The sequence below is a fragment of the Bufo gargarizans genome, chromosome 1, assembly GCF_014858855.1.
Source record: "Bufo gargarizans isolate SCDJY-AF-19 chromosome 1, ASM1485885v1, whole genome shotgun sequence".
In the NCBI taxonomy this organism is placed as follows: Eukaryota; Metazoa; Chordata; class Amphibia; order Anura; family Bufonidae; genus Bufo; species Bufo gargarizans.
The window spans coordinates 753,818,036-753,890,124 of NC_058080.1; the positions used below are offsets into that span (position 1 = coordinate 753,818,036).

At 43.4% G+C, this 72,089-nt stretch overlaps 2 protein-coding genes across 3 annotated transcripts in view; both read right to left on the reverse strand.

Moving 5' to 3' along the window:
* The window catches only part of LOC122925100 (oocyte zinc finger protein XlCOF22-like), a 65,975-nt gene extending 48,277 nt beyond the window's left edge, over window positions 1–17,698 (reverse strand). For both annotated transcript variants that reach the window (XM_044276615.1, XM_044276614.1), the window contains exons 1-6: window positions 17,664–17,698; window positions 14,052–14,197; window positions 13,742–13,921; window positions 13,535–13,658; window positions 13,386–13,450; window positions 12,487–12,775 (exon numbers count right to left, since the gene is read on the reverse strand). In XM_044276615.1, coding sequence (XP_044132550.1) covers window positions 12,487–12,775; window positions 13,386–13,450; window positions 13,535–13,658; window positions 13,742–13,921; window positions 14,052–14,108 — 715 coding nt within the window. In that variant the 5' untranslated portion in view covers window positions 14,109–14,197; window positions 17,664–17,698. The remainder of the gene's footprint in view (window positions 1–12,486; window positions 12,776–13,385; window positions 13,451–13,534; window positions 13,659–13,741; window positions 13,922–14,051; window positions 14,198–17,663) is intronic.
* Window positions 17,699–35,919: 18,221 nt separating this feature from the next.
* Window positions 35,920–47,908, reverse strand: LOC122938091 (oocyte zinc finger protein XlCOF6-like). Its single transcript, XM_044293404.1, has 7 exons — window positions 47,863–47,908; window positions 40,200–40,345; window positions 39,893–40,072; window positions 39,686–39,809; window positions 39,537–39,601; window positions 38,866–39,064; window positions 35,920–37,723 (listed from the first exon to the last, which is right to left on the reverse strand). The coding sequence occupies exons 2-7, from the start codon at window positions 40,254–40,256 to the stop codon at window positions 36,174–36,176; spliced, it is 2,175 nt and encodes a 724-aa protein (XP_044149339.1). The 5' UTR covers window positions 40,257–40,345; window positions 47,863–47,908; the 3' UTR covers window positions 35,920–36,173.
* Window positions 47,909–72,089: the final 24,181 nt, after the last annotated feature.

Here is a 72,089-nt window from a genome sequence, read left to right on the forward strand (position 1 = left end):
TCAGTTCCCATTATGCGGTTTCCCCCACTCCCCACCGTGACAGGGTCATCAGGAAATTTAAGATTACTTACCGGTAATCACTTTTCCATAAGCCCATGACAGCACCCTTGAGAGACCGCCTCCATCCAGGACAGGAAACAGGAACTTTCGTGGAGAGCTCATAAGGAGGAGCATGGCCCCGAGACCACCAGTTAATCGCAAGAACTTGTCCTAGACCACACTCTTCTCCTTTTTTTTTTTTTTTTTTTGTATATGTATATATATATATTTTTTTAATTTATTATATATATATTTTTCCTTTTTTTTTTCTTTTTACATTAATTCTATACAGGGTGGGAATAAACCCGGGTGCTGTCATGGGCTTATGGAAAAGTGATTACCGGTAAGTAATCTTAAATTTCCCTTTCGCCCATGACAGCACCCTTGAGAGATGATTAGAATAGAAATCCCTTTATTTCTTAGGGTGGGACTACCGCCTGGAGGACTTTCCTACCGAAGGCTAGCTGTTCTCTATTGCCTAGGTCCAATCTATAGTGACGAAAGAAGGTGCCAGGCGACTGCCATGTGGCTGCTCTACAAATCTGTTCTAAGGTAGCGTCAGCCCTTTCTGCCCAAGTGGTGGAGACTGATCTTGTGGAATGAGCACCAAAACCCCCCGGGGGAGCCTTTCCAGCTGAAGAATAGGCCAAATTAATGGCTCTCACGATCCATCTGGAAAGGGTTTTAGAAGAGGCTGGGAGACCCTTATTTTTCCCACTAAACTGAATGAAGAGTTTTGAGGTTTTCCTCCACTGACTAGTAACCTCTAGATAATGAGATAGGCATCTTTTTACATCTAAACAGTGCAGTTTTTCCTCTTTTTCATTTCTCGGATTTTGGCACAGGGAAGGAAGGATAATGTCCTGCGTTCTATGAAACATAGAAACCACTTTCGGTAAGAAGGAAGGGTCTGGTTTAATGAGAACCCTATCATCTAAGATGTTAGTGTAAGGAGGCGAGGTAGAGAAGGCCGAAATCTCACCAACCCTCCTTGCTGAGGTAATTGCCACAAGAAACGCTGTTTTGAAAGACAAGGTCTTTATAGGTAACTGTTTAAGTGGCTCAAAGGGAGGTTCTGTGAGGCTAGTGAGGACCAAGTTGAGGTCCCAGGGGGGAATTGAAGGTCCAGATATAGGCCTAAGCCTGCTGATGGCTTTAAAGAATCTTCGGACCCACGGGTGGCTAGCGATGGGAGAATCAAAGAATGCACTCAAAGCGGATACCTGTACTTTAAGAGTACTTGGCCTCAAATTTTTTTCATGTCCAGCTTGCAGAAAATCTAAAATCCTACACATAGGTGGGGGATTTAAAGGATTCACCGGATCCTTGGCAAACTTCTGGAAGGTGTTCCAAATCCTGAGATAAATAGAGGAGGTGACATCCTTTCTGCAGGATAGTAAAGTGGAAACTACATTCTTGGAGAGTCCTCTACTTTCTAGGATTTCCCCCTCAAGAGCCATGCTGTTAGGTGTAACTGCTTCACACTCGGATGATTGACTGGTCCTTGGGATAGAAGATCTTGCCTCTCCGGGAGAATCCAAGGGTCCGTCAAGGATAGCTTCCTCAACCAGGTGAACCAGGTTCTTCTGGGCCAGAAAGGAGCAATTAAGATCACTGTCGTTCTTTCTTGTCTCAACTTCTGTAAGAATCTTGGAAGAAGTCTTAATGGAGGAAAGGCGTAGAGGAGCTGGTTCGGCCAAGGAAGGGAGAAGGCATCTATCCCTGTTGGTGAATCTCTCGCGCTGAGGGAAAAGAAAAGATGACACTTTCTGTTTTCTCTGGTGGCAAATAAGTCCAGATGAGGGCGACCCCAAAGTCGAACTATTTGATCGAACACCATTTGGTTCAGACACCATTCCCCCTGGTCTAGTGTATTTCTGCTTAAGAAATCTGCCACCTTGTTTTCTGTACCTTTTAGATGTATTGCCATAAGGAACGGAACAGAAGGAATTATAAGGGAAAAGATATCCGTTGTTAACTGCATAAGATTTTCTGATCTGGTTCCTCCTTGTTTGTTCAGATAGGAGACAACTGTGGCGTTGTCTGAAAAAACCTTTATAGATTTTCCCTGTAGTAAAGGAAGAAACTCTTTTAAGGCGAAAAAGACCGCCCTCAGTTCCCTCATGTTTTGGGAGTCTAGACTCTGCTCTCTTTCCCAAACACCTTGTCTTAAGTACCCTTGGCAACAGGCCCCCCAACCGGAAGGACTTGCGTCGGTGGTAAGGGTAACAAAATTTTGTTGGATCCAAGGGAGCCCCTGCAGGATTCAGCCACCAGTGAAGGGACTGGATCACTTGGGGGGTGAGTGTGAAAGGTGTATCTAATGGGCGGAGGGAACCCTGCCACTCCTTCAGAATTTGCCACTGTAGGGGTCTGGAGTGAAGATGGCTCCAACTGACCGCTGGTATAGTGGAAGTCATTCTGCCCAAGACCGCCATTGCTTGTCTGATAGTAGGGTTCTCTGTCGATATCAGGGACTGAACCTGTTGTATTAATCTCTGAATCTTGTCCTGGGGTAGAATACAGAGTAGTTTCTTTGAGTCCAGCATCATCCCCAGAAAGACACAAACTTGGGAAGGTATTAAATGGGATTTTTCTCCGTTTATTTGCCAGCCGAGGTCTTCTAGGATCTGCACTACTTTTTTGAGGTGTACTTCTAGAATGGATTTTGACTCTGCTACCACCAGGAGATCGTCTAGGTAAGGAATCACTAAAATGTCTTTTTCCCTTACATGAGCCATGACTTCTGCCATGACTTTCGTGAAAAGTCTGGGAGCTTGAGAAATCCCAAAGGGAAGGGCTGTATATTGTAGGTGCTGGATGTGACCTCCTATAGAAACAGCGACTCTGAGGAATTTTTGACAGTCTAGCCAAATAGGAATGTGGTAGTACGCATCTCTTACGTCTATCGTAGCCATGAAGCATCCCCTGAATAGATGTCTTACAACTGATTGGATCGACTCCATTCTGAATTTTTTGTAAGAGAGGAATTGATTTAAATCCTTTAGATTTATAATAGTTCTGAATGTTCCATCCGGTTTGGGGACCAGAAAAAGGGAGGAGTAAAAACCCTCGCCCTTCTCTGCCTCCGGCACCGGAATTAGAACATTTTTTCGAAGTAGGGATGCAATCTCTTGTTGTAAAGCTAGATTTTTTCCCGGGTTTCCTAGAAAATTCGTGATTTTGAATCTGTCCGGTGGGTGGGAGACAAACTCTAGACAAAACCCTTCCTTTATAACGCGTAAAATCCAGGGACTTGAGGAGATTTTTTCCCAGGCGTAGAGGAAGAGAGAAAGTCTGCCCCCCACGGGAGAGAAACCGTCATTGCTGTGATGGTTTAGAGGTTGAGGAGGATTGGGAACTGAAGAGGAACCCCTTGCTTTTCCTATTCTTGTTGTCAGCTCTGAAGTCTTTCCTCTGCCCCCTAAAAAAATCCTTCTTGTTTTTGCGAAAAAAACTTTAGTTTTTTCGGGGGTCTGGAGACAGGGAATCCTTTTTTATTGTCCGAGGCTTTATCCAAAAGGTCGTCTAAGACGGATCCAAAAAGATAATCGCCCTGACAAGGAATTGCGCAAAGCTTATTTTTAGATCCAGTGTCTCCCGACCAACCTTTTAGCCAAATAGCTCGTCTGGCTGAATTTGAAAGAGCAGCTGACCTAGCATTTAATTTTAAAGCATCTGCCGATGCGTCAGAAATAAAATCTACTGCTTTAAGTAGAGTGGGGAAAACGGTTAACAATTGATCTCTCGGGGTCTTATTCTGGATGTGAGATTCTAATTCTTCTAGCCATAATTTCAGAGACCTAGCAGTGGATGTGGCGGCAATATTTGGTTTGAACGCTTGAGCTGAGGTCTCCCAAACTTTTTTTAGGTAAACCTCTGCTCGCTTATCCATAGGGTCTTTAAGAGAACCCAAGTCCTCAAACGGAAGGGCCGATTTTTTTGAGATTTTTGCAATAGGTGCATCCAATTTAGGAGGTCTGTCCCAGTTTACTGAGTCTGCCTCGTCAAAGGGATATTTCCTTTTCACATTTTTTGGAACAAAAAATTTTTTATCGGGTCTTTTCCATTCCTTCTGTATTAAAAACTTTATATTCTCGTTTACGGGAAATACTCTAGATTTTTTCTGCCCGAGATCACCAAACATGATATCCTGAACGGATCTTGGGTCTTTGGGTTCGTCTACTTTCATAGTCGCACGAACTGCTTTTAGTAAAGCTTCCGTATCATCCGGGGAAAAAAGTGGCCTGCCCGTGGATTCTTCATCCTGGGACGAGTCTGGGCTATCTAGGATTTCTCCTGTATCACTATCCTCTAAAGGATCCGAGTCAGATTTATTAGCCGTGCTTGATCTGGTTCCCAGGGAGGTAGAGGCTACAGAGGGAAAGCTCTTTTTGAAATCTTTCAGGGAATCCGAGACCTCCGTCTTCACCATCTCCCTAATACTCTGCAGAAGGGATGGGGACTCCTCCTCCACTAGTTTCTCAATACAAGATTGACATAGTTTTTTCAACCAAGAGGGGGCCAGTTTCTTTTTACAGACGGCACACTCCTTCCCTCTGGTCTTTGAAATTGCCTTTCTAGGGCCCTCTTTTGTAGTCTAAATGCAGGAAGAAAAGAGAGGGAAAGGAGATTTAGCCTAACTAAAAGGAAAATAAATGGTGGGGAATGATCCCCCTTAACCCACCAGGAGTACCGGTCTGCTCTCATGACCCTCCTGTTGATCGGCGCGTTGGGCACTCTCCTCCTCCATACTGCTGTGGGATAGAGTGACTCCCCGGATCCAAAAGAAATCTGGCTTCCTTCAGGCTGGCTGGCTGGCTGGGCTGCTGCTGACCGTGCGCCTGTGGGTCCAATCTCCTCGGTCGGGTCCTGCTGGAAACCCTCTGCGGCCTAAGTAGGAGAAGGCACTTCCTACTTCCGGAACGCACGCCACGTGCGTTCCAAAAAACCGGAAGTCTCTACCGAGACCCGGATCTCGCTGGGATCGCGAGATTTTAGTTCCCCCTGCGCGAGGTGAGAAGGAGGCCCCGGCCCGCCTGAACACTGTCAGGAAGGACCGGCGTGCCGGACGCACCTCTCGGTGAGCCCGGGACTGCAGAGTAGCGGCCAGCGCAGCGTAAGCCAGACCCCAGCAGCAGACACCAGACTCCGGCCGGCGGCTCCTAGAGGAGACTTATGCCAGAACAGGGTAACCCCACTTAGATAAATTCCTCCGGGGCCCTGCAGCCTAGCTTTTCTCCTCTTCTCCACGAACCGTCTTCTGTCTAGGACAGGAAACAGGAACTGGTGGTCTCGGGGCCATGCTCCTCCTTATGAGCTCTCCACGAAAGTTCCTGTTTCCTGTCCTGGATGGAGGCGGTCTCTCAAGGGTGCTGTCATGGGCGAAAGGGAAATTACCAGTTTAAATTACATTTTTATGTTTTTTTTTAGAATTTTGGTTTGAGGTTTTTTTTAATAATTTTTCAATGTTGCTATTTATATTAAATATATACATATATTTATACATATAATCATACAGTTTTCACACTGGCCACTATGAGTAAAATATGTTAATGAAAAATGAAAAATCCTAAGAGGTTAAGATATACCGATTATTTGAATTTTATTGGTGGAGAAACACCCATGTGATTTGTCGTGTTTCATGAATGAAGTTACATTTGACATAGATTAATATGAAAAAAGCTGTGAAAAACATCTATACTACAGGTTATGCTTTTCAAGTTTTTGGAGCAATATGATTGTTCACTTTTTTAAGAAAATGAAAATGTTTGTTCTAAATGGATTAGCGCAGCAGAGTGACGAAGAGAATTAAGGAGGAGTTGAAGGGTGGATATTCAAACACAAAAGTGTTGATGATTGAGGTCAATGCCCCTGACGAAGCTCAAGGCGAAACCCGGGTCGGGCGTGCATAAGGCTGCTGCTTTTATTTGAGAAATGCTTATATTTTTTTAATGGAATTGTGAGTATAATAAATACCTATTTTATACAAATTGGAGACTGGTACCTCACTTTTGTAGCGAACCCCTTATAGGATCAACATCGGGAAGGAGGACCTAGATGGAGTTGCTCCTATAGTGTCTTTTGAAGTGTCTGAATACTGCTATGCGCTTGTAAGTATAACTTCAGGTGTGCTTGCGTTTGACAATAGCAGTACTTCACTATCAGTGATTTTGGTATTCCATAGGAGTCAGTGGAGAAAAAGGGATTCCTGTGGACACTAATGATTTACCCATACGTGCAGGAGTGGATACTCTGATTCTGGAGTGGTCACCTGAAATACGCGCGGTCTACCAAAAACGCATTTGAACTGAGTTTGAATTGTACCCACATCACCTTGGACCTGCTGCGGCTATTTATCCAGGCAACGTAACAGAATAATTTGGTTTTCTGCTAGAGATGAGTGAACTTCTTGAAAATAGTTTTGTGTCCAATTTGTTGAATTTAAAAAAATATAATTTTGATTGGTGTCCAAATCGATTCTATTGGGCTGAAAATTGGTATATGACAAACTACGATTTTATTATATTTATTTTTTATCTCTTTTTTTCTGAATTTTTGCCCTCCCCACCCTCAGACCTCGTCACGTGTTTTGCGTTTTCATATTAGAAACTTTCCAAAAATTGTCTTTTAGACACAAGGCATTATGGGAAAGAACTGTGGGTTTTTGGGACTAGACGTTCAAAAATTACCATATTTTCCACTTTATAAGACGCACCTAGATTTTTGAGGAGGAAAATAAAAAAAATATTTTGAACCAAAAGGTGTTCTTTTGGTGGGTTTTGAACTAATGGTGGTCTGTGAATGACGCACTGTTATGGGGGGATCTGTGGATGATGCACTGGTATGGGGAAATCTGTGGATGACGCACTGTTATGGGGAAATCTGTGGATGAAGCACCGTTTTAGAGGGATCTGTGGATGACGCACCGTTTTAGGGAGATCTGTGGATGACGCATCGTTTTAGGGGATCTGTGGATGACGCACCGTTTTAGGGGATCTGTGGATGACGCACCGTTTTAGGGGATCTGTGGATGACGCACCGTTTTAGGGGATCTGTGGATGACGCACCGTTTTAGGGGATCTGTGGATGACGCACCGTTTTAGGGGATCTGTGGATGACACACTGTTATGGGGGGGATCTGTGGATGATAGACAGAAAACTTAAAGCAGAGGTCAGGCCGGCAGCGTAACGTCACTCATGCTCCTGCCAGCTTCATTAATGAAGTGGGAGGAGCATGACTGAGTGAGTAACATCACGTGCCGGCTAAGTACATTACAAGGGGTTCAGTGCACCAAAGGGCTCTGTGACCGTACTGAGGACAGGGTGACAGCTCAACCCCCGTTCAAGCTATGAACTTTCCAGTCAGGGTGTATTAATGTGCCTGCCCCTGTACATACACACGTATGTTAATGTAATGAGAAACAATGTTTTGTTCTGCACAGCTTCCAAAAATGATGTGTTAATGGGGGCAGAATGTCTGTATTTATACATGCACAAGTGCTAATTGTCAAAAGAAAGAGTAGCAGTTCTAAACAAACTTGGAAAAATTCTCCCTTTTAATTGGGAGCAGCAGCAGTACAGTTTGAATGTGGAAAGGGTAGCGCAATAGTTGCATATAGCCACAAAAGTAGAGGCAGCAGCACAGCATGGAATAGACAAGGCAGTAGATGTGTGTTTAGGTGTGTACCAATCCATGCCTCATTCAATCTGACAAAAATAATGTACACTGGCATCGGACAACTTTGTTTGGGTGTCTTGATGCGCTGAAACTCCTCCTAGATGAAACTAGATTCTGGGCATCACAGTACAGAGAGAGCAAACTAGGCCAGTTCCAGCCACTGTTCCACTCTGCCTGCCCAGAAGTCCATGGAATCAGGGATGCTAGAGAAAGGCCTGAGTCAGGATTATTAAATAGTATGTCTCCTTTTGCCGATTTGCACCAGCCTGGTGTGGCACATGAAAAAAACTGCTCAATCATGTTGATAATACTGAACCACTTGCTACAAGGTCTGTTGCTTGTGGTAGTTGAGTCGGTCGGAGGTGGATGCCTTTGGGGGGGGTTAAAGGGACCTCCTGGTCAGATACATGTGTAGTAGGCATCTGCCCAATGAAAACAAGCTGCATACACACTGTATCCTGGTAATAAAGCAATTTGACCTCCCTTTAGGCAACAGGAAAACATTCTGGCTATACATTGCCTCTGCTCTTAATTGCTGCCAGCACCCTTCTCCTCCTCAGGACCCTCATTCAACCCACAGGTCCTGTCCAACACACAATCATCATCATTCTCACCCTTTATGTCACATTTTTTAGACTGTGATTGTGGCCTTCTTTCCTCCCTTCTCCATCCCTTGCTCTGCATTTGCCCCAAGAGTCACCTTAGCTATCATTGCCCCTACCACCACCACCACAAGTGCCACTACTATGACCACAGCTATGCGTGGGATCCACCACCTCCGCTTGAACAATCTCCTCATGGCAGTCCAAATGCTGACTGTTCTCAGACACTATCTTGAGTATCTTCCATAGCACATGTGGTTTTGTTGCATCTTCTTAGAAAAAATGAAGGCACTCCACTAGGAGTGGCCAGTGCAGACAGAGAACATGCAACTGAATGGCTTCTAAGGGGTTGCAAGGAGGAGGAGGAGGAGGAGAAGGAAAAATGTGGTGACGCCTGGCTCCAATGCACGGTGTCAAACTGAGATGTGACATCCACATCATCTAGCTGTGACTGAGACATACAGCCACAATCTCATCCTCTTTGTCCTCAATAATAATATGGCGCCTATCAGAAGCAAGGGAGAACTGTAGCCTACTACTACTGGCCAGATGGCTTGTGCTGCTACTACCCACATTATGACTCTCTGATGACAAGGCCTGGGTCTTTCTTTTTCCACAATTCCATTTTCTAAACATTTATTATGAGGCCTATAAATGAAAAGTCACAGGTTTCCTGTAAATAAAAAATCATAGGTATGGTGCACTGATTATTATAATGTGCTAGCAAAATTGCAAGTGTTCTCTCTTGAAAGGGGTTCTCTGGGAATTAAGAAAATGAAAATACTTAAATATTACTTTATAATAAATATATTTCCAAATAGCTTTCAATTTTTATTATGGGTAATTTTTTGGGGAGAGCAATCATCAGGCGAAACAAAATGTCCGTTATCCTACCAGTACACATAGAACCTGTCCTAATCACAAGTTACTTCACAACACTGAGGTAAACAGCTCCCTCATCCACCTCTCTGCTCTACTTGTCAGGGATTATGATCCTGAATACAGCTGATAAGAACTTTAGCTTAATCTCTGGGCAATTTAGTTCAGAGGAGACATGAAGTACAGAGAGGATGGACAGGACAAACTGTGGTGATATGGAGCTGTGGTAATGGAGACTGCATACAAGTGCTGCTGCTCATTACCCCACCCTCCTCTCTATACTTCATGTCTCCTCATCATTTTCATTCCCACAGAGCAGAGAGGAGGATGAGGCAGCTCTTCAACTCAGTGTTGTGAAGTAACTTGTCCTCCTGTGTGATTAGGACAGGTTCTGTGTGTACTAATAGGACGGCGGCAATTTTATTTCTCCTAGTGATTGCTCCATAGACAAAAGGAGCTATTCTAACTAATGAAAGGTATTTTGGAATATATTATTATAAAGTAATAAATAAGTATTTTCATTTTCTTAATTCCAGGAGAACCCCTTTAATTTAAAGACAGACATGCAACTAAATGTCCATCTCCTACAAACACACTGCAGACTGTTATTGACAATTTTTTACTAATGCAAGTTTTGCAGTAAATGTGTTTGAACTACAAGTTCTGTTGCAGAAATGCGTTTACTAACACAGATATAATAATGCCATCTTTGAGGTATAAATGTCTTTGAACCACGTGTTTAATAATATGGGTATAAAAATTGAGTTATTGCCATGTAATGCTTTTGCTATAGTACAATACATTTAAAAACACAGGTTTAATGCAGTGAAATGGTTTTTAGACGAAGAAAAAAAAAGGGCACCTGCTCAGTGTTTGCCGCAGAATGCTATCTGAGTGCTGGCAATAAGTCTACAAATGGTAGAAATTTGAGGATTTAAAAAAAAAAAGCTGTCTGTTCATTTACAGAAAAAAATAGTTTATTTTTCTCACACAGATCCGTCCTGGCACTGGGGACAGATCCGTTTTCTCTGACACAATCTGGCACAATAGAAAAGGTATCAGTCCCCCATTGACTTTCAATGGTGTTCAAGACAGATCCGTCATGGCTATAGAAAACATAATACAACCGGATCCGTTCATGACGGGTGCATGCGGTTGTATTATTGTAACGGAAGCGTTTTTTGCAGATCCATGACGAATCCGCGACAAAAGCTAATGTGAAAGTAGCCTAAGACAGTGATGGAAAAACAGATCACAATCTAACAATAGACCTCACAACAAGGACCAGTAGATCATGGTGTTAGGCCACCAGCAGACTGTTCTCTCACAGTTCACTTCTGAGTTCAAGCCAACATCTTCATAGGGTCATGTTCTCTTCTGTCTAAAGAACCTTCACCGAAGGGTCACGTGACCAAACATCCTGCTGTATATACACAATGCCATAACAACACACAGCCTGGACACTAGGTGGCAGGATAGCAGTGGACATAAGTCATAAAGATCTCAGGCTCTACTGAATGGATGCACATTACAATAAAACAAACTTATTATATAGCACTGAGGCAGATAATAGCGGCCAATTTAAAGGCACAGTAATAAACCATAGAAATAACTGTTAGGACTCTTTCAGACAGGCGAGATTTCCGCGCGGGTGCGATGCGTGAGGTGAACGCATGCATTGCTCCCGCACTGAATCCGGACCCATTCATTTCTATGGGGCTGTGCACACGAGCGGTGATTTTCACGCATCACTTGTGCGTTGCGTGAAAATCGCAGCATGTTCTATATTCTGTGTTTTTCACGCAACGCATGCCCCTCAGAAGTGAATGGGGCTGCGTGAAAATCGCAAGCATCCGCAAGCATGTGCGGATGTTGTGCGATTTTCACACATGGTTGCTAGGAGACGATCGGGATGGGGACCCGATCATTATTATTTTCCCTTATAACATGAATACAGAATGCATAGTACAATAGGGCTGGAGGGGTTAAAAAAAAAATATATAATTTAACTCACCTTAATCCTGTCACGGCGGACGATCACTCAGACACACAGATAAACCAACAACCAGGCTCTAGACGAGAAGCAGCAGAAGGGTCACCTCCTAGCTAATCCCTGACCTCTCTCCCTGCACTGCTCAGCCCACATTCAGACCTTGGTGGTAGGAATGATGTGTCCCCGTGCCTGGGCTAAAACACCCTAGAGTCCCTGAGATGGTGAAAAGGGGAAAAAGGAGCAGCCTGCTCGCACAGAACCTGGATGGGAGAGATGACACCAATACAACCTAGACAGCAAACAACAAAAACTGAAACCACACTTATCTTTTCTGAGCTGGAACAGACAACCTTCCTTCCTTGCTTCCAAGGCCAGACTGATTTCTATAACCCGCCCAGAGCACTGGAATTGAGAGCCATTTAAACTAATGACCCCACCCAGTGCACCTGATGGGAGGCGGATCCAGCACGACTCCAAAACAAAACACTAAACACGTGCTGCTGTTCTGGCTGACATCCACACATAGTCAGAGCAGGACATGACAAATCCACTTGTTCGCACAGCCCGGCTTCTCTTCTGTCTTCATCTTTGCTGTGCACAGTAAAAGGACCTGTGGTGATGTCACTGCTTTCATCACATGGCCTGTCACTTGATCCATCACCATGGTAAAAAAAGATCATGTGATGGACCGTGTGATGAGCGCAGTGACGTCAGCAAAGGTCCTATTCTTTAAAGAAGAAGACAGAAAAGAAGCCGGGCTGCGCGAACAAGTGGATTAAGGCGAGTTAAATCTTTTTTTTTTTTTTATCCCCTCCAGCCCTATTGTACTATGCATTCTGTATTAAGAATGCTATTATTTTCACTTATAACCATGTTATAATGGAAAATAATACAATCTACACCTAACCCAAACCTGAACTTCTGTGAAGAAGTTCGGGTTTGGGTACCAAACATGGCGATTTTTCTCTTGCGCGTGGAAAACGCATTACAATGTTTTGCACTCGCGCGGAAAAATCGTGCATGTTCCCGCGACGCCGTGTGAAACCAGCCTTAAGCACATTTATAGAAACGTCGGGGTGGGGTCTATCCTCACCTCACAATTCTAATAAGACCAAATAGTTCCTTAGTTCTAAAAATTAAGCAAATACTTTTCCCTCATCAGTACTGACAGCATATAAATAAATCGAGGCATATTTTACTTTAGCAGCAGGTGTTTTCACCTTTAAAAGTCTCATATTTTTATACATATTTAATATGTATTTTGGCTGCTCTGTTTATTTGTATCTACTCACCTGGGTGGTTATCTGTAGGAATGTCTTGCTTACACTGGTCATCACCCCACATATATGTCTCTGTAGAAATTTCTTCCTTACACTGGTCATCACCCCTCACATATGTCTCTGTAGAAATTTCTTCCTTACACTGGTCATCACCCCTCACATATGTCTCTGTAGGAATGTCTTCCTTACACTGGTCATCACCCCTCACATATGTCTCTGTAGAAATTTCTTCCTTACACTGGTCATCACCCCTCACATATGTATATGTAGAATTAATATTACTCAGTTCCGCATTCAAAAGCTGTAAAAACAAAGAATATCATTATCAGTATCAATCATACAAATAACTTAATACATTTTCAAAAAGAGTAGAGAGGATGATTAATTATCACAACAACCAAAAATAAAACATGATAGCACTATTTATCTTATGGCTGTAGATCTTCTACAGCAGAACATTTAGATCAGGCATCCTCAAACTGCGGCCCTCCAGCTGTTGTAAAACCACAACTCCCACAATGCCCTGCTGTAGGCTAATACCTAAAGGGTGTTCCGGCATGCTGGGAGTTGTAGTTTAGCAACAGCTGGAGGGCCGCAGTTTGAGGATGCCTAATTTAGATCATGGCTCAATTAGGAGAATCTCATTCACATATGTATTTGGCATGGCTAGACGTGGATCAAATTGATTCGGTGGAGTGTTGTTTGAAGGAAAAGATAGAAATAAATCCAGTTGGTGTCTTATTCCTGCTGCCAGTATCCGTAACCAGTACACTCAAAGCGGTTGCAGGCATCTTTAATTCCATCATCTCACCATTTTTTTTATTACACACGTACAATAATATGGGATAAAACAAGACAGAACACAAGGACTTCACAGCCTTCTACATATCATAGGGAATATCTCCATCTACCTGATGATCCTGTGGAAGAAGAGGACTGGGACATCTCTCTGGTGTTCTTCTCTTACTGGATCTTCCTGTAGGAGACACATACAGTGACTGAATTCATTCTTTAAATAGAGATAATTAAAAGACAGGTGTATTTGTTCTCTGTCTATTACCTGGTGATGTGAGGGGCTGGTGCTTCTCCATCATGACCTCCTTGTACAGATCCTGGTGTCCTTCTACATACTCCCACTCCTCCATGGAGAAATAGACAGTGACATCCTGACACCTTATAGGAACCTGACAACACAATGACACCGTCATCACCCAGACCCCTCCAGTGCTGTTACTGTATAATGTCCCAGCATTCCCAGCAGTGTCACCTCTCCAGTCAGCAGCTCAATCATCTTGTGGATGAGTTCTAGGATCTTCTGTTCATTGATTTCCTTATGTATCAGGGAGTGAGGTCGAGGCCCCGTGATTGGGATCAGGGTTCTTCCCCATCCTTCAGATACAGGGGCCTGACAGTGCTCACTAGAGGTCTTCTTCACCACCGTGTAATCCTGGGTAGAGGGAGACACAGTAATAAATATCACTACTGACATTTCCAGAGTCCGTCACCTCTACAGCCATGACCATCTGTTATTACCATAGATAAGAATGGTGTAATGTGACATCATCAGAATCTCTCACCTCTCCAGTAAGTTGGAAGAGTATCTCTAGGGTGAGATCTATTATCATCTCTGCCATCTTGTCCTTGTCCCTATCCTTGATGGGTCAATCAGGAAAATTCTGTTCAATGGAAGATATTAACTGAGATGAATCTATATTGTTGGAAACTAAATGGAAAGAAGAAGAAACAGTGTAAAAAATAGACATAACCCCATGTAAAAGTATCTGAATTAGTTAATAAGGGGAAACATTCAATGTTGTAGCTTCTCTCTTCCTCGCACCTCCACATGAGCAAGGACAGGAGGGTTTTTCTTACCTCCCAGGGGCAGCAAACAACATGGAAGGCAGCAATAAAAAGCCCTTCCCCCTACACCTGATCCAGTTGTTCCCTGCCACTTGGGATACTGGGGGTTTTCTGGCAGCAGCAGTGTCCTCCCTCATTCTTTTGGGTGTTCTCTCAGAAGGCAGCCCTGTGATGTGGCACAGATATTGGAAAGTGCAATCCTGATGGGATCAGGCCATGTCCGTAGCTTCTGCAAACTGAAAACCCCTATTGAGAAGGGATTCCATCTACTCCTAGTTTCTACCTCATTTCTGGATGCATTATGACATGTGACGCTTCATGTGTCTACATCAGACGGAGCCACAGGGTTCCATCTCTGGGACATATGTCAGTTTGGTGGCAGATCCATACCGTGCACTGTTTGCATCCTATGCGGCATCACGTCGGCCCCTGGTGACCCCTTTAAGGCCTCTACTTAAGTCTGCACATCCAATCAGAGCCCAGTATGCTCCTCCTCTATTCCCCCTTCCTTGTGGGTCCTCTCCTTTGGTGATGTAGTCGTCTAATACTGCATTAGATTTGGAGGAGAACTTTACATGTATTTTTTCTTTTGTTGATGTTGCAGGAAAAGTCGGACGGTAGTGATCCCTCCCATACACAAAAACTACTTTCTGCATCCGTATATCCCACAAAGGGATAGAACATATCCTATACTTGGCCACAAAATGCAGACCATGGACCCATTGAATCAAGGGGTCTGCAAAAAAAAACAAATGCAATACGGACGTCATCCGTATTCTGTGGACCACACAATACACATGATGCCTAAGTGTCATGTCTGGAGGAAACCAGGCACTGCTCATCACCTGCCCAATACCATCCATAGCAGCATTCATGGCCGAATGGAGCAAAGTACAGAGATATTCTTAAAGGTGTTGAGTCATCTAAGACATTGGTGGCATATCGCTCCTCCAGAACATACCCTTCAAAGTGAATGAGAGGACATTGTGCATGCTCTCCATTCACTTCTATGAGAGATCCAAAAATTGCTAAATGAATGTTTTCTTAACTCCCATAAAAGTGAATGGGGGGTGGCTGCACTTGCGCGGTGGGCTCGTACTGGGGATAGGAGGATCTGACAAGCTAGCAATATGTCACCAATGTCCGAGATGAGACAGTCCCTTTAATGAAAACCTGATCTAGACTGGACCTGAAGGTTCACCTTCCAACAAGACAGTGACCCTAATCACACAGCCAGGAGCGGCTTAACCCTTTCCTGTATCACAATATTAATGTACTTTGTAATTTTGATGTACTTCCTACACCGTGACATACAATTACAATTAAGATGGCAGGTTCTGTTCCTCATCCATCAGCAGAGAATGTCAGCTGTGATACATATAGATATCCTGTTTTAATGGCGAGATTGGAGTGAACAATCATGGGGAGGGATTGGTTGCCCTCTTAGCTGAGATGTTAAAGGTGTTTCCCGTCTCAACATTTATGGCATATCGCCAGGATACGTCATTAGTGTCAGACAGGTGTGGGACCGACCTCTGGGACACGCTCCCATCTCTGGAACTGGTACCTTGGAACCAAAGCAGAGTTCTGTTTCAAGTTCTTAATCAATAACCAAAATTATTCAACGAAGTTACGAACGGCTTCGCGAATAACTAACTTCATCTCGTCGGAGCCCATACATTCTAATACTGTGCGGAGACGGATCTCCGTACAGTATTAATCCGAAGTTATGAATGAACCGACTTCGGATGTAACATCCGAAACTGACTTCATCACTAATAAGCAGCTGTGCCTGCGCGGCCAACATCCAATGACCGCTATCTGAGTTCTAAAAATAGCGGCTATTTCCAACAGTCCCACAGCGCCGAATGGAGTGGTGGGTGCACATGCGCAGTGCACTCTTTATTCACTACTATGGGACTTCTGAAATGAGCTGACAGCACTAGCTCGGCTATTTTCAGAAGTCTTCTAACAGTGAATGGAGAAAAAGCGGCGCATACACAGTGTGCTTTCCTTCACTTTGAAGAACAAGTTCTGGAGATATAGGATCTGCACCCGACACTCATGGCACCTTCTAGCTACACGCCACACATGTTGAAATTGGAAATCACCTTTAAGAAAGGCCCGGCCTGTAGGTCTATTGCAGAGTAAGCCAAATGATAAGACCGCATTGTGAGGTTCCCTTTCTGGGATGGGAAAAGTCATAATTAAGTAATTAAAAGGATATACCCATCTTGGACATAGGCGGCATATCAATAGGATATGCCTCCAATATCCGATAGGTGCGGGGCCCGCCTCTGGGACCCACACCTATCCTTAGAACGGAGCCAGCAAAGTGCAGCAGGCACAATGTGCATGCGCAGCCAACCTCCATTTATTTCTATGGGACTGCCGAAAACAGCCAAGCGCTGGCTCAACTATTTCCGTCAGCTCCATAGGAGTGAAAGGAGCGGTCCACTTCCCATTAATTTCAATAGGACTTCTGAAAATAGCCAAGCACGGGAATGGAGGGCGGCGGGACACGCACAGTGTGCCCTCCTGCACTTTACAGGCTCCCTTCTAAGGATAGGTGCGTGTCCCAATGTCTAAGATGGGCCAACCTCTTCAGGTTTTCCAAGATATTTTTTACTGACGACCTCTTCTTTGGATAAGCCACCTGTATCTGATCAGTGGGGTTTGATCAGGTGTTTGAGAAGGCTCACAGTTGCACCGCGGCCTTCTTCTGCATTTCCTAGTCCGTGTGATGACACATTCATCGGTCACATGACCTAGGTGAATCTCAGCTCTATAGAAGTGAATGGGGCTGAGCGCAATACCAAGCATGGCCACTATACGCTGTACAGCGCTGTCCTTGGTGAGCTCAGATAAAGGAGTGATGCACACAGGAGCATCGGTGCCTTCACAAATAGCTGATCAGTGGGGGTCCTAGGCTCAGACCCCCACCGATCAGATAATGATGACCTATCCTGAAGATAGGTTATCAGTAAAAAATATCTCAAAAAAACCTTTTCCATCATTTTGCAAAAGCGTGTAAAAAAATATTACATGTCAGATATGTAACCCCTTCCTATCACAGCCTATCCTCATTTTTTCCCTCCTGCCTTCCAAAAGCTATAATGTTTTTATTTTCTGTCAGCGTAGCCATACAGAGATTTGTTTTTCACAAAATGAGTTGTTCTTCTTCGTGGCGGAATTCACGGTTCAATGTAATGTATGGTGAAAAAGTGAACAAATTATATGTGGACTGGAAATGTGCAATACTGACCTCCGGGCGATCCCCTCTATCACCTTGTACCCCAATCCTTACATGACTGTGAGCAGACACTTACCTCCTCCTGCAGAGCAGCCCTGTGGTTGTTCTGTGCTTACAGGACCTGTGATGATGTCACAGCCATGTGTGGGAGGAGTCAGGAATCACATGACCAGGTATATATCTGTAGATGCTGAAGCTTAGTGAGTGAAAGGACCTTTGGTGATGTCATGACCATGTGACCCTGTGTGGGCGGAGTCAGGCTGCAGGCTTTGCTGTCTGAGAAGATTCAGATTCTTCTTGATAATGTGACGTGAGGTGACAGAGATGTGTGCGCCGCCTGAGGCTGTGTTCACACTGCAAAATCAGTGTCAGAAAACAGGTGGATTGTGGCAAGAGATCTGTAAGTTGGTGCTGGTTTTACAGGAGATTTTGGTTGAGGTTTCTTTGCTTCCACATTGAATTCTATGAAATTCACAATCAAATCTGTTTCCAAGAAGTAACGTCAAGAATTTTTTAAAATCAGCGACCGAAAACACTTTGCACCAGGTGGCGGTATTAGCATTATAGTAAAGGGGGAAACTGTTGGTGAGATATAGGTGTGGGTTTAGCTTAAAACGCTCCTAAACCCAATGGCAAAATTTATGGTAACATACCGTGAGCCTGAGACACATCTGTTCTGCATCACACACATAATGCCTCATTCACACGTCAGTGTTTAGCTCAGAGATTTCCATCAGTGATTGTAGGCCAAAACCAGGATTAGAGCTGCCACAGACATAAGGTATAAGGTTTTGGCTCAAAATCACTGATCGAAATCACTGACCAAAAACTGATGTGTAAATGAGGCATTACACACAGCTCTGCACTGTATACATTACATGTACAGTCGTGGCCAAAAGTTTTGAGAATTACATAAATATTGAAAATTGGAAAAGTTGCTGCTTAAGTTTTTATAATAGCAATTTGCATATACTCCAGAATGTTATGAAGAGTGATCAGATGAATTGCATAGTCCTTCTTTGCCATGAAAATTAACTTAATCCCCAAATAAACATTCCACTGCATTTCATTGCTGTCATTAAAGGACCTGCTGAGATCATTTCAGTAATCGTCTTGTTAACTCAGGTGAGAATGTTGACGAGCACAAGGCTGGAGATCATTATGTCAAGCTGATTGGGTTAAAATGGCAGACCTGACCTGTTAAAAGGAGGGTGATGCTTGAAATCATTGTTCTTCCATTGTTAACCATGGTGACCTGCAAAGAAACGCGTGCAGCCATCATTGCGTTGCATAAAAACGGCTTCACAGGCAAGGATATTGTGGCTACTAAGATTGCACCTCAATCAACAATTTATAGGATCATCAAGAACTTCAAGGAAAGAGGCTCAATTCTTGTTAAGAAGGCTTCAGGGCGTCCAAGAAAGTCCAGCAAGCGCCAGGTATGTCTCCTAAAGAGGATTCAGCTGCGGGATCGGAGTGCCACCAGTGCAGAGCTTGCTCAGGAATGGCAGCAGGCAGGTGTGAGCGCATCTGCACACACAGTGAGGCAAAGACTTTTGGAAGATGGCCTGGTGTCAAGAAGGGCAGCAAAGAAGCCACTTCTCTCCCAAAAAAACATCAGGGACAGATTGATCTTCTGCAGAAAATCTGGTGAATGGACTGCTGAGGACTGGGGCAAAGTCATATTCTCCGATGAAGCCTCTTTCCGATTGTTTGGGGCATCAAGAAAAAGGCTTGTCCGGAGAAGAAAAGGTGAGCGCTACCATCAGTCCTGTGTCATGCCAACAGTAAAGCATCCTGAGACCATTCATGTGTGGGGTTGCTTCTCATCCAAGTGAGTGGGCTCACTCACAATTTTGCCCAAAAACACAGCCATGAATGAAGGATGGTACCAAAACACCCTCCAACAGCAACTTCTTCCAAAAATCCAACAACAGTTTGGTGAAGAACAATGCATTTTCCAGCACGATGGAGCACCGTGCCATAAGGCAAAAGTGATAACTAAGTGGCTCGGGGACCAAAACGTTGACATTTTGGGTCCATGGCCTGGAAACTCCCCAGATCTTAATCCCATTGAGAACTTGTGGTCAATCCTCAAGAGGCGGGTGGACAAACAAAAACCCACTAATTCTGACAAACTCCAAGAAGTGATTATGAAAGAATGGGTTGCTATCAGTCAGGAATTGGCCCAGAAGTTGATTGAGAGCATGCCTAGTCGAATTGCAGAGGTCCTGAAAAAGAACTGCCAACACTGCAAATACTGACTCTTTGCATAAATGTCATGTAATTGTTGATAAAAGCCTTTGAAACGTATGAAGTGCGTGTAATTATATTTCACTACATCACAGAAACAACTGAAACAAAGATCTAAAAGTAATTTAGCAGCAAACTTTGTGAAAACTAATATTTGTGTCATTCTCAAAACCTTTGGCCACGACTGTATACTTCAGGCACCCTCCTCTACATCATCTTCTTTACCTTCCTCCTTACCGAGTTCAACATCCTCCCCAAGTACTACTTTTTTAGAAGTAAGTGGGGGGATAAATACATTCCCCTATCAACTGAGAGACAGGGATACTGGAGCAATTCAGAAGTCCACCAAAACCAAGTAGCACCACTTCCCAATCAAGTGATCAATCTGACTGAAAGACCCTTGGCCAGGAAGAGAGACTTCTAACAAGGGGTCTTTCTTTCGTTCCTACCACAAATTTTGTTGCTTTGATTGGGTTAAGGATCTTAGTCTCTTCATCCGTAAATTAAAGTGGCATTCGTTTTTCAAAACCCATGATAAGGAGAAATGTACCAAAATAGGTATTTCCTTGGAGGATCTGGAGGGAGTTTGGACATTGAGCTCTCTCTTGACCGAAAATGAGTGCACTTCTAGTTTAGGTCCTTTAACACATCTTAGGCCAAAAAGTACTAGAATGCCTCCACCACAGGACACTCCAGCTATAGACCTTTTCAATAGATTAGTGATAGACCAACTAGAAAAACTACAGGAAGTGAACAGAAAAGGGTCCAGGAATTTAAGTAAAGATCAGATGGATGCATTAAAAAGTCTAGAATCGGATACAAATATTGTATGCAAACAATCTGATAAAGGTGGCAATATTGTGATAATGGATCATCTTACATATCACAATATGTGTCTTAAATTATTGGATGACAGGACATGCTACTCCATTCTTCCATCTAATCCGACAACTGGGTTCTCTTTGCACCTAAAGTCTATCATTATACAAGCTTTTGAGAAGGGTTTGATTTCTAAGGATGAGATGAAATTCTTGGTACCATCACACCCACAGATTCCCACATTTAATTCACTTCCTAAAATCCATAAGGGGTACCCCCCCCCTTTTGGGCCGTCCCATTGCATAAGGGGTAGGATCTATCACCCACAGCCTTAGTACATATGTTGACAACATTTTGCGTCCCTTTGTGTCAGCTTTTCCCTCTTATATAAGAGATACGACGGATCTACTACTTAAGATCGATAATATCCAGGTAGATGATAATGTTTTGTTGGCGTCCATTGATGTAGAGGCTTTGTATACCAGCATCCCTCATAAATGGGGGATTACAGCTGTAGAATATTTACTCAGTACAAGAGGGACTCAATACAAGTCTCATTCTGATTTTGTCATCCAGTCCCTTGAATTTATATTGATGCACAACTACTTTGTCTTTTGGACGCGGTTCCTCCACCAGCTCAGGGGTACGGCAATGGGTAGCCCTTGTGCACCCAGTTATGGCAATCTATTCCTGTGCTGGTGGGTGGATACCATAGTGTTTAATGAGCCATGTCGTCAATGGACCGCAAATATATTATTCTGGGGTAGATATATTGACGACGTGTTTATCATATGGGATGGCACCAGCGACTCCTTCTCTGAATTTGTTACTCACCTTAATGTTAACAATATAGGTCTCAGATTCACATATGAGAGTGACAGAGACAGTATCACCTTTTTGGATATACGTGACACTAAACGTCAGGGTGAGCTGCATACCGAAACACATAGAAAACCAACGGCCACTAATAGCCTTTTACAGTGGGACAGTTATCACCCTGTAAGCCTAAAACGTGGTATCCCGAAGGGACAATATCTTAGAGTTAGAAGAAACTGTTCCTCATATGAATCATTCCATCACCAGGCAGCCAACATGTGCAAGAGATTCCAACAACGGGGATACCCCAATCAAGTTCTAAGGGATGCTTTTCAACACTCTAGCAAAATTGATCACCAAGCCCTGTTAGTCAGCAAGACTCAGAGTGCCAAAAAAGGGCACATTTAATCATGAAAACCAAAAAGTTAGGGTATCCCTAGTAGATATTGGGATGTCCTCCTGACTGATCTAGACATCAAAGATGTTCTCCCCCTTAGGCCTGCAATCACATACAGACATGGATGGTCTTTAAAGTACAGATTGGTACACAGTCATTACCAAAAACCAGTAGGAACCACTACATGGCTTAATCCCAAACCGACAGGAACTTATAAATGTGGTGGAGACGGTGTTTGTTGCCCCTTCATTTTAAAATCAAAAGTGTTCACTAGCATTAGCACAGGGATAACATATACCATACGGGATTTTGCTAATTGTCGTGCACAAGGGATTATTTATTTATGTACCTGTAGCTGTCCCTTAAAGGGAACCTGTCACCTCTACTATGCTACCCTCACTGAGCGTTTCTAAATGTTCATTGTGTTACCCTAAACATATAAATTACACTTTTAATTTCATTTGCAGACGAATTCAATAAGTATTATGCATTTTTGTACTTCCCGCCTTTTATGCAAATTAACATAAAAGAGTCATATCTTTCTTGTGTGACCAGAGAAGAGTCATATTTTCAAGCTCTGACTCATCTCAGGTTAATTTGCATATGTATCAAATCGGGTTTTTTACACAATAAAAGCACACAGAGCTATGGGGACTGGGTATTGCGGATGTGCTAGCGGCCATCTAGCAACCCAGCTCCTCAGCTCTATACCCAAAATCCAGGTGACAGGTTCCCTTTAAGTTATGTTGGAAAAACCAAACGCGAACTAAGGAGACGGGTTGGGGAACACTTAGGTGATGTAAGGAATCGCAGAGACAAACCGATCGAGCATCCTGTACTTGAGGTACATGAAGGCGATGTGAGTACACTCAAATTCCAGGTTATCGAAGTTATACGGCAGTCACCAAGGGGTGGCGACTGGGCAAACAGAATTCTCTGCAAAGAAGCCCAGTGGATATACCGCCTCAAAACAGTATGTCCCTTGGGACTAAATGAACAGATTTCCTTCAGTTGTTTTATTTAGTCTCCCTCTTTTTCATATAATAACCGTATTCTATGGTGATCTTCTCAAATGAATATAGGAGTTCAAGAATAATCTGCACAATATCGGACCGAAATTGGTTCATTGTGATATATACTGTGAATGGGGGGCCTGTTTTGGACATTAGTATTTGTCCATACAGTTTATTTATCCAGTCCCTCTTGATACCCCTCTATAAGTATGTGGGACTCTGTATTTACAAAGATGCACTATTTTTTTTTGTCATGTGGCCAGTTTCCTGGATCTCCTCCTACACTCATGCATGCGTTCCATAGGCAGGAAGTGTCAAGGAGAACGGCGCCCGCTCACTTCCGGTTTTGGGATCACATGTGCGTTCCACAAGCACCACCTGCGTTCCAAAGACTGGAAGTGGCACTTTTATCAATATTTAAGCAGCCATTGGGTTATCCAGGAGGCACCAAATACAGGTATTTAGATCAGTGGCACACCAGCACAGGTGCCCCTTACCATACCAGGAGGTCTGTTATATAATTATCATATCATTTTGTGACCCAGAATATCAGATGGGCAATTACCCAGAGTGAAGCCTGCAACAATTGATTCTTTACCTAGCAACTATCAGAATTGAAGTTTGCCAAGATCTGATTACTTATCCTCAGTCCCCTGATGAACCAGTTTTTACGGATACTCGGGAAACGCGTCGGGACAAGCTGCTAAGAAGGGACGAACATCTACAATCTCTACAGGCAGGGTGAAAGTAGGCGACAGCGAGGGCTTAGCCACCGAGAGGTGGGGTCGCCCCTTTCGGGGCGGTTGCTCCGCCTGTAGGCAGGGATACATTGAGGGACGTATTAGGGATTTGGTCCCCCCCCCCCTCCCCAGCCAAGACTTCACCTCTCGTTCACCATCTGGCCAGGTACACAGTCATCTATCTGTAAGTTGCCGCAATTTTTAATATCGGATTGTACTATCCTGGATACGGATAAGGCCTTGTCTAATTATCTGACTTAGCTTAAGATTATATTTAGATGGACTAATAGTTTAACTAATGATAATAAAAGTTATGTTTTATATGAAAAGTAATTTTTCTCTGTGATACACTGTGCCCTTCCAGACAAAGAAGATATCATCAATATACCTCATCCACCCTCTCATAAACTGGAAGAGGGTAGATGGGTATATGTATGATTCCTTGATGTGGGTCATATAGACATTTGCATATGTCGGGGCCACATTAGACCCCATTGCGGTCCCCCATCGCTGGACATAGAATTTTTCTTCAAAAAGGAAATAATTATTAGTTAGTAGTATCTCTAATAGAGACACTATAAACTGTATGTTGTCCCCCGAGAATGATGAATGATTAAGGGCCCATTTTATGGCCCCTAGACCCTTCTCATGGTAGATGCTTGAATAAAGGCTTGTTACATCAAATGATGCAAGAATGTCGTCCTCACTGTATTCGATCTCATTTAATCTGGATAAGAAATGTGTGGTATCTCTGACATATGAGCTTGCACCAACCGCAAATGGTCTCAAGAGTCTGTCAAGGTACATTGAAGCGTGTGAGAAAACAGAATCAACGCCCGATACTATTGAGCGGCCTGGTGGATTTTTTCGATCTTTAAGTATTTTAGGTAAAATGTAGAGGAGTGGTGGGACTGGATGTTGTATAATTTCTCATCTATTATATAATTCGCAAATGCATTATCCACATAATCGCATAATCTAAATTTTGGGTTCTCCATTCAGGGGTTGGTATTCCTCCCTATCTTCTAGTTGTCTATTTATCTCTTGGATGATTTTGGATGTATCCATTATAACTATAGCTAGTTGTATAGCTTATACAACTCTCTTTGGTTTTGGCTGATGAGTTTTTGTGAGGGAGAATGGATTGTTCACCAAAGTTGACCACCCACACCTCATAAATAAGATAAGGTCAGGCCAATGGATGAATATCATTCAGGCTGCTATGATGTATGTGTAAAATGTGTGGGTCGACCCCATGATGGTTAACCATCCTGGATAATGGAAAGACCTGGGAGGATGAGGTGACCGATGAGCGCTCATGTCCAGGATTCAGTTCACTAAGACATTTGGAGTACTCCTAAATAATTACACCGCATGAATGTGAGCAGCCCATAAATGGCCTTTACACCAGCCTAATATATTTGTATTTTTTCCAGTGAATAAACCTTCTCCCTGAGCTGTACTTCTGTTGATACGGTTCTCATCTGGGTCATCCTGTGGATTTTTCATAGATTAATTATCACCCCTTTATGATTCTAAAGGAGATACCATGCTTCACTGACCAGTAACATAATCCGTGGATTATTTCCTGAGATCTCATCTGGGACATGTAAACACCGTAACATCCTCTTAGCCAATACATTCTAAGGCTACATGCACATGACAGTATGTGTTTTGCGTATGACGTCTGTATGGTATCCGTTTTTTTTGCGGATCCATTGTATATGCCTATCCTTGTCCTCAAAATGGTCAAGAATAGGGCATGCTCTATTTTTTGGGCAGAATGGAACCACGGACAAAGGAAGCAGAAAACAAACGGTTGACTATCCGCATTTTTTAACAGCTCCATAGAAATGAATGGGTCCGCATCCTATCCGCAAAAAAAAACCCGGAAAGGACACAGAAACAAAATACGTTTGTGTGCATGTAGCCTAAGACACACTAGAGAAGGAGCGTCCTCAGTTGACAGGTGACACCCCATATGTGCAATTAATATCTATGAAAGTCTAGCCTCCCATTTGCCAATACATTTTAAGGCTGGGAGGGGGAGGAGCGTCTTCGGTTGCCTGGAGACTTTCGGCTCCACACAGGCATGACACACCTATTCAGAACATCCCACCTCCCGTCCGACGGTACCTTCTAGTGCCGATTCGGGAATATACTGAACATTAGTGCTGATGTTATTTATGAGCAGGAGGATGACTTTTCCCTTTAATATATGGGAGATATGAGGTTTATGATGATAATTTAGACAAATGTTTGTGGTCAGTACTGGACATTTGACATGGAAATCATGCATATACATTTACCTTGGCAACGCATGCGCAGTGGACATTATGAGACGCTAAGCGATGTTTTCCCTGTCGGCTCCCTATGAGACACGGGACATGAGTGTGGTATGCATTTATTTTTTAAATACAGTACAGACCAAAAGTTTGGACACACCTTCTCATTCAAAGAGTTTTCTTTATTTTCATGACTATGAAAATTGTAGATTCACACTGAAGGCATCAAAACTATGAATTAACACATGTGGAATTATATACATAACAAAAAAGTGTGAAACAACTGAAAATATGTCATATTCTAGGTTCTTCAAAGTAGCCACCTTTTGCTTTGATTACTGCTTTGCACACTCTTGGCATTCTCTTGATGAGCTTCAAGAGGTAGTCACCTGAAATGGTTTTCACTTCACAGGTGTGCCCTATCAGGTTTAATAAGTGGGATTTCTTGCCTTATAAATGGGGTTGGGACCATCAGTTGCGTTGTGGAGAAGTCAGGTGGATACACAGCTGATAGTCCTACTGAATAGACTGTTAGAATTTGTATTATGGCAAGAAAAAAGCAGCTAAGTAACGAAAAACTAGTGGCCATCATTACTTTAAGAAATGAAGGTCAGTCAGTCCGAAAAATTGAGAAAACTTTGAAAGTGTCCCCAAGTGCAGTCACAAAAACCATCAAGCTCTACAAAGAAACTGGCTCACATGCGGACCGCCCCAAGAAAGGAAGACCAAGAGTCACCTCTGCTGCGGAGGATAAGTTCATCCGAGTCACCAGCCTCAGAAATCGCAGGTAAACAGCAGCTCAGATTAGAGACCAGGTCAATGCCACATAGAGTTCTAGCAGCAGACACATCTCTAGAACAACTGTTAAGAGGAGACTGTGTGAATCAGGCCTTCATGGTAGAATATCTGCTAGGAAACCACTGCTAAGGACAGGCAACAAGCAGAAGAGACTTGTTTGGGCTAAAGAACACAAGGAATGGACATTAGACCAGTGGAAATCTGTGCTTTGGTCTGATGAGTCCAAAGTTGAGATCTTTGGTTCCAACCACCGTGTCTTTGTGCGACACAGAAAAGGTGAACGGATGGACTCTACATGCCTGGTTCTCACTGTGAAGCATGGAGGAGGAGGTGTGATGGTGTGGGGGTGCTTTGCTGGTGACACTGTTGGGGATTTATTCAAAATTTAAGGCATAGTGAACCAGCATGGCTACCACAGCATCTTGCAGCTGCATGCTATTCCATCGGTTTGCGTTTAGTTGGACCATCATTTATTTTTCAACAGGACAATGACCCCAAACACACCTCCAGGCTGTGTGAGGGCTATTTGACCATGAAGGAGAGTGATGGGGTGCTGCGCCAGATGACCTGGCCTCCACACTCACCGGACCTGAACCCAATCGAGATGGTTTGGGGTGAAGCTGGACCGCAGAGTGAAGGCAAAAGGGCCAACAAGTGCTAAGCATCTCTGGGAACTCCTTCAAGACTGTTGGAAGACCATTTCAGGTGACTACCTCTTGAATCTCATCAAGAGAATGCCAAGAGTGTGCAAAGCAGTAATCAAAGCAAAAGGTGGCTACTTTGAAGAACCTAGAATATGACATATTTTCAGTTGTTTCACACTTTCTTGTTATGTATATAATTCCACATGTGTTAATTCATAGTCATGAAAATAAAGAAAACTCTTTGAATGAGAAGGTGTGTCCAAACTTTTGGTCTGTACTGTATATCACAAGATTAAATATGCGCAATGTGTACCATACTGGGATTTATACTATGTTGTTTAGAAGACATACACAGGTGTTGCTTATGAGCTGGTGGGTGGATCCTAGGTAGGGCGGTCCCCCAATTCAATTAGCTATTTGGCTTTAGGTGTATATATATATATAAATATATATATATATGTCTCTCACTGTTGTAATATACATGCTTAAGAAAGACTCTGAAGTCGAAACGTCGCACAGTTGGTGAATAAAATCACATACTATTGAAGATAGAGAGTGCTGCGGTCATCAATTTTTTCTGCCTTGTTTTCTACCCAGACAGCACAGTATCTCAACCCTTGCCAATCTTTGTTTTTCGCATGCTTCAGATTCATTCTGCATTTCCATCAGGCTGACAAAAATATCAAAGGGGATGCTCTTTTCCATTCTTTTGATCGTTTCTGTTGCTCCTTTTTGTTCTCCTGTCCAAGAGAAATTAAGACCTGACCTGGGGGGGTCATCATTCCAAAATAACCGACCATCTTGGTCTCCTCAAGACTGAAAAAATGGCATGGTTTTAAACAGGCAGGAAGTGCTCAAACCCATATGCAGTTGTGCATGTGTATACAGGGGAGCAAATCCTGCACTTGTGGCCCGTTGCTAATGGCAATCCCCAGCAAAAATGCATACAGTGGAGGATGCCTGCACAGACCACAAGTACCACAATAGACATCCTACACAAGATAGCAATTATGCGGATGTGATAACCAATGCAACAATATAATAACATTTGCAAAGAAAAGTGCACTCTGCGGTCGTACTTAACCCTCATACTGATATTAAAATTGAGAGATTAGTCAACATATCCTACTGTGGAGGACACGTCTGAGCCCGAGCACCGCGCCAAGGTTTCTCAAGTAGCTTGGGACCTAAAACTCACCTACCTGTGCCATATGGGCAATAAGCGCCTTGTATACAGATCAGGAAGCGCATTCCGAGAGTGCAGGAGCTGTTGGGTCTTCCATAGACCTTGATCAGCCCTGCACTGATGCTGTATAGCCTCTCTGGGGGCTGTATTTCCCCTGTAACTGGGGCGAGTATGTCAGCCCCAGTTACAGGATAAATCAATAGTGAAAAAAAAAAGTGAAGTTAAATGTCCCCCAGAGGTCTTGTATGACCTTATGAGGGACTCAAAGTGTAAAAATAAAAAAAATAAAGTGTTTTAAAAAAATATATATATACATATATATATAAAAAAATCCCCCAATTAAGTAATTAAAACAAATGTTAAAAATAGAAAAAAATAAAATAAAAGACATATTTGGTATTGCCGCGTCCATAACGACCGGCTCCATAAATATATCACATGATTCACCCCGTCCGATAAACACCATTAAAAAAAACTGTAAAAAAAAAGCCATTTATGTCACCTTACATCACAAAAATTGCAACACCCAGCGATTAAAAAGGCATATTCCACCAAAATAGTACCAATCTAACAGTCACCTCATCCTGCAAAAACCTACATAAGAAAATCGCTCTAAAAATAAATAAAAATATAGATCTCAGGACATGGAGACAATAAAACATCATTTTTTGTTTAAAAAATGCTTGTGTTAAAGTGAAATAAAAAAAAAAGTAGACATATTAGGTATCACCAAATCCGCAACAACCAGCTCTATATAAATATCACATGACCTAACCCCTCAGGTGAACACAGTAAAAACTGTGCTAAAAAAAGCAATTTTTTTTTCACCTAAAATCCCATAAAGTGCAACACCAAGCGATCAAACCATCACCTCATCCAACAAAAAATTAGACCCTAACTAAGACAATCGGTCAAAAAATAAAAAAGCTATGTCTCCCAGACTATGGAGACACTAAAACATAATTGTTTTTTGTTTCAAAAATGCTATTATTGTGTAAAACTTAAATAAATAAGAAAAAGTCTACATCTTAGGTATTGTCAGGTCCGAACGATCTGCTCTATAAAAATGTCACATGACCTAACCCCTCAGATGAACGCGGTAAAAATAAATAAATAAAAACTGTGCTAAAACAACCAATTTTTTGGTCACCTTGCCCCATAAAGTGTTATAATGAATGATCAAAAAATTATATTGTAGTGGAGTAACAGTATAATCCACAGTGTCTCCGCTGGTAGTCCTATCCAGCATACAATATATGGGTAGCGTAAGTATAATCCCTTTGTCCTAAGAACTGGCCTACACACAGTCTGGGAGTCAAGAACCCTTTTATTGAAATGTAAACGTTTATATACAAGTCCCCATGCACGGGGTTTCCATAATAGCATTCCAGGAGTTTCCACATGCAAGGGGGAAGGGGGGGGGGATGTGTGGCATACACATCTGTTCCTGAAACTAGCATAGTAATGCCCTCAGTCTTGTACAGTGTAAAATTGACAATGAATCCAGTCTTTGCTATACTGAAGTGGCTAGGTTTGCCACAATGCTCCCCCAGAACCACAAGCCGGCATACACAGTCTGATCCCAACGGATCGGCTTGGGATGTCCGGAGGAGTACCCACAGATCACTTTTCAAGTTCAGTTTGTCTGGATAGCCCGTCGGCGTTGCCATTTTGTTTCCCAGGGCGGTAGTGGATAGAAAAGTCAATTGTCTCCTGATACCCTGTTTAGCCACACCAACGGGTTGTGATCTGTGAGTAAGGAAAAGGGTTGCCCGTACAAGTAGGGCTGCAGCTTTTTAAGGGCCCACACCACGGTCAGACATTCTTTCGATGGCGGCGTAGCTTATTTCTCTGGGTAGGAGTTTTCTGCTTAGGTAAGCTACTGGGTGCTCGCCGCCATCTGCTCCGACTTGGCTGAGCACTGCTCCCAATCCAAACATAGAAGCGTCTGTGTGGACAAGGAATCGTTTAGTGGGATCAGGAGCGGTGAGTACAGGTGCATTGATCAGGGCGGTTTTCAGTTGCTGGAATGCCTGTTCACACTCTGGGGTCCAGACTACTAGCTTAGGGAGGTTTTTACGGGTCAAATCCGTGAGGGGCTTGGCTAGGGTGCTGTAATTAGGCACAAATTTTCGGTAGTACCTGGCGGTACCCAGGAGGGCTAGGACTTGGGTCTTAGTATGGGGGTTGGCCACTTGGCTACGGCTTTATCTTGGCGGGCTCGGGTTTCTGTTGCCCGCTCCCTACTCAGGTGCCTAGATATTGGACTTCAGCCATCCCTATATGGCATTTACTGGGTTTAAGGGTTAACCCTGCCTCCCTGATCCGGTCTAGTATGGCTCCTATGTGGGTCAGGTGTTCGGCCCAGGAGTGACTAAAAATGGCTATGTCATCTAAATAGGCGCAAGCGTACTCCTGGCACCCGTCCAATAACCGATCCACCACCCTCTTAAAAGTAGCCGGGGCATTTTTCATCCCGAATGGCCTGACCTTAAACTGGTACAGGCCAAACAGGGTGACAAACGCTGATTTGAGGACGGCTTTCTCGGCTAAGGGAATCTGCCAGTACCCCTTACAAAGATCTATTGTAGTGAGGTACTGGCCTCTGGCCATGTTATCCAGGAGCTCGTCTATCCGGGGCATAGGGTAGGACGTCAGATACGGTTTTGTCATTGAGCCTCCTGTAGTCTACGCAGAAGCGGGTTGTCCCATCCCGCTTCAGCACTAGCACTACCGGGGAGGCCCAGGGGCTGTCCAGAGTGTTCTATAGCACCTACTTGTAACATTTCCTCAATCTCCTTGCGCATGTTCTCCTTTAAGGACTCAGGAAAGCGGTACGGGGGTTGTCATAGCGGGGTTTGTCCGGGGGTCTCTACCCTATGGGTAGCTAGGGGTGTGTACCCGGGGCAATCAAACAACGTGGCCCCTTTATCCTGAATTAACTTTTGTGCTTGTGCTCATTCCTGGGGGCTCAGGCACTTCCCCAACTGTACTTCTCCCAGGCCCTCGTTCTGGTCTCCTCTCTCTAGGAGGTCTGGGAGGGGTAAGTTAACAAAGTCCTCTGCGGCAGAGGCACAGATGGTGGCTACATTTTCCACACGCTCGTAGTAGGGCTTCAGCATATTTACGTGGAGCATGCGTCTGCCACCCGCCCCAGCGCAGAGGCCGATCACATAGGAGGTATCACAGATCTGTTCTACCACCTTGTATGGACCCTGCCAGGAGGCATGCAGCTTGTCATTGTGGACTGGCCTCAGGATTAGCACCTTCTGCCCTATCTAAAAGCTGCGGTCTCTGGCCCCCTTGTCATACCATCTGCGCTGTCGTTGTTGGGCTGCCTGGAGGTTGGTACGCACTGTCTGAGTCAATTCCTCCAGGCGCTCACAAAACTCTAGCACGTATGGGACAATTGGGGTACCCCTAGGGTTCACCTCCCCTTCCCAATGTTCTCGGATAAGATCTAAGGGACCCCTCATCCTTCTTCCGAGCAGTAGTTCAAAGGGGGAGAACCCGGTGGACTTTTGGGGAACCTCCCTATATGCAAAGAGCAAATGAGGTAAGAACCTTTCCTAGTCCTTTCTGGTGTCTACAAACATACAGATCATCTGCTTCAGAGTTCCGTTGAAATATTTGCAGAGACAGTTGGACTGGGGGTGATAAGCCGAATTTAAGATGGGCTTAATAGCGCATACCTTCCAGAGTTGGTGGGTAACCTCTGCAGTGAATTGGGTGCCCCTATCTGAAATAATCTCCCGGGGAAATCCCATGCGGGAGAAGATTCGCATCAGGGCATCTGCTATGGTCTCTGCATGAACATTGGTCAGCGCCACCGCCTCTGGATACCTGGTGGCATAGTCCACTATGGTCAAGATGTACTTCTTGCCAGAGGGACTGGGTTTAGCTAGGGGGCCTATGAGATCTACGGCCACTCGACTAAATGGTTCCTCAATGATTGGAAGGGGTTGGAGCTTCGCTTTATAGCAATCTCCTCGCTTCCCTACTCTTTGGCAGGTATCGTAGGTTTGACAAAATTGCCTGATATCCTTTGAGATACCTGGCCAGAAAAAGTTCTGGGTCAGCCTATGTTTAGTTCGGCTGACCTCTAGATGTCCTGACAGGGGTATGTCGTGGGCAATGCGCAGTAAATCCTGCCTATATTTTTGGGGGACTATCAGCTGTTTTGTGGGCATCGGGATAGACCCAGCTACCATTTTTTCAGCGTAGCGATATAATAGGCCCTTTTCCCAGGCATATCTCTCTCTGTCTAACCCGGCCTGGCTGTTGGCTATCCTGTCTTTATACACCTGTAAGGAGGGATCTAGGGCTACCTCACTGCCAAATGCTAAAGGGGCATCCCAGGGGAGGGTGTCGGGAAAAGGGGGTGGTTCGCTTACCTGAGCCTCAGAGTGTGAGGATGGTGCCATGGTGCGGGCCTGCTGTTTGGTGATGACTGGGTAGGCCTCTTATACCATGGGTTGGGGAACAAAAGCTGACATGAGCCCCACTTCCACATCTCCTGATCCTAGTCCCCAATTCAAATGCACCTTGGCAGTAGGTACTTTGTAGATGGCTCCCCCTGCCGGCCTCCTTGGGGATGAGGTGGTTCCGGACTGAGGTCAAAGTGGCCCCAGAGTCCCGTAGTCCTTGCACATGTTTGCCCACAAGGTATACACCCTGGCAATGACCTTGTCTATTTTCGGAAGCTGGTTGGATGGGGTTGGCCTCATGTAGTACCCCCAGTTGTTCTTCTACAGAGGTGGCTGAAGTGTGTCGGGCGTTAGCTTCACCCTGGTAGCAATGTATCATTGCCCGAGCCCCTGGAGGTTGGTCCTGATTGGACAAGGTTTGGCGGTTTCGTGGGCATTCCCATTGCACATGGCCCAACTGGTTGCAGGTGTGGCATTGTAAACTAGGCCGGGGTGGGTATCTCGGCGGGTATTGGTTAGGGGCTCCCCCTGGTCGTGACAGAGTCGAAGTCGCAGGAGCTGGAAGAGGGGTTGCAGGTCTGGAGAATAAGCGGGGGGGAGGGGTGGACATTGGTATTGCCTGGCATCTTGGGGCTCATCCGCGAGCTTGGCTGCGTCGTGTAGGGGGGTACGGGGCTTTCGATCCCTTACCCAGTCTTGTACCTCTGGTGCCAGTCCCTTGAACAATTGTTCTAGGAGGACCAGTTGTAGTAGATCCTCCAGGCTAGTGTCCACTCCATGGCAGCTCGGTATAAGCGGTGAGCCCATTCTGCATGAGAATCCTTTTCCTGCTTTTTAAGTTCCCGGAATTTACGTCTCCATGCCTCGGGTTTAATGGCATAACGTGCTAGAATGGCCTGTTTCACCTTCTGGTAGTCTCTGCTGTCCTCATCCGGAACTGCGCGGTACGCCTCTGCTGCGCGGCCAGCTAATCTACCAACAAGCAGGGGTACCTGGTCTGCGGGGCTGATATCATGCAGCTGGCACAATCTTTCAAAGTCCTGTAAATATCCGTCAATGTCGTCCTCTGTATCAGCATAATTTTTAAATGCTAGGGAGTCTTAATTTTTCCCTGGGTGATGCTGGATGGTGCTGGTGACGCCTCTCTGGATCGCCAGCCTGTTTGTAGCCTGGCCATGATATACTCCTATACATCTGCCATTAATCTTTCCAATGTCTCCGTGGGTGGTGTTTCTGGGTAAAACTCTAATCTGGATCCGAGTTCTTTTTGGAACTCTGTTTCTTCCCTCTGTGGTGGAGGTGCCGTATTTTTTGCTCGGTCTCCCTCCATGAGCTCGGCAATAAGGGTAGCTTTCGTCTTGTTGCTGGCTATTTTACAACCTTGCTTCCAACAGTTCTTTTAGTGTAGCTCGTTTCAGTGCGGCATAGTTCGTCTCCATTCATCATCCGTTGGTATAGCCGAACATATTCCGAACTCCGGTTTATATACGAATGGCTGCTTCAACGAACCGCTGTTTTGCTGTGAGGTTTGAATCCCGTTGCTTGCCACCAATTATAGCAGAGTAATAGTATAATCCATGGTGTCTTCGCTGGTCGTCCTATCCAGCATACAAGATATGGGTAGCGTAAGTATAATCCCTTTGTCCCAAGAACTGGCTGACACACAGTCTGGGAGTCAACAACCCTTTTATTGAAATTTAAACGTTTATATACAAGTCCCCATGCACGAGGTTTCCATAATGGCATTCCAGGAGTTTCCACATGCAAGGGGGAGAGGGGGGGATGTGAGGCATACACATCTGTTCCTGAAACTAGCATAGCAATGCCCTCAGTCGATCGGCAGAAAAATAGGAATGCCACAAGACGATCGGCAGAAAAATAAAAAGAATTTGTCGTTCAGAAAACGGAGACATATTTGATATAATTGCGTCCGTAACAACCTGCTCTATAAAAATAGCACATGATCTACCCTGTCAGATGAATGTTGTAAAAAATTTAAATTGGGCCAAAACAGCCATTTTTTTGTTACCTTGCATAACGAAAAACGTAATATAAAGCAATAAAAAATCATATGTACCCCAAAATAGTACCAATAAGGGTCCATTCACACGTCCGCATGAATTGATCCGCATCCGTTCTGGTGCGGACCCATTCATTTTCAATGGGGCTGGAAAAGATGCACCACAGTGTGCTATCTGCATCCGCACTTCCGTTTCGCAAAAAAATAGAACATGTCCTATTCTTGTCCGAAGACAGGGACAAGAAAAGGCATTTCTATATAAAGTGCCTGGCATGTCCGCCTGTGTCTGTGTTTGACGGATCTGCAATTTGTGGACCGCAAAACACTCTTGCAGGCATGTGAATGGACCCTAAAACTGCCACCTATCCCTTAGTTTCCAAAATGGGGTCACGTTTTGGGAGTTTGTACTGTTTTGTTTGGCTGTTAACCCTCGATGGGTTAAAGATTTTTTTTTTATTAAAATAGAAAATCTGCCAAAAAAGTGAAATTTAGAAATTTCATCTCCATTTTTCTTTAATTTTTGTGGAACACCTAAATGGTTAACAAAGTTTGTAAAATCAGTTTTGAGTAACTTGAGGGGTGTAGTTTCTACAATGGGGTCATTTATGGGGGGTTTCCAGCCCCACAAAGTAACTTCAGATCTGACCTGGTCCTTAAAAAGTGGGTTTTGGAAATTTTAAGAATTGGTTCTAAAATTCTAAGCCTTCTAACGTCCTAAAAAAATAAAATGACATTTACAGAATGATGCCAACATAAAGTAAATATTTTAAGAGGTATCACTTTCTGTTTTAAAAGCTGCGCGAAAATTTAAAAATCGCTAATTTTTCTAAATTTTGGATTATATTTATAAATAAAGGTAACATATATTGACTCAAATTCACCATTGTCATGAAGTACAATGTTTCATGAGAAAACAATCTCAGAATGTCTTGGATAAGTAAAAGCGTTCCAAAATTATTACAAAATAAAGTGACACATGTCAGATTTGCTAAATTAGACTCGGTCAGGAAGGGGGTAAATGGCCCGGATGTGAAGTGGTTAGGAAATATTTTCCACATTCGTAACATGAAAATTCGTGACATGAAAATGGCGCCTCCCCTGTGGTTTCCAAGTAAAACATTTCCCACATTTATGAACATGAAAATGGCTTTTCTTCTATGTGAATTCTTCAATGTACAACTAGTGTTGTTATGTGTGAAAAGCATTTCCCACATTCTGTTCATGAAAATGGTGTCTCCCCGTGTGGGTTCGTTGATGGTAAATACAATCTGACTTCCTAGTAAAACATTTTCCACATTCTAAACATGAAAATGGCTTCTCCCCTGTGTGAGTCATCTGATGTTGAACAAGAGTCCCTTTTCTTATGAAGCATTTCCCACATTCTTGGCATGAAAATGGCTTCTGTCCTGTGTGTATTCTCTGATGTTCAACAAGATGAGATTTCCTCATGAAGCTTTTCCCACATTCTTGGCATGAAAATGGCGTCTCCCCTGTGTGTGCTCTTTGATGTGCAACAAGTTGTGATTTACAAGTAAAACATTTCCCACATTCAGAACATGAGAAAGATTTATCTCCTATGTGAGTTTGTTTATGTTCAACAAATTTTGATCTACAAGTAAAACATTTTCCACATTCTAAACATGAAAATGGTGTCTCCCCTGTGTCAGTTCGTTGATGGTCAACACAATCTGACTTCTTAGTAAAACATTTTCCACATTCTGAACACAAAAATGGCTTCTCCCTTGTGTGAGTTCTCTGATGTTTAACAAGAGTTGCTTTTCTTATGAAGCATTTCCCACAATCTTGGCATGAAAATGGCCTCTGCCCTGTGTGTATTCTCTGATGTTCAACAAAATGTGATTTTCTAATGAAGCTTTTCCCACATTCTTGGCATGAAAATGGCATCTCCCCTGTGTGTGCTCTTTGATGTGCAACAAGTTTTGATTTCGAAGCAAAACATTTCCCACATTCTGAACATGAAAATGGTGTCTCCCCTGTGTGGGTTCGTTGATGGTCAACACAATCTGACTTCCTAGTAAAACCTTTTCCACATTCTGAACATGAAAATGGCTTCACCCCTGTGTGGGTTATCTGATGTTTAACAAGATTTCCTTTACTTATGAATCTTTTCCCGCATTCTTGGCAAGAAAATGGAGTCTCCCCTGTGTGTACTCTTTGATGTGCAACAAGTTTTGATTTCCAAGTAAAACATTTCCCACATTCAAAACATGGGAAAGATGTATCTCGTATGTGAGTTTGTTTATGTTCAACAAATTTTGATCTACAAGTAAAACATTTTCCACATTTTGAACATGAAAATGGCTTTGCCCCTTTGTGACTTCTCCGATGTTTAACAACATGTGCTTTTCTTTTGAAGCATTTCCCACATTCTTGGCATGAAAATGGCGTGTCCGCTGTGTGAGTTCGTTGATGTTCAATAAGTTGTGATTTCCAAGTAAAACATTTTCCACATTCTAAACATGAAATTGTCTTCTTCCCTGTGTACGTTCTTTGATGTTTAACATCCCTTCTGTGACTTTTATTCTGCTTTACAGTCTGTGATGAATCAGAAGATAGAAGATGTTTAAATGGATCAGATGAGCGATTTTGGCTTTGAAGAGCTGAGGGTATATCCGAGATAACGGCATGCTCCTCATATGTGTCTTGTGCAGGACCATGACCACTTGCTTTAAGAGCTGAAGAGATCAGATGTCCCTCTGAGTTCGCGATGCAGTCATCTGCCAAAAATAAAACTGTATTATTTATAAATACTATAACCTTGAAAATTAAATAATTATTGCTCCATTCCTTCCATGGTGCTGTACATATAAAAAGGGGTTGTACACATACATGAAACAAAACAAGTACAATAAGCATAAACAAGATAAGTTACAAACTGGTACAAGAAGAGAGAGGACCCTGTACCAGTACCCTAGATAGTTTATATAATTTTTATATTAAGAATTTCATACAAATTACAAGATATGTATGCAGCAAAATGCTGGCTGAACCTGCCTACCCTTTAATGTGTGAAAGGAACCGGCAGTTAGATTTTATCATGTTCAAATGTTTGTTCTTGGGGAGATAAGCCGCCTTCGGAGAGGTCTCCCTTTTCCCTGCTGGCCGAGTTTGGCCAAGCCAATTAGGCCTTTGTATGGGAGGGGTACAAGTAGCTGTCTGCCAAATAAACTTTCTTAAAGGGATCTGTAGCTTTTTATTACTGATGATCTATCCTTAGTGCTTCTGTGGCCTTACGGTCCGTGGCTCCGCACTGTATATTTCGTATTGCGGACCAATTTAAATGAATAGGTCAGCATCCGTGAAATGGTGCTGTGTGTGTTCGTATGCATGAGCCCTAAGTAGCTACCTGCCCAAATACGCATATTACAGTCTGTGCAGTGCATAAATAATGAATGAAGGAAGAAATACGCATGTAAATCCTGATGAAATCCTGATGACACTACTAATGTTATATCATCAGGATCCTGAGCCAGAATACTGACGGATTTCAATAAGCTCGTCTGAAAGCGGCCAAAAGAACATGTTTGGAAAGGTTGGGTGGGGTTTTTCCCCTCACCTCCCAAGTCTAATAAGCCCAAATGTTTGTTCCAAAATTAGGCAAATGCTTTTCGCTCATCAGTACTGACAGCAGATAAATAAATCTGCCTTCTTCAAAGAGGCGTATTTTACTTTAACTGCATGTGTTTTCACCTGTAATAGCCTCATATTTTTGTACATATTTAATATTTATTTTGGCTGAATAAGAAGAATACAGCAGGAAAATCTGATCTGACAGAGCTTAAAGAAAAAGAAAACTTCCTGCCAGAGAATAGGTAGAAACTGTGAGTCTTCCCTGCTCTGTTTAGTGGTTTCTACTCACCTCGGTGGTTATCAGTAGGAATTTCTTCCTTACACTGGTCATCACCCCTATCATATGTATCTGTAGGAAATTCCTTTTTATATTTTTCATCATCTCTCACATATGTCTCTGTAGGAATTTCTTCCTTACTCTCGTCATCACCCCTTACATATGTCTCTGTAGAATTAATATTGCTCACATCTTTATCCGCATTTAAAAGCTGCAAAAGAAAAACATTATAATTATCAGTGTCAATCATAGACATTATCATAACAATCAAAAATAATGACAGCACCATTTATCTGAGCAAAATGGCTGTAGATCTCCTAAAGCAGAACATAGATATTAGATGATGGCTCAATGACGAGAACCTCATTCACATACTGTACAGTATGTATTGGGCTAGATATGCATCAAGTTGTTTTAGTGGAGGAAGTTGGCCTTTAGTGATGTTTGTCTCAGGAAAAGGGGAGGAAAAAAGAGGAATAAATCCATCCAGTTGGTTTCTTATTCCTGCTGCCAGTATCCATAACCAGAACATTTAAAGCGGTTCCAGGCATCTTTAATCCCATCATCTCACCATATTTCATTACACATACAGTATATAAAACATAAAATATTATGGGATAAAACAAGACTGAACACAAGGACTTTACAGCCTTCTACAGATCATAGGGAATATCTCCATCTACCTGATGATCCTGTGGAAGAAGAGGACTTGGACATCTCTCTGGTGTTGTTCTCTTACCAGATCTTCCTGTAGGAGACACATACAGTGACTGAATTCATTCTTTACATACAGATAAATAAAAGATATTTGTATTTATTCTTTGTCTATTACCTGATGATTTAAGGGCCTGGTGGTCCTCCATCATGACCTCCTCGTACAGATCCTTGTGTCCTTCTACATACTCCCACTCCTCCATGGAGAAATAGACAGTGACATCCTGACACCTTATAGGAACCTGACAACACAATGATACCGTCATCACCCAGACCCCTCCAGTGCTGTTACTGTATAATGTCCCAGCATTCCCAGCAGTGTCACCTCTCCAGTCAGCAGCTCAATCATCTTGTGGATGAGATCTAGGATCTTTTGTACATTGATTTCCTCATGTATCATGGAGTGAAGTGAAGGCCCTGTGATTGGGCTCAGGGTTCTTCCACATCCTTCAGACACAGGAGCCTGACAGCGCTCACTAGAGGTCTTCTTCACCACCGTGTAATCCTGGATATGGGGAGATACAGTAATAACTATCACTCCTGACATTTCCAGAGTCCGTCACCTCTACAGCCATGTCCATCTGTTATTACCATAGATAAGAATGATCTAATATGACATCAGAATCTCTCACCTCTCCAGTAAGTTGGAAGAGTATCTCTAGAATGAGATTTATTATCATCTCTGCCATCTTGTCTCTGTTCCTATCCCTGATGGGTCAATCAGGAAAATTCTGTTAAATGGAAGATATTAACTGAAATGTTTCTATATTGTAGGAACCTAAATGGAAAGAAGAAACAATGTAAAAAAAAAAAAAACACACAGAATCCCATGTAAAAATATATTAATTAGTTAATAATCCGAAACATTTTAGTAGATATTACTTTGGACTACAAAATACAGGTCCTTCTAAAAAAATTAGCATATTGTGATAAAGTTTATTATTTTCTGTAATGTACTGATAAACATTAGACTTTCATATATTTTAGATTCATTACACACCAACTGAAGTAGTTCAAGCCTTTTATTGTTTTAATATTGATGATTTTGGCATACAGCTCATGAAAACCCAAAACTCCTATCTCAAAAAATTAGCATATCATGAAAAGGTTCTCTAAACGAGCTATTAACCTAATCATCTGAATCAACTAATTAACTCTAAACACCTGCAAAAGATTCCTGAGGCTTTTAAAAACTCCCAGCCTGGTTCATTACTCCAAACGGCAATCATGGGTAAGACTGCCGACCTGACTGCTGTCCAGAAGGCCATCATTGACACCCTCAAGCAAGAGGCTAAGACACAGAAATAAATTTCTGAATGAATAGGCTGTTCCCAGAGTGCTGTATCAAGGCACCTCAGTGGGAAGTCTGTGGGAAGGAAAAAGTGTGGCAGAAAACGCTGCACAATGAGAAGAGGTGACCGGACCCTGAGGAAGATTGTGGAGAAGGACCGATTCCAGATCTTGGGGGACCTGCGGAAGCAGTGGACTGAGTCTGGAGTAGAAACATCCAGAGCCACCGTGTACAGGCGTGTGCAGGAAATGGGCTACAGGTGCCGCATTCCCCAGGTCAAGCCACTTTTGAACCAGAAACAGCGGCAGAAGCGCCTGACCAGTACTTTTTTCAGATGAAAGCAAATTTTGCATGTCATTCGGAAATCAAGGTGCCAGAGTCTGGAGGAAGACTGGGGAGAGGGAAATGCCGAAATGCCTGAAGTCCAGTGTCAAGTACCCACAGTCAGTGATGGTCTGGGGTGCCATGTCAGCTGCTGGTGTTGGTCCACTGTGTTTTATCAAGAGCAGGGTCAATGCAGCTAGCTATCAGGAGATTTTGGAGCACTTCATGCTTCCATCTCCTGAAAAGCTTTATGGAGATGAAGATTTCATTTTTCAGCACGACCTGGCACCTGCTTACAGTGCCAAAACCACTGGTAAATGGTTTACTGACCATGGTATTACTGTGCTCAATTGGCCTGCCAACTCTCCTGACCTGAACCCCATAGAGAATCTGTGGGATATTGGGAAGAGAAAGTTGAGAGACGCAAGACCCAACACTCTGGATGAGCTTAAGGCCGCTATCGAAGCATCCTGGGCCTCCATAACACCTCAGCAGTGCCACAGGCTGATTGCCTCCATGCCACGCCGCATTGAAGCAGTCATTTCTGCAAAAGGATTCCCGACCAAGTATTGAGTGCATAACTGAACATAATTATTTGAAGGTTGACTTTTTTTTGTATTAAAAACACTTTTCTTTTATTGGTCGGATGAAATATGCAAATTTTTTGAGATAGGAAATTTGGGTTTTCATGAGCTGTATGCCAAAATCATCAATATTAAAACAATAAAAGGCTTGAACTACTTCAGTTGTGTGTAATGAATCTAAAATATATGAAAGTCTAATGTTTATCAGTACATTACAGAAAATAATGAACTTTATAACAATATGCAAATTTTTTTAGAAGGACCTGTACACATGGTCCAGTGCATGAGTCCCAAGTGTCATGTCTGGAGGAAACCAGGCACTGCTCATCACCTGCCCGATACCATCCATGGCAGCATCATGCTGAATGGAGCAAAGTACAGAGACAGAGATATTCTTAAAGGGGTTGAGTCATCTCAGACATTGGTGGCATATCGCTCCTCCAGAACATACACTCCAAAGTGAATGAGAGGACATTGTGCATGCTCTCTATTCACTTCTATGGGAGTTCCCAAAATAGCTGAGTGTCACAGCGGGGAGTGGGGGAAACCCCCCACCATACAATGTAAGACGGATAATGGTAGCAACTAGGCCAGGACGCCAGGATCAGGGATCAGGTCACCTCCTATTGCATCCCTAATCCTCTCCCTAACTCCTAACCATATGAGCGGACCCTGATGGTGGGACGGCTCATACCCTAGATACCTAATATCCTGAGTCACCCTGGAATTCCCTCACTAAGGAGCAGGGGAGAGACGACCTGTTCATCCACAACACGGAGGAACAGGAGTCTCTAAAGGCCTAGAAGCAGGGAAAGGGAAACACATACAGCTTAGGAGATGGCAGGTAAGCGAAACCAATAACACACTTACCTGCCACAGACACACTGAATGGAACCCGTGCACAAGTGCTGGTGTCCACAATAACATTAAAAGGACACAGCACACACCACAAACCACACAGGAACCCAGGACACCAAAGCAGCAATGACATGAGACAGGGGAATGTCTAGTAAACATGACACCAAACACCACCAGACATGTAACACCAAGCTAGACATATAAACACCCTGAACATAACCCACTCCATACAAATAGGGACAGGAAGGGAAGGAGACACCGGGATGACATTTAACATCTATGACCACAAGGGTGGCCCTCACTGGAAAGATGGTAAAGCCAGGAGCAGTGAACCACCAGCACACACCAACCCTGGAGGAACACCCTCAGCTTCAGGCATCCAGCAGAGGCTAAATAGCCCAAGCAGCCACACCCACACAGACACACCCAGTGTTAACAAAATACTAGGAAGGGAGTTAACCCTTCCAACACCAGACAGAGGAAGGAAGCCACTGAAAGGGGAAGTGCACACACAAGCATGCCAAACCACACGTTACCACCGGCAACAGCATGCGTGGCAACCATGTCACTGCAATCACCCAGAAGGCCAAGACACTGCCAACGCATGCTCTCCCAGCAACACGTTGCCGTGGGCAACCGCAAGTGTGGCAACAGTGTCACAGCGCAAACCAAAGGCCGTGACACTGAGTGAGTGATGAGCTATTTTCGTAACTCTCATAGAAGTGAATAGAGAGTGGCTGCGCATGCGCGGTGGGCTCTCATTCACTTTGGGGGGCCCGTTCTGGAGATAGGAGGATCTGACAAGCTACCAATATGTCACTAATGTCTGAGTTGAGACAGTCTCTTTAATGAAAACCTGATTGAGTGCTGTGGACCTCAGACTGGGCTGAAGGTTCACCTTCCAACAAGACAATGACCCTAATCACACAGCCAGGAGCGGCTTAACACAACATAACTGTACTTTGTAATTTTGACGTACTTCCTGCACCATGACATACAATTACGTTCCAGGCATGGCAGGTTCTGTGCCTCACTCATCAGCAGAGAATGTCAGCTGTGATATATATAGATATCCAGTTTTAATGGTGAGATTAGAGTGAACAATCATGGGGAGGGATTGGTTGCCCTCCTAGCTAAGATGGTAAGGGTGTCTTCCTTCTCAACATTCATGGCATATCTCCAGGATACGCCGTCAGTGTTAGACAGGTGTGGGACCCACCTCAGTGACACGCTCCCATCTCCAGAACTGGTACCTCGGAACCGGAGCTGAGTTCAGTTCCAATTTTTAACGTGGTTTTTCACTTTAAAAATCAACTACTGAAGTTATTCAACGAAGTCTCGTGTGACTTCGCGAGTAAATGACTTTGGCTCATCGGCGCCAGTATATTTTTATACTGTACGGAGACCGATCACTGTACAGTATTAATCGTAAGTTTTGAACGAAGTGACTTCAGATGTAACATCAACAGCTTGGACCACCAAACAGTAGTACAGATGATAATGTGTGGCAACGCTGTATACCGCACCAAACTAACAAAACCACACATATAGTCGAAATGCATACTTTATTGTATTACATCAAAATTGGACATACAGTGATTAAATAAAATCAATTACAAATTGCAGTGTAGATGAGCGCTATGTGAAATATTGCCCCAACCATACTCTAGGTCTGTGCAAACCCATAAACTAAATCCCCTTACATGCATTAATGGGGTAGTAAAACATATGGGTAATAAGTTATCCAGATGACAATTTATATCCATTACAGGGGCTGTATATAAGATTCCATATTAGGTGGTTATGATATAAATTGTCATCTGGATAACTTATTACCCATATGTATTACTACCCCATTAATACATGTAAGGGGATTTCGTTTATGGGTTTGCACAGACCTAGAGTCTGGTTGGGGCACCATTTCACATAGCGCTCATCTACACTGCAATTTGTAATTGATTTTATTTAATCACTGTATGTCTAATTTTGATGTTATACAATAAAGTATGCATTTCAACATCCGAAGCTTGCATCGCTCATCACTAGTGGCCACCATCTAATGACCGCAATGCGATTTCTGAAAATAGTGTTTATTTCCAGCAAGTCTCACAGCGGCGAATGGAGTGGTGGCCGCCAATGCGCAGTGCACTCTCTATTCACTACTAAGAGACTTCTGAAATTAGCTGACAGGACTAACTCGGCTATTTTCAGAAGTCTCCTAACAATAAATGGTGAAAAAAGCTGTGCATACACAGTGTGGACCTAGTTCTGGATTTAGGAGCAGATTCCAGACATAAGCAGTCATTTATTACACCCAAAGTAGGTGTATTTCAGGCGCAAATGACAATGCAACAGTTAGGTGCGCCGCTATCTGCGACTTCTCCCCACTCACGCAAGGTCTAAAGTTGTGGACGTGGCGTGGGCAGGAAAGGGTCTTCTCATTCATCATTTTCTATACCTGTTTCGGGCATACAAGATGGTCTAAATGTAAGACAGATCGGAAGCTGTCTTACATTTAGAACCGGAATTGGATGCGGTGAAGTTATGGAGAGCCCGGATCCACCACCAGCTATGGGGCTTTATTAAGATCGGCTTCTAAAATGCCGGTCCTAATAAATGTGCCACATAGGATCTGCACCCGACACTCATTGCACCTTCTAGCTATATGCCACACATGCTGAAATTGGAAAACCCCTTTAAGAAAGGCCCGGCCTAACAGACTGCCTGTAGGATTATTGACAGTAAGCCAAAGCAGTATAGAAACAATGAGACGGCATTGTGAGGTTCTCTTCTAGGTTGGAAAAACTCAAATACATTTTAATTAAAAGGGTATTGGACATAGGCGGCATATCACTAGGATATGGTGCGGGTCCCGCCTCTGGGACCAGCACCTATCATTAGAACAGAGCCTGCACGGTGTGCCCTCCTGCACTTTGAAGGCTTCGTTCTAATGATGTGTTTTTTTTTTTGTGTGACCGCGTCATATACATTTTTCACTCCACCACACTTGTTCCTCTGCACATTGCACTTTATATATTATGAATTTGATTATGTATAATGGTTTCTTTATTTGGTTTGTACATGAATTTTTCTATTATTATGTATTCTTCATCCCGCTACATATATATTATGAATTTTTTCACTATCATGTATATCTTCCATGTTGCTATATATACATTATGAATTCTTTCCATCATGCACTTTTCGCACTCACGATGTATTATTACTCATTATTTATATATGCAAATTACATAAATTGTTTTGTCATTATCTTCTCCTGCAATTATCGATCTAAATACTTGTTTGCAGCATCTCTCTTCCTTCCCGGTCTCCACTTTCACTCCTCATTATATATTCATCATTATTTGTATGATTATCCACACTTATTCTCTCTCCCTCTGTATTCATTTCAACATTCACATATTCTCTTTATTATATGTATTTATTTATATTATATTTACAATTATTGTTTGTATTCATTATTTTGTATGTCCAATTATAATTATGTTTATTGCTCTTGGGCTATGTCTATGGATGTACTTTAATATATATATATATATATATATATATATATATGTACTTTATGTATCTGCTATCTAAGTATATATATACACTATCTTAATGTAAGTTATGCCGCATCAATGTATATATATACACATAATGGCTTCTGTTGCAGAAGTCTCTGCTCCTTTTTGGTCTATGTTAGGCACAGTGTTTTATGTTCATGTTGGTTCCCCGACTCTCCTCCCCCTGTGTGATGCGTGCACGCGTCATCCGGTGCCGCCTCCGGCGCCTCACGTCCGAGCGTCCTCACGTGGGGCGGCTGGACGTGGTTTCTCTGGATTCTCGCGCGCCTCCACACATACACACCTGGGGATGAGTAAGTATCGATTCTCCCATTGGCTGAGGGAGACTTTTTATACCCGATTCACAGTGATGGCGCTACCCCCTGACGAAGGCACGCCGAAACGTGCGTTGGGGTAGCGCCACCTGCACACGGTCCGCTTTAGGTGAGCTCTGGTCCTCTGCTACTCTCCTCCTGTTGTTTATATACACCTGGTCCCTTACTGGTTGGCTTGCAGCATATTTCCACCTTTACTTGTGTCTGCACACCATTTACTGCCATTGGGAGTGTATGTGCTGACCACTGTCTCACCTGGCACCTATTGGTCTCATTATTCTTGCATAGGTTGGGCATTGCACCCAGCATTTATTCCCATGTTTTATAGATATATTGTATTTTTTGACCTGTGTGCTTCCCTCCTGGGGTGGTGCTTTTCTTTTTCTGTCCACCGCTCTTGTTTTATCATGTTTAAACGGCATCACATTCATTTGCTTTTTCTATTTATGTCATTTTAATCATGCCTTAATAAAATGTATTATTCTTTTGGTACTATGAGCTCCTTTTCTCTGTGTTTCTGCTCTTTAAGTTTACCTAAAGAGGTTTCCAAGATATTTTTACTGATGACCTATCCTTTCGATAGGCCATCAGTATCTGATCGGCGGGGGTCTGACACCCAGGTCCCCCACCGATCAGCTGTTTCAGAAGGCTCACAGTAGCACCGCAGCCTTCTTCTGCATTTTCTAGGCTGTGTGACCACACGTTCATCGGTCACATGACCTAAGTGAATCTCAGCCCTGTAGAAGTGAATGGGTTAACCTGCAATACCATGCACAACCACCATACACTGTGCGGCGCTGTGCTTGGTGAGCTGAGAGAAGGGCGCGGTGCACACAGGACCATTGGTGCCTTCACAAACAGCTTATTGGCAGGGGTCCTGGGTGTCGGACCCCCACCGATAAGATACTGATGACCTATCCTGAGGATAGGTCGTCACTAAAAAGATCTCAGAAAACCCTTAAAAAAAACTTTAATGATTTTGCAAAAGCGTGTGATAAAAATGGACATGTCTACCTGGTATCATCGTCGTAGTACTGGACCATGTAATACCGTTATCATAATATTTAACCCCTTCCTATCACAACCAGTTCTCAGTTTTTCCCTCCTGCCTTCCAAGAGCTATAATGTGTTTTTTTTTTTCATCAACGTAACCATACAGAGGCTTGGTTTTCACAAAATGAGTTGTTCTTCTTCATGGCGGCATTCACGGTTCAATGTAATGTATGGTGAAAAAGTGAACAAATTATGTGGACTAAAAAAGCGCAATACTGACCTCCAGCCATTCACCTCTATCACCCTGTACCCCAACCCTTACATTACTGTGAGCAGACACTTACCTCCTCCTGCAGAGCAGCCCTGTGGTTGTTCTGTGCTTACAGGACCTGTGATGATGTCACAGCCATGTGTGGGAGGGGTCAGGAATCACATGACCAGGTATTGATCTATAGATGCTGAAGCCTAGTGAGTGAAAGGACCTTTGGTGATGTCATGACCATGTGACCATGTGTGGGCGGAGTCAGGCTCCAGGCTGTGCTGTCTGAGGAGATTCTTTTTGATAATGTGACGTGAGGTGACAGAGATGTGTGCGCCGCCTGAGGCTGTGTCAGAGAACAGGTGGATGGTGGTGGCAGATCTGTATGCTTTATATATACACAGCTCTGTGCTGTATGCTTTATATATACACAGCTCTGTACTGTATGCTTTATATATACACAGCTCTGTGCTGTATGCTTTATATATACACAGCTCTGTACTGTATGCTTTATATATACACAGCACTGTACTGTATGCTTTATATATACACAGCTCTGTGCTGTATGCTTTATATATACACAGCTCTGTACTGTATGCTTTATATATACACAGCTCTGTACTGTATGCTTTATATATACACAGCTCTGCGCTGTATGCTTTATATATACACAGCTCTGCGCTGTATGCTTTATATATACACAGCTCTGCGCTGTATGCTTTATATATACACAGCTCTGCGCTGTATGCTTTATATATACACAGCTCTGTGCTGTATGCTTTATATATACACAGCTCTGTACTGTATGCTTTATATATACACAGCTCTGCACTGTATGCTTTATATATACACAGCTCTGTACTGTATGCTTTATATATACACAGCTCTGTGCTGTACGATTTATATATACACAGCTCTGTGCTGTATGCTTTATATATACACAGCTCTGTACTGTAAGCTTTATATATACACAGCTCTGCGCTGTATGCTTTATATATACACAGCTCTGTGCTGTATGCTTTATATATACACAGCTCTGTGCTGTACGATTTATATATACACAGCTCTGTGCTGTATGCTTTATATATACACAGCTCTGTACTGTATGCTTTATATATACACAGCTCTGTGCTGTATGCTTTATATATACACAGCTCTGTTCTGTATGCTTTATATATACACAGCTCTGTACTGTATGCTTTATATATACACAGCTCTGTGCTGTATGCTTTATATATACACAGCTCTGTGCTGTATGCTTTATATATACACAGCTCTGCGCTGTATGCTTTATATATACACAGCTCTGCGCTGTATGCTTTATATATACACAGCTCTGTACTGTATGCTTTATATATACACAGCTCTGCGCTGTATGCTTTATATATACACAGCTCTGTGCTGTATGCTTTATATATACACAGCTCTGTACTGTATGCTTTATATATACACAGCTCTGTACTGTATGCTTTATATATACACAGCTCTGCACTGTATGCTTTATATATACACAGCTCTGTACTGTATGCTTTATATATACACAGCTCTGTGCTGTACGATTTATATATACACAGCTCTGTGCTGTATGCTTTATATATACACAGCTCTGTACTGTAAGCTTTATATATACACAGCTCTGCGCTGTATGCTTTATATATACACAGCTCTGTGCTGTATGCTTTATATATACACAGCTCTGCGCTGTATGCTTTATATATACACAGCTTTGTACTGTATGCTTTATATATACACAGCTCTGTGCTGTATGCTTTATATATACACAGCTCTGTACTGTATGCTTTATATATACACAGCTCTGTACTGTATGCTTTATATATACACAGCTCTGTACTGTATGCTTTATATATACACAGCTCTGTGCTGTACGCTTTATATATACACAGCTCTGTGCTGTACGATTTATATATACACAGCTCTGTGCTGTATGCTTTATATATACACAGCTCTGTACTGTAAGCTTTATATATACACAGCTCTGTGCTGTATGCTTTATATATACACAGCTCTGTGCTGTATGCTTTATATATACACAGCTTTGTACTGTATGCTTTATATATACACAGCTCTGTGCTGTATGCTTTATATATACACAGCTCTGTACTGTATGCTTTATATATACACCGCTCTGTACTGTATGCTTTATATATACACAGCTCTGTACTGTATGCTTTATATATACACAGCTCTGTGCTGTACGCTTTATATATACACAGCTCTGTGCTGTACGATTTATATATACACAGCTCTGTGCTGTATGCTTTATATATACACAGCTCTGTACTGTAAGCTTTATATATACACAGCTCTGTGCTGTATGCTTTATATATACACAGCTCTGTGCTGTATGCTTTATATATACACAGCTCTGCGCTGTATGCTTTATATATACACAGCTCTGCGCTGTATGCTTTATATATACACAGCTCTGTACTGTATGCTTTATATATACACAGCTCTGCGCTGTATGCTTTATATATACACAGCTCTGTGCTGTATGCTTTATATATACACAGCTCTGTACTGTATGCTTTATATATACACAGCTCTGTGCTGTATGCTTTATATATACACAGCTCTGTGCTGTATGCTTTATATATACACAGCTCTGTACTGTATGCTTTATATATACACAGCTCTGTGCTGTATGCTTTATATATACACAGCTCTGCGCTGTATGCTTTATATATACACAGCTCTGCGCTGTATGCTTTATATACACACAGCTCTGCGCTGTATGCTTTATATACACACAGCTCTGCGCTGTATGCTTTATATATACACAGCTCTGCGCTGTATGCTTTATATATACACAGCTCTGCACTGTATGCTTTATATATACACAGCTCTGTACTGTATGCTTTATATATACACAGCTCTGTGCTGTATGCTTTATATATACACAGCTCTGCGCTGTATGCTTTATATATACACAGCTCTGCGCTGTATGCTTTATATATACACAGCTCTGCGCTGTATGCTTTATATATACACAGCTCTGCGCTGTATGCTTTATATATACACAGCTCTGCGCTGTATGCTTTATATATACACAGCTCTGCGCTGTATGCTTTATATATACACAGCTCTGCATTGTATGCTTTATATATACACAGCTCTGTGCTGTATGCTTTATATATACACAGCTCTGCATTGTATGCTTTATATATATACACAGCTCTCGGCTGTATGCTTTATATATACACAGCTCTGTGCTGTATGCTTTATATATACACAGCTCTGCGCTGTATGCTTTATATATACACAGCTCTGCGCTGTATGCTTTATATATACACAGCTCTGTACTGTATGCTTTATATATGCACAGCTCTACGCTGTATGCTTTATATATACACAGCTCTGCGCTGTATGCTTTATATATACACAGCTCTGTGCTGTATGCTTTATATATACACAGCTCTGCACTGTATGCTTTATATATACACAGCTCTGCACTGTATGCTTTATATATACACAGCTCTGCACTGTATGCTTTATATATACACAGCTCTGTACTGTATGCTTTATATATACACAGCTCTGTACTGTATGCTTTATATATACACAGCTCTGCACTGTATGCTTTATATATACACAGCTCTGCACTGTATGCTTTATATATACACAGCTCTGTGCTGTATGCTTTATATATACACAGCTCTGTACTGTAAGCTTTATATATACACAGCTCTGTGCTGTATGCTTTATATATACACAGCTCTGTACTGTATGCTTTATATATACACAGCTCTGCACTGTATGCTTTATATATACACAGCTCTGTACTGTAAGCTTTATATATACACAGCTCTGTGCTGTATGCTTTATATATACACAGCTCTGTGCTGTATGCTTTATATATACACAGCTCTGTACTGTAAGCTTTATATATACACAGCTCTGTGCTGTATGCTTTATATATACACAGCTCTGTGCTGTATGCTTTATATATACACAGCTCTGTACTGTATGCTTTATATATACACAGCTCTGTGCTGTATGCTTTATATATACACAGCTCTGTGCTGTATGCTTTATATATAGACAGCTCTGTACTGTATGCTTTATATATACACAGCTCTGTGCTGTATGCTTTATATATATACACAGCTCTGCACTGTATGCTTTATATATACACAGCTCTGTGCTGTATGCTTTATATATACACAGCTCTGTGCTGTATGCTTTATATATACACAGCTCTGCATTGTATGCTTTATATATATACACAGCTCTCGGCTGTATGCTTTATATATACACAGCTCTGTGCTGTATGCTTTATATATACACAGCTCTGCGCTGTATGCTTTATATATACACAGCTCTGCGCTGTATGCTTTATATATACACAGCTCTGCACTGTATGCTTTATATATACACAGCTCTGTACTGTATGCTTTATACACTACTTACAAAAAGTTAGGGATATTTGGCTTGTGGATGACATTTCAGGATGAACCTTAAATGAACTCTAACCTTTACAGGTGACCTACAGTCGTGGCCAAAAGTTTTGAGAATGACACAAATATTACTTTTCACAAAGTTTGCTGCTAAACTGCTTTTAGATCTTTGTTTCAGTTGTTTCTGTGATGTAGTGAAATATAATTACACGCACTTCATACGTTTCAAAGGCTTTTATCGACAATTACATGACATTTATGCAAAGAGTCAGTATTTGCAGTGTTGGCCCTTCTTTTTCAGGACCTCTGCAATTCGACTGGGCATGCTCTCAATCAACTTCTGGGCCAATTCCTGACTGATAGCAACCCATTCTTTCATAATCACTTCTTGGCGTTTGTCAGAATTAGTAGGTTTTTGTTTGTCCACCCGCCTCTTGAGGATTGACCACAAGTTCTCAATGGCATTAAGATCTGGGGAGTTTCCAGGCCATGGACCCAAAATGTCAATGTTTTGTTCCCCGAGCCACTAAGTTATCACTTTTGCCTTATGGCACGGTGCTCCATCGTGCTGGAAAATGCATTGTTCTTCACCAAACTGTTGTTGGATTGTTGGAAGAAGTTGCTGTTGGAGGGTGTTTTGGTTCCATTCTTTATTCATGGCTGTGTTTTTGGGCAGAATTGTGAGTGAGCCCACTCCCTTGGACGAGAAGCAACCCCACACATGAATGGTCTCAGGATGCTTTACTGTTGGCATGACACAGGACTGATGGTAGCGCTCACCTTTTCTTCTCCGGACAAGCCTTTTTCCTGATGCCCCAAACAATCGGAAAGAGGCTTCATCGGAGAATATGACTTTGCCCCAGTCCTCAGCAGTCCATTCACCATATTTTCTGCAGAAGATCAATCTGTCCCTGATGTTTTTTTTGGAGAGAAGTGGCTTCTTTGCTGCACTTCTTGACACCAGGCCATCTTCCAAAAGTCTTCGCCTCACTGTGCGTGCAGATGCGCTCACACCTGCCTGCTGCCATTCCTGAGCAAGCTCTGCACTGGTGGCTGATGGCGTATAAGTAACTCCATTTTATTATTATTTTATTCAGCAACGTGTATTAGGATTGCATCAGGCCAGTGCACTATTCTAAGATTTCCATTCTCTGTAGATGTGGATACCAGTTTAGAAAATCCATACATACATTTGTTTATTCAGCCTTACTTCACAAGGTCATTCTCATGTTTATACCTGAATGATTAACTGCTGTTACTATGTACCATCTATTTCTGTAATTGCAGAACCCACGTGTATTTAGGCCATATGATAAGGTAAATGCTAACATATGATTGGATGTGGTAGGGGGTCAATCCTACCCTATATTAAGTGTTGGCAAGCAATGAATAAACAGAATGGATCAGAACAAGACACCTTTGTAGTTCACTCTCATTCATTCTCCTGGTACCAGACCAAAGACTTAATCCAAGCTGATCACCGAAATCTTGTGTCAGGGACACGATTAGGCAACGTTCTATATTTGCCTAACAGTGGCACTCCGATCCCGCAGCTGAATCCTCTTTAGTGTGTGCCAACATTGCCATTGCCAACACACTCATAGAGGTGGTCGCTTCATTGTGATATGCAAGCCCCTTCACCACAACAAGGTAACGATTTTTTGTTTTTTCAGCCACAGTGCAGCACCAGAGGCCAGAAAAATTAGGCACGTACACATGCCTGAAAAATTTGGTATTGTTGCAGCCGCTGCTGTAGCAGTGGCCGGAAAAAATGATGTTTTCCAGGCAGAAAGTGCACTAAAACATTGCGGCTTGAACCCTAGTTGGTGGCGGAGAAATCATGCAAGTCATCTGGCATGCAGAGATAAAATACAGCAGAGTGTTGACCATTTTTAGCCCAAGGCATCTCATCTCATCAGGCCTTTTATTGTCAAATATATCACCCACTGTCAGTCCCTTCGGGATCCATGCCTCATTCATCTTAATAAAGGTGAGGTAAGCTAGACTTTTTTGACCTAGGCGACTTCTCTTCTCAGTGACAATACCTCTGCACTGAAGGTCCTATCTGACAGGACACTTGAAGCTGTGCAGGCCAGAAGTTCTATCGCAAATTGGGATAGCTCAGGCCACAGGTCAAGCCTGCACACCCAGTAGTCAAGGGGTTCATCGCTCCTCAGAGTGTCGGAATCTGCAGGTAAGGCGAGGTAGTCTGCTACCTGTCGGTCGAGTCGTTCTCTGAGGGTGGACCCCGAAGGGCTGTGGCGATGCGTAGGACTTAAAAAGCTCTGCATGTCCTCCATCAACAACACGTCTGTAAAGCATCCTGTCCTTGCCGGCGTGGTCGTGGTAGGAGGAGGATTACTTTCACCTCTTCCCCTGTTAGATTCCCGTTGTGCTGTGACATCACCCTTATACGCTGTGTAAAGCATACTTTTTAACTTGTTTTGGAACTGCTGCATCCTTTCTGACTTCCGGTAATTCGGTAACATTTCAGCCACTTTCTGATTATACTGGGGGTCTAGTAGCGTGGCCACCCAGTACAGGTAGTTCTCCTTCAGCCTTTTTATACGAGGGTCCCTCAACAGGCACAACAGCATGAAAGACCGCATTTGTACAAGGTTGGATGCCGAGCTACTCATGTCCCGTTCCTCATCCTCACTGATCTCACTGAAGGTCTGTTCTTCCCCCCAGCCATGTACAACACCACAGGTACCAGATAGGTGACAACGAGCACCCTGGGATGCATGCTGTGGTTGGTCTTCCTCCTCCTCAAAGCCACATTCCTCCTCTGACTCCTCTTCCTCATACTCCTCTTCCAGCGTTGCCGCAGGTCCATCAAGCGAAGCTGATAAGGCTGTTTCTGGTGGTGATGGTGACCACAACTCTTCCTCTTCACACTCATCTACGGCCTGATCCAGCACTCTTCGCAGGGCACGCTCCAGGAAGAAAACAAATGGGATGATGTCGCCGATGGTGCCTTCGGTGCAACTGACTAGGTTTGTCACCTCCTCAAAAGGACGCATGAGCCTACAGGCATTGCGCATGAGCGTCCAGTAACGTGGCAAAAAAATACCCAGCTCCGCAGAGGCTGTCCTAGCACCCCGGTCATACAAATACTCGTTGACGGCTTTTTCTTGTTGGAGCAGGTGGTCGAACATTAGGAGTGTTGAATTCCAACGTGTCGGGCTGTCGCAAATCAAGCGCCTCACTGGCATGTTGTTTTGCCGCTGAATATCTAAAAAGTGCGCCATGGCCATGTAGGAACGCCTGAAATGGTCACCCACATTTCTGGCCTGCTTGAGGACGTCCTGTAAGACTGGGTACTTATGCACAAAGCGTTGTACGATCAGATTCAACACATGTGCCATGCACGGCACATGTGTCAACTTGCCCAAATTCAATGCCACCAACAAATTGCTTCCGTTGTCACACACCACTTTGCCGATCTCCAGTTGGTGCGGAGTCAGCCACTGATCCACCTGTGCGTTCAGGGCGGACAGGAGTGCTTGTCCGGTGTAACTCTCTGCTTTCAGGCAAGTCAACCCCAAGACGGCGTGACACTGTCGTATCTGGGATGTGGAATAGCCCCTGGGGAGCTGGGGGGGTGCAGTTGATGAGGAGCATGACGCAGCAGCAGAAGAGGACTCAGCCGAGGAGGTTAGCAAAGAAGATGGAGTAGGAGGAGTAGAGGAGGTGGCAGCAGGCCTGCCTGCAACTCGTGGCGGTGTCACCAACTCCTCTGCAGAGCCACGCATTCAATGCTTGGCAGCCGTCAGCAGGTTTACCCAATGCGCAGTGTACGTGATATACCTGCCCTGACCGTGCTTTGCAGACCAGGTATCAGTGGTCAGATGGACCCTTGCCCCAACACTGTGTGCCAGACATGCCATGACTTTCTTTTCCACAATAGAGTACAGGTTCGGGATTGCCTTTTGTGAAAATAAATTTCTGCCGGGTACGTTCCACTGTGGTGTCCCAATAGCTACAAATTTTTTGAAGGTCTCAGACTCCACCAGCTTGTATGGTAAAAGCTGGCGGGCTAAGAGTTCCGACAAGCCAGCTGTCAGACGCCGGACAAGGGGGTGACTCTGTGACATTGGCTTCTTACGCTCAAACATTTCTTTGACAGACACCTGACTGTGGGCAGATGAGCAGGAACTGCTCAAGGTGAGAGTCGGAGTGGCGGATGGTTGAGAGGGGGCAAGGAGGACAGCAGTGGTTGATGTGGCTGAAGATGCTGGACCAGGAGGAGGATGGTGGCTTTGAGTTTGTGTGCTGCTTGTACTCGTCATCATGTGTTGATCCCATAGGAGTTTGTGATGTGAGATCATGTGCCTTCGCAAAGCAGTTGTACCTAGGTGGGTGTTGGACTTCCCACGACTCAGTTTCTTTTGGCACAGGTTGCAAATGGCATCGCTGTTATCAGAGGCAGACACACAAAAAAAATGCCACACTGCTGAGCTTTGCAATGACAGCATTCTGGTGGTGGCAACAGCATGCGTTGATTGGCGTGTTGTCTGGCTGACCCCGGGTGCCGATACATGCTGTCTGACTGTGCCACTAGCTCCTTGTGACGACCTCCCCCTGCTTCCAACTCGTCTCCTCCTCTCTGTCTCCCCATCTGAACTTTCCCCCTGTTCTTCTTCTCTTCGAGCGGGCACCCATGTGACATCCACGGACACATCGTCATCATCAACCGCTTCACTTGTATCTGACAACTCAGCAAAGGAAGCAGCAGCGGGTACAACATCAACATCATCATCATCACACCGTACGTCCATGTGTGTAATGCTGCCTGACTGAGACATATCACTGTTATCTACATCCTCTGGCAATAATGGTTGCGCATCACTCATTTCTTCCAACTGATGTGTAAATAACTCCTCTGACAGATCAAGTGAAGCAGCTGTGGTGCTAGTGTTGGTGGTTGCGGCAGGCGGGCGAGTGGTAACTTGAGAGGTGCCCGAAGCTGAGCAGGAGGAGGATGGTGCGTCAAGGTTCAGAGCGGAAGCTGTAGAAGATTGGGTGTCCCGTATTAGCCAGTCAACTATGTCCTCAGAACTTTTTGAGTTCAGGGTACGTGGCCTCTGAACACTGGGCATTATTCTAGGGCCAAAGGAAATCACAGCACTACGACCACGACGGCCCCTGGGTGGCCTGCCTCTGCCTGTCATTTTTTTTTAGATTAGTGGTACTATGCGTGCAAGGTACTGTGCCACCCGATATGAGTGGTGGGCAGTGGGCACAGTACAGTCTGTGGGCCTGACACACACTGGCAGGCAACTGCAATTATATTACAGAGAAAAAATTGTATTGCTTTTTTATCTGCAAGGTACTGTGCTACCAGATATGAGTGGTGGGTACTGGCAGTGGGCACAGTACACTCTGTGGGCCTGACACACACTGGCAGGCAACTGCAATTAAATTACAGAGAAAAAATTGTATTGCTTTTTCATCTGCAAGGTACTGTGCCACCAGATATGAGTGGTGGGCACTGGCAGTGGGCACAGTACACTCTGTGGGCCTGACACACACTGGCAGGCAACTGCAATTATATTACAGAGAAAAAATTGTATTGCTTTTTTATCTGCAAGGTACTGTGCCACCAGATATGAGTGTTGGCAGTGGCAGTGGGCACAGTACACTCTGTGGGCCTGACACACACTGGCAGGCAATGCAATTATATTACAAAGAAAAATTTGTATTGCTTTTTTATCTGCAAGGTACTGTGCCACCAGATATGAGTGGTGGGCAGTGGGCACAGTACACTTTGTGGGCCTGACACACACTGGCAGGCAACTGCAATTATATTACAGAGAAGAAATTGTATTGCTTTTTTATCTGCAAGGTACTGTGCCACCAGATATGAGTGGTGGGCAGTGGGCACAGTACACTCTGTGGGCCTGACACACACTGGCAGGCAACTGCAATTATATTACAAAGAAAAAATTGTATTGCTTTTTTATCTGCAAGGTACTGTGCCACCAGATATGAGTGGTGGGCACAGTACACTCTGTGGGCCTGACACACACTGGCAGGCAACTGCAATTATATTACAGAGAAAAAAATGTATTGCTTTTTTATCTGCAAGGTACTGTGCCACCAGATATGAGTGGTGGGCAGTGGGCACAGTACACTCTGTGGGCCTGACATACACTGGCAGGCAACTGCAATTATATTACAGAGAAGAAATTGTATTGCTTTTTTATCTGCAAGGTACTGTGCCACCAGATATGAGTGTTGGCAGTGGCAGTGGGCACAGTACACTCTGTGGGCCTGACACACACTGGCAGGCAATGCAATTATATTACAAAGAAAAAATTGTATTGCTTTTTTATCTGCAAGGTACTGTGCCACCAGATATGAGTGGTGGGCAGTGGGCACAGTACACTCTGTGGGCCTGACACACACTGGCAGGCAACTGCAATTATATTACAGAGAAAAAAATGTATTGCTTTTTTATCTGCAAGTGTCACGGCTGAGGATGGGGAAAACCCTCAGCCGTGCGATGCCGGAAGATGTTAATCGCCACTTGGCCAGGAGCACAGGATCAGGGAGCAGGTCACCTCCTATAACGTCCCTAATCTGACCCTGACTCCTAGCTATATGAGCCGACCCTGACAGTGGGAGGGCTCATACTCTGGAACCTTTAAGTCCCTACTAGCCCTCAGGGTGGCCCTTACTAGGAGCAGGGTAAGACGACCTGTTCCTCCTGGATACGGAGGAACGGGAGTCTCACTGGCCAAGCTGCAAGGAAGGGGAGACATATACAGACATATAGATATGACAGGTGAACAACACTGGTTCCAAACTAACCTGCCACAGCCTTGCTGACTGGAACCCATGCACCAGGTATTGCTGTCCACACAAACACTAAGGAGACAGAACACACAAAACACACAGGAAACCAGGACATCTATAGCTGTAATAAACATGAAAAGGAAGGCAACATCAACTTAACCTCACATATAACATTTATGACCACAAGTGTGGCCCTCACTGGCAGATGGTATAAGGGACCAGAAGGGTGCCTCCAGCTTACAAACAAGGCTGGAGTACCCCTCAGACTACAGATCTTAACTGAGTCTTTATAGCCCATGTAGCCACAACCACACACAGACACACCCAGTGCTCACACACACAAGGGATTTAACCCTTCCTACACCAGACAAGGGAAGACAGCAACTAAAAGGGGAAGTGAACACACAAACAACCCCGTGCACACCAAACATACAAAAGACACACCTAACAAAGACAGGTTGCCAGGTGCAACCGCATGCACATTGCAGAAAGCTGCCTATCACCAGCTCAGGCTGCTATACTGCCACATACATCATAAGAACATGTTGCCAGCTGCAACCACAAGTGAGGCAACTTACAAGCGGCCCTCACCTGTGGTTGAAACAACCAAACGAGACCGCAGGCAACAGCATGCGGTTCAGGAGTCACGACCATGACCATGGTCGTGACAGCAAGGTACTGTGCCACAAGATATGAGTGGTGGGCAGTGGGCACAGTACACTTTGTGGGCCTGACACACACTGGCAGGCAACTGCAATTATATTACAGGAAAAAATTGTATTGCTTTTTTATCTGCAAGGTACTGTGCCACCAGATATGAGTGGTGGGCACTGGCAGTGGGCACAGTACACTCTGTGGGCCTGACACACACTGGCAGGCAACTGCAATTATATTACAGAGAAAAAATTGTATTGCTTTTTTAACTACAAGGTACTGTGCCACCAGATATGAGTGGTGGGCAGTGGGCACAGTACACTCTGCGGGCCTGACACACACTGGCAGGCAACTGCAATTATATTACAGAGAAAAAATGGTATTGCTTTTTTATCTGCAAGGTACTGTGCCACCAGATATGAGTGTTGGCACTGGCAGTGGGCACAGTACACTCTGTGGGCCTGACACACACTGGCAGGCAACTGCAATTATATTACAGAGAAAAAATTGTATTTATTTTTTATCTGCAAGGTACTGTGCCACCAGATATGAGTGGTGGGCACAGTACACTCTGTGGGCCTGACACACACTGGCAGGCAACTGCAATTATATTACAGAGAAAAAAATTGTATTGCTTTTTTATCTGCAAGGTACTGTGCCACCAGATATGAGTGGTGGGCAGTGGGCACAGTACACTCTGTGGGCCTGACACACACTGGCAGGCAACTGCAATATATATAAAGGGCTTTTTGGGGTGCCGTCAGGACGCTGTCCTTACAGTAGATCAGATGAGTCTTTGAGGACTGGAGTGGACACAGAACACTGGCCTAGCTAACAATTTCCCTATTAAATCAGCAGCAGCTGCACTCTCCCTGCTCTCACTAACACTGCAGCTTCAGAATGGATGCTGTCCTTGCTTTTTGATAGGCGGTGGGAGGGTCTGGGAGGGAGGGTATGCTGATTGGCTGGAATGTGTCTGCTGACTGTGAGGTAAAGGGTCAAAGTTTGCTCAATGATGACGTATAGGGGGCAGACCGAACATCGCATATGTTCGCCCGCCATGGTGAACGCGAACAAGCGATGTTGGCCGGGAACTGTTCGCCGGCGAATAGTTCGGGACATCTCTAACTATGAGTGCGTGAGCTCCGCACCAGTGAGGTATAGAGGGACTGTGTTATACATTTGCAACATTAATTAGTGGATTTTATGCTTTTTATTATTGTATGTGGTATATTAAATAGGTACTGTGTTTTATGGAATTTCAGATCGCCAGAAGAGTGGACTCCCAAATTCTTCGTAGATCCCTCTAGTATCTTGTTCACTGGAAGGGCTACGGACCAGAGGAGAGGATGTGGGTTCCAGCGCCCGACGTTAATGCTAGTTGTCTGGTGAAAGCCTTTTACAGAGCTCATCCGGATAAAGTCGGTTCTGGGTGTCCGGAGGTCAGCCGTAGAATGGGGGGGGGGGGGTACTGTCACGGTCTCTCCCGTGACAGTGGTCAGAAGATCTAAGAGACTGGCTGCACGTGATGTGATCTGACAGCCTCTTTGGTTTCACTTGTTTCTGTGTTGTTGCTGGTTATGACCACACCTCTTGTCTCAGGTGTGTCTTAAGTGGTCATTCCAACTCCTCTATTTAGTCTCGTCTCACCCATCATGCTAGGCGGTTGATAGCTATTTTCTGGTTGTGTAGGTGCTGGTGTTTGGTTTTTCTCTGAGTTCCTGCTCGTCCGCATACTTCGGAGTTAAGTGTCTTTTTCTATTTCCTGTTTGTTGTATTCCCCTATCATTTGGTATTAGGCCTGAGGGAGTCTCCTGTTCCTTCAGCTGTAAAGGAACAGGTCATCTTTTGTCCTGACACTATTTCTAGGACCCTTTAGGGTCATATGGGGCTCTAGGTTCCTGCGTATGAACATTCCTACCATCGAGGTCTGTTCATACTGATAGTAGTCAGGGCTCGGTTTAGGCTTCAACTGAATCCTGTCTCTGAAGTTGTTTTCACCCTTAAGTAAGCGGGTTTCTCTGTAATCTCTCTCTGTGGTGCTGTTATGGGGGAAGGGAAAAATGATGATTACACTCACCGGTAATCGGATTTTCCAGACCCCACGACAGCACCCTTCCTTATTCCCTCCCTGGTGTTCACGGTACTTGGTTAAGTTGCACAGATTCTAGCAGCAAAAAATTAATAAATAATTAAAAACATTTAAATGTTATATAATTGGAAAAAGTAACCCAGGTTGGAGTCACTCTTATGCTCTGTAAACCACTGCGGGTTTCCTGTCCCTGGAGGCAGATCCTCTATATCTGTAGTGCTGTCGTGCGGTCTGGAAAATCCAATTGCCGGTGAGTGTAATCAATATTTTAATATAAAAGAAAAGCATTTCATTTAGAAATCAAAGTTCCAGAGTCTGGAGGAAGAGTTGCGTGAGGTCCATTATGAAGTTTTCACAGTCCGTGATGGTTTGGGGAGCCATGTCATCTGCTGGTGTTGGTCCACTGAGTTATATCAAATCCTAAGTCAGCAAAACCATCTACCAGGAAATCTTATAGTACTTCATGCTTCCCTCTGCTGAGAAGCTTTAGGGAGATGCTAATTTCATTTTCCAGCAGGACTTGGCACCTACCCACACTGCCAAAAGTATCAATACCTGGTTTAATAGCCATGGTATTACTGTGCTTAATTGGACAGCAAACTCGCCCAACCTAAACCCCATAGAAAATGTATGAGAGACACCAGACACAACAATGCAGACAAGCTGAAGGTCGCTATCAAACCAACCTGAGCTTCCATAACACCTTAGCACCTGATACACCTCCATGCCACGGTGTAATGATGCAGTAATTCATGCAAAAAAAAGGCCCGATCAAGTATTCAGTGCATAAACTGTAAAAACTTTTCTTCAGTAGGCCAACATTTCTTTATTAAATATTTTTTTTAAATACAAACCGGATTCCAAAAAAGTTGGGACACTAAACAAATTGTGAATAAAAACTGAATGCAATGATGTGGAGATGGCAAATGTCAATATTTTATTTGTAATAGAACGTAGATGACAGATCAAACGTTTAATCCGAGTAAATGTATCATTTTAAAGGAAAAATACGTTGATTCAAATTTTCACGGTGTCAACAAATCCCCAAAAAGTTGGGACAAGTAGCAATAAGAGGCTGGAAAAAGTAAATTTGAGCATAACGAAGAGCTGGAAGACCAATTAACACCAATTAGGTCAATTGGCAACATGATTGGGTATAAAAAGAGCTTCTCAGAGTGGCAGTGTCTCTCAGAAGCCAAGATGGGTAGAGGATCACCAATTCCCACAATGTTGCGCAGAAAGATAGTGGAGCAATATCAGAAAGGTGTTACCCAGCGAAAAATTGCAAAGACTTTGCATCTATCATCATCAACTGTGCATAACATCATCCGAAGATTCAGAGAATCTGGAACAATCTCTGTGCGTAAGGGTCAAGGCCGTAAAACCATACTGGATGCCCGTGATCTCCGGGCCCTTAAACGACACTGCACCACAAACAGGAATGCTACTGTAAAGGAAATCACAGAATGGGCTCAGGAATACTTCCAGAAACCATTGTCAGTGAACACAATCCACCGTGCCATCCGCCGTTGCCAGCTGAAACTCTACAGTGCAAAGAAGAAGCCATTTCTAAGCAAGATCCACAAGCTCAGGCGTTTTCACTGGGCCAAGGATCATTTAAAATGGAGTGTGGCAAAATGGAAGACTGTTCTGTGGTCAGACGAGTCACGATTCGAAGTTCTTTTTGGAAATCTGGGACGCCATGTCATCCGGACCAAAGAGGACAAGGACAACCCAAGTTGTTATCAACGCTCAGTTCAGAAGCCTGCATCTCTGATGGTATGGGGTTGCATGAGTGCGTGTGGCATGGGCAGCTTGCATGTCTGGAAGGCACCATCAATGCAGAAAAATATATTCAGGTTCTAGAACAACATATGCTCCCATCCAGACGTCATCTCTTTCAGGGAAGACCCTGCATTTTTCAACAAGATAATGCCAGACCACATTCTGCATCAATCACAACATCATGGCTGCGTAGGAGAAGGATCCGGGTACTGAAATGGCCAGTCTGCAGTCCAGATCTTTCACCTATAGAGAACATTTGGCGCATCATAAAGAGGAAGGTGCAACAAAGAAGGCCCAAGACGATTGAACAGTTAGAGGCCTGTATTAGACAAGAATGGGAGAGCATTCCTATTTCTAAACTTGAGAAACTGGTCTCCTCGGTCCCCAGACGTCTGTTGAGTGTTGTAAGAAGAAGGGGAGATGCCACACAGTGGTGAAAATGGCCTTGTCCCAACTTTTTGGGGATTTGTTGACACCATGAAATTCTGATTCAACATATTTTTCCATTAAAATTGTACATTTTCTCAGTTTAAACTTTTGTTCTGTGATTTATGTTCTATTCTGAATAAAATATTAGAAGTTGGCACCTCCACATCATTGCATTCAGTTTTTATTCACGATTTGTATAGTGTCCCAACTTTTTTGGAATCCGGTTTGTATAATTTAATACTTTAAATTGGTCTTACATAATATTCTAATTTTCTGAGACACTAACTTTTGTCTATTCATTAGCTGTAAGAGGAGTGAATGTCTCTGTGCATCCAAGTGCATGCAGTAATTCTTATTTAAATCCCTAAAAGGCCACTTTTCACTAGTTTACGCATTTTAAACAACCATTAGACGAGTGCACTCATGGGGTCCGTCTGGTAAAAAATAGAACATCCTACTTTTTGACAGCTGCATTCGCTGGCCGTTAAAAAACCATCATAAGAATAGCTCCAATGACTTCAACTGGTTCTGAGAATGGCCATGTGACAGCAGTTACGAAGGCCATCACACCTTGTGTGAATGTAGTCTTAGGATAAATGATTTTTGGAGCAAAGCAGTGTAGTTAAATAATTATTTTAATCAATGTAATATGGCCGCTATTTTTAAACTGAATGTTTTAAACAATGAGAGGAGGTCGAATGTGATAAGAGAATATATAATTTGCATGTAACAGTGACTGCTGATATATCATCAGTTAGTGAAGCCACATGGCATTGTGCCATAGGTGTTAAAGGTCTGTGTGGGTCAGTTGTGTGGGATTCTATTCATTTTGTTCCCAGATCGCACCAGTGATGTGGAAGAAATCATGTGCAGTTCTGGTACTTAAAGTGGGAAGACCGGTTAACTTGAGTGACTTCAGTTAGCCCTATCCACAGTGTTGTACTTGGCTTACTCCAGTGCGCCCATAGAAATTAATATATTGGCAGCATGCATTTCTGATCAGCCGCTGGTTTCACAAGACAAGTTCCACTTAGAAGTTGAGTGCACATGCTCAGCCTCATATACAGAGGTTGTATGAGTGCTGCCTGCATTACTGCAGAGGTTGCTCAGACCATACACCGCACACTGCATCAAATTGGTCTGCAAGGCTGTCGTCCCAGAAGGAAGCCTATTCTAAAGATGATCAAAAAAGAAAGCCTGCAGTTTGCTGAAGACAAGCAGACTAAGGACATGGATCACTGGAACCATGTCCTAAGGTCTGAGGTGACCAAGATAAACTTATTTGGTTCGGATGGTGTCAAGCGTGTGTGACTGCAACCAGGTGAGGAGCACAAAGACAAGTGTGACTTACCTACACAGTCAAGAATGGTGGTGAGTGTCATGGTTTGGGGCTGCATGAGTGCTGCTGGCTTTGGGGAGCTACAGTTCATTGACGGAGCCAACATTTATTGTGACATACTGAAGCAGATCATGATCCCCTCCCTTCAGAAACTGGGCCACAGGGCAGTATTCCAGGATGATAACATCCAAGACAACTACTGCCTTGCTAAAGAAGCTGAGGGTAAAGGTTCTGGACTTGCCAAGCATGTCTCCAGGCCTAAACCCTATATAGCATCTGTGGGGCATCCTCAAACGCTGAAACAGAAGGTGGACGAGCGCAAGGTCTCTAACATCCACCAGTTCTATGATGTCATCATGGACGAGTGGAAAAGGATCCCAGTGGCAACCTGTGACGCTCTAGTGAACTCCATGACCAAGAGAGTTAAGGCAGTGCTGGAAAATAACGGTGGCCACAAAATATTGACACTTAAGGCACAATTTGGCCATTTTTACTTAGGGGTGTACTCACTTTTGTTGCCAGTGGTTTATACATTAATGGCTGTGTTCAATTATTTTTAGGGCACACCAAATTTACGCTGTTATGCAAGCTGTACATTGACTACCGTATTTTTTGCCCCATAAGACGCACCCCCCCCCCCCCCCAAAAAAAAGTGGGTGGTGAAATGCCCCTGCGTCTTACGGGGCGAATGCTGACATTTTTACTCCGCTAACACGGATACACTGCCGGCTGCGATGTGTCAGCGGGGATGGAGAAGGGGCTGGAGGCAACTCGCGTACTCTAATACACCAGGCCCCGCACACACCAGTATTCATATGTAAACTGTAGGCAATCGATATGTAAACTGAAGGCAATCCATATGTAAACTGCAAGGTAGCGCAATCCACATAGTACTCACTATAAAACGCCCATACTAGCAGGCAGGCTGGCCATTCACTCACTTCCTCACGTGCATGCTCCTCCCACTTTATTAATGAAGCAGGCAGAGCAGGCGCGTGAGGAAGTGAGTGACCGGACAGCCTGCAGTGCCTGCTAGTACTGGAGTTTCATAGTGAGTACTATGTGGATTGCGCTACCTTGCAGTTTACATATGGATTGTCTATAGTTTACATATGAATACTGGTGTGTGTGGGGCCCGGTGTAAGAGTACAGTGACTGCACCGGGCCCCGCCGAGATTTGAACATTAGTTGCCAGCCTCCACCCCCTGTATTGGGGTCACTATTTACCGTACAAAGGGACACTGTTATGGGGGATATCTGTGGATGACACATATATAGCATAAGATGCTATATACGGTATGTGTCATCCACAGATGCCCCCATAACAGTGTCATCCACAGATGCCCCCATAACAGTGTCATCCACAAATCCCCATAACAGTGTCATCCACAAATCCCCATAACAGTGTGTCATCCACAGATCCCAATAACAGTGCATCATCCACAGATCCCCCCTTAATAGTGTCATCCACAGACCACCATTAGTTCAAAAGCACACCTTTCGGTTCAAATTTTTATTTTCTTATTTTCCTCCTCAAAAACCTAGGTGCGTCTTATAGGGCGAAAAATACAGTACTTTACATTGTATCAAAGTGTCATCCCATTAATAGATATATTAAAATATTTACAAAAATGTGAGGGGTGTACTCATTTTTGTGAGATACAGCAAAAGATAACACAGAGGGTAAAATAAGAATGGGGCTGAATCAGTTTTCTAGTTCCTCAAGCAAGCCTTCCCCTCTGAGTCTAATATTCATCGTCCGGATGTGACGGAGACATTTATTCAAGAGGTGGGAGCTGGAGCCATTCTTACTCCAAAAAGTTTCTGTGGAAAGATGCACTCTTGTGGATTCTTCTATAAGCCCTTCTCTGCAGAAGATAGGAATTACTCCACAGGAACAGGCAGTTGCTTGCAATCAAGTTGGCTTTGGAAGAATGATGCCTTCTGCTAGAAGCAGCTTGTTATGCTGTCATCATTTACACTGATCACAAGAATTTACCTTCTCTCCAGACAGCACAGTATCTCAACCCTTGCCAATCTTTGTAATCTTTGTTTTTCGCATGCTTCAGATTTATTCTGCATTTCCCTCAGGCTGACAAAAATATCAAAGCGGATGCTCTTTTCCATTCTTTTGATCGTTTCTGTTGCTCCTGTTTGTTCTTATGTCTAAGAGAAATTAAGATCTGACCTGGGGGGTCATCATTTCAAAATTACTGACCATCTTGGTCTCCTCAAGACTGCAAATATGATTACTCGGTTTTACTGGTGGCCTACATTATCTAACTACGTGCAAGTCTTTGTTGCTTCCTGCTCTAGAAGACTTCAAAGAAACCTGAAGAAAACCTGCTGGTCTACTCTACCCGATAGCAACAGATCACCATGGATTTTATTACTGATCTGCCTTCCTCTTCTCAGTGCCTGGTAATCTGAGTGGTAGCTGATCGGTTCTCAAATATGCCTCACTCCATTCCCCTGCCAGGTCTTCCATCTGCAAGTCAAATGGCCAAGTTGTTTGTGGAACACATTTTACGGTTACATGGGTTTGTTACCCTTACACATGGTGTCTGATTGATCAAAATATTGGAAGGCCATCTGCAAGCTGTTGAATGCTAAAATTGACTTTTCCTTGGCCTACCATCCACAATCCAATGGTCAATTGGAACGTACCAGATCCTGGTCAATTATCTGCAACACTTTACTTCAGCATAGACATAATGACTGGGGTACTTTACTCCTCTGGGCAGAATTCTCATACAACCATTCCAGTGAATCTTCCGGTAAAAGCCCTTTCTTTATTGTATATTGCCATGAATCTGGATCTTCCTATCAGTAGTTCATGTGGCTTATTCTGCTATCAATAGCTTTACCCAGACTTGGCAAGAAACCAAGACTTGTTTGCTTCAGGCCTTTGCTCACATAAAGAAATTCACTTATCACAAGCGCAGGGCTTTGCCTAAATTTTCGAAGACAAGGTCTAGCTCTTCACAAAGAACATGAGACTCAAAGAACCCTCATACAAGTTGGTATTGCTTTTTTAGTTGGTATTTTCTAGCTCATTTATTGTTGCATTAAAATTTATGTGTTTGAAAATCAGAAAGATTTATTTCTCAGACCCTTTCATTCTAAGGGTCAACACAAATTTATATAATTTACGATTTACCACCTTTGTAATTAAAAATATAAAAATACTTTATTAAGTACTAATGGGGTCATTTAAAAAACTGGTGTAAAAGTAGAACTGTCTTAGTTGCCCATATCAACCAATCAGATTCCACCTTTAATTCTCCAGAGGAGCTGTCAAAAATGAAAGGTGGAATCTTATTGGTTGCTATGGGCAACTAAGCCAGTTCTACTTTACACCAGTTTGATAAATGACCCCATAAGTCTCCCAGCACTATTAAGGCTCCCAGCAACTTTCCAATGACAGTGCTGTGTATCGAATAGTGGCAGTGCTTGGTATTGCAGCTCAGCCTCATTGAATTGAATGGGGCTGAGCTGCAACTAGGCTATGTGACTGATATACAGTGATGTCACTGGCCTGGGAAGAGGCCATGGCACTAAAAGCCTCTTCTAACAGTTAATCAGTGGGGGTCCCCAGGGAGGCTCTAATTAGTTTTCTGTACTTCACTAACCTGGAGGCCAACATTAGTCCTCTGGCCACCATAGCAACCACAATTACACCATGATTGTGTTGCCCAAGGGGAATAGATGATTAAGTGTGAGAGTGAGTCACCTCCATCTGCTTACCTGCTTTTATGCAGTTTTTACTATTGACTGTGGCATCTAAATGAGTTAAAAGCCAGGAATGGAGCTTGCTACAATCCTGGCTATATATTGTGCTGATGGCACAAGCACAACTGCTGTGACCACCATCAATAAGTACGGTATAGGAAGGTAACCCTCACCCCTTATACAGTTATGTCAAGGTAGAAGAAGGGGAAAAAATGACTACTATCTTGAGTGAGTTTGTGATGTTGATGATTTGTTGCTTAAAGGGAACCTGTCACCGGGATTTTGTGTATAGAGCTGAGGACATGGGTTGCTAGATGGCCGCTAGCACATCTGCAATACCTAATCCCCATAGCTCTGTGTGCTTTTATTGTGTAAAAAAAACTATTTGATACATATGCAAATTAACCTGAGATGAGTCCTGTCCCTGACTCATCTCACATACAGGACTCATCTCAGGTTAATTTGCATATGTATCAAATAGTTTTTTTTACACAATAAAAGCACACAGAGCTATGGGGACTGGGCATTGCGGATGTGCTAGTGGCGATCTAGCAACCCATGTCCTTAGCTCTATACCCAAAATCCCGGTGACAGGTTCCCTTTAAACATTTCCTACATTCTGGACATGAACTGTTTTTCCAATGTGAATTCCATGAGATGAAATTAGATTAGTCTTTTGGGTTAAACACTTTCCACATACAGTACATGAAAATGGCTTCGCCAAACACTGATGCCAAACACAAACCGATTTATGGGTAAAACATTCCCCACATTCTTGGCATGAAAAATGGCTTTTCCCCTTCTGTGAGTTCTTTGGTGTCTAACAAGGTTTGATCTATTGCCATAAAATTTCCAACATTTTTGACATGAAAATGGCTTCTCTCCTGTGTGAATTTTCAGATGTTCAACAAGATTTGCTTTTCTTAAGGCCTCATGCACATGACCGTTGTGTGTTTTGCGGTCCGCAAATTGCGGACCCACAAAACACGGATGGCGTCCGTGTGCGTTCCGCAATTTGCGGAACATCACGGACAGCCATTGATATAACTGCCTATTCTTGTCAGCGAAATGGACAAGTTATATTTTTTTGGTGGATCATGGAACATAGCAACCGATGCGGACAGCCCACGGAGTGCTGTCTGCATCTTTTGCGGCCCCATTGAAGGGAATGGGTCTGCATCCAAGCCGCAAAAATTGCGGCTCGGATGCAGACCAAAACAACATTCGTGTACATGAGGCCTAAGAAATATTTCACACATTCAGGACATGAAAATTCGTAACATGAAAATGGCGCCTCCCCTGTGGTTTCCAAGTAAAACATTTCCCACATTATGAACATGAAAATGGCTTTTCTTCTATGTGAGTTCTTCGATGTACAAAAAGTGTTGTTTTGTGTGAAAAGCATTTCCCACATTCTGGACATGAAAATGGTCTCTCCCCTGTGTGAATTTGTTTATGTTTAAAAAGTTGTGATTTCCAAGTAAAACATTTCCCACATTCTGGACATGAAAATGGTGTCTCCCCTGTGTGGGTTCGTTGATGGTCAACACAATCTGACTTCCTAGTAAAACATTTTCCACATTCTGAACATGAAAATGGCTTCTCCCCTGTGTGAGTTATCTGATGTTTAGCAAGATTTCCTTTTCGTATGAAGCATTTACCACATTCTTGGCATGAAAATGGCCTCTGCCCTGTGTGTATTCTCTGATGTTCAACAAGATGCGCTTTTCTCATGAAGCTTTTTCCACATTCTTGGCATGAAAATGGCGTCTCCCCTGTGTGTGCTCTTTGATGTGCAACAAGTTTTGATTTCCAAGCAAAACATTTCCCACATTCAGAACATGAGAAAGATGTATCTCCTATGTGAGTTCGTTTATGTTCAACAAATTTTGATCTACAAGTAAAACATTTTCCACATTCTGAACATGAAAATGGCTTTGCCCCTTTGTGACTTCTCCGATGTTTAACAACATGTGCTTTTCTTTTGAAGCATTTCCCACATTCATGGCATGAAAATGGCGTGTCCGCTGTGTGAGTTCGTTGATGTTCAATAAGTTGTGATTTCCAAGTAAAACATTTTCCACATTCTAAACATGAAATGGTCTTCTTCCCTGTGTACGTTATTTGATGTTTAACATCTATTCTGTGACTTTTATTCTGCTTTACAGTCTGTGATGAATCAGAAGATAGAAGATGCTTAAATGAATCAGATGAGCGATTTTGGCTTTGAAGAGCTGAGGGTATATCCGAGATAACGGCATGCTCTTCATATGTGTCTTGTGCAAGACCATGACAATTTGCTTTAAAAGCTGAAGAGATCAGATGTCCCTCTGAGCTCCCGATACAGTCATCTGCCAAAAATAAAACTGTATTATTTTTTAATACTATAACCTTAAAAATTAAATAATTATTGCTCCATTCCTTCCATGGTGCTGTACATTTAAAAATGGGTTGTACACATACATGAAACAAAACAAGTACAATAAGCATGATAACAAGATAAGTTACAAACTGGTACAAGAAGAGAGAGGACCCTGTACCAGTACCCTAGATAGTTTAAGAATTTCATAGTTTTAGAAGTTTAAGAATTTCATACAAATTGTAAGATATGTATGCAGCAAATGGCTGACTGAACCTGCCTACCCTTTAATGAGTGGAAGGAACCGGCAGTTAGATTTTATCAAATTTTTGCTCTTGGGGAGATAAGCCGCCTTCGGAGGTGTCTCCTTTCTCCCTGCTGTCTGAGTTTGGCCAAGCCAATTAGGCATATGTGTGGGAGGAATACAAGTAGCTGTCTGCCAAATAAACTTTCTTAAAAGGGGTTCTGTAGCTTTTTATTACTGATGATATATTTTTTGGATAGATTATAAGCATCTGATTGGCTGTTTGAGAAGGTAGTTCCTGTTGTTTTCTGCAGGCCAGTGACATTACGACTACTATCAGTGGCCTGGGGGCCGCTCAGCCCCATTGAAGTGAACAGGGTGAGCTGCTGTCTTCTAAAACAGCTAATTGGCAGGGGTCCTGGGTCTCAGACCTCCACTGATCAGATGCTGATGAGCTAC

Bases quoted from the DNA above. Each gene is read 5' to 3' on its own strand.
- LOC122938091 (XM_044293404.1), bottom strand. From the start codon at position 40,256: ATGGCAGAGATGATAATAAATCTCATTCTAGAGATACTCTTCCAACTT. The intron at 39,065-39,536 runs GTAGATGGAGAT...TTTCTTTTGCAG, and splicing joins TTCTTCCACAGGATCATCAG to CTTTTAAATGCGGATAAAGA. The intron at 37,724-38,865 runs GTGAGTAGAAAC...TATTTTTGGCAG, and splicing joins TCCTACTGATAACCACCGAG to ATGACTGCATCGCGAACTCA.